General features: G+C 30.6%; 3 protein-coding genes and 1 pseudogene across 3 annotated transcripts; all 4 read left to right on the top strand.

Moving 5' to 3' along the window:
- The first annotated feature begins 21,285 nt into the window (after positions 1 to 21,285).
- On the top strand, positions 21,286 to 21,769 carry LOC105617202 (trypsin inhibitor-like). Its single transcript, XM_012198768.1, has 2 exons — positions 21,286 to 21,382; positions 21,603 to 21,769. Exons 1-2 carry the CDS (start codon positions 21,286 to 21,288, stop codon positions 21,767 to 21,769), a joined length of 264 nt encoding a protein of 87 aa, XP_012054158.1.
- A 6,435-nt stretch (positions 21,770 to 28,204) lies between these two features.
- Positions 28,205 to 30,471, top strand: LOC105617200 (CCR4-NOT transcription complex subunit 7). Its single transcript, XM_012198766.1, has 6 exons — positions 28,205 to 28,220; positions 28,988 to 29,173; positions 29,276 to 29,435; positions 29,547 to 29,823; positions 29,912 to 30,052; positions 30,343 to 30,471. Exons 1-6 carry the CDS (start codon positions 28,205 to 28,207, stop codon positions 30,469 to 30,471), a joined length of 909 nt encoding a protein of 302 aa, XP_012054156.1.
- Positions 30,472 to 31,869: 1,398 nt separating this feature from the next.
- Positions 31,870 to 40,897, top strand: LOC105617201 (protein mesh). Its single transcript, XM_012198767.1, has 14 exons — positions 31,870 to 32,293; positions 32,850 to 33,091; positions 33,480 to 33,667; positions 33,782 to 34,097; positions 34,381 to 34,549; positions 34,624 to 34,881; positions 35,340 to 35,536; positions 35,604 to 35,749; positions 35,827 to 36,108; positions 36,660 to 37,129; positions 37,594 to 37,868; positions 39,265 to 39,691; positions 39,816 to 39,998; positions 40,443 to 40,897. Exons 1-14 carry the CDS (start codon positions 31,870 to 31,872, stop codon positions 40,895 to 40,897), a joined length of 4,032 nt encoding a protein of 1,343 aa, XP_012054157.1.
- A 4,568-nt stretch (positions 40,898 to 45,465) lies between these two features.
- Positions 45,466 to 48,914, top strand: LOC105617344 (annotated as a pseudogene).
- The last annotated feature ends 1,613 nt before the right edge of the window (positions 48,915 to 50,527 follow it).

The following is a 50,527-nucleotide window of genomic DNA, read 5'->3' as shown; positions in this document are numbered from 1 at the left end:
TTAAAAGTTAGTATAGTGTTATTATATAGTAGTACGTAGTACGTAGTGCGTGCGTGCGTGCGTGCGTGCGTGCGTGCGTGCGTGCGTGCGTGCGTGCGTGCGTGCGTGCGTGCGTGCGTGCGTGCGTGCGTGCGTGCGTGCGTGCGTGCGTGCGTGTGTGTGTGTGTGTGTGTGTGTGTGTGTGTGTGTGCGCGCGCGCGCGCGCGCGCGCGCGATAATACATTGATATTAAAATTACAATGCACACACAGTTGGCAGATAAAATTGATGTAAGCACTGAAAAAAATCTGATTGTATTAATTGAAAATCTGATAGGTTCAACTAGCATGATAGTAGACGACGATTTCATAGTCATGACGTTTTTTGTTAAGTAAAATTTAATATACGTTCATGTCGGTATCGCAATTATTTCTTCGTATAAAATATTTTCTATATATAATTTAAATATATGTGTGATAGATGTGTGATAGATATATTTTCTAGAACAGATATTTTCTATCAGATAGCATATATACCTGTAAATTCACTGCAAAATTCAATATATCAAATGTGACGCTTTAACGATTACGATATTGTGCCAGACTAACGGTACAAATCATGCTTTCTGAAATAAAGATCGACATACATCCCGTTTTATAAATCATTCGCAGAATATTATTGAATACTCGCACATTCGTTGCACCAGTATCTATATCCGATCAGTTTTTTTTTCTATTCCCGATGTATCTTCGAATTTTTATAAGTTTCCTATTTTCCTAAGTAATAGGTTCTAGTAATAAAAAAATAAGATTTCCGACTCAGTCATCTCGAGGCGTTGCCGTCCGTATTAATTTTGCACGGTTAATGCAAAAAAGAAGCAATGAATAAATTTGAATGAGCAAAACTTCGCTGCGTGAGAATATTAGAACGCACGCAGCACTTCTTTTGCATAATCATCTTTAACCACGGGGACCGTAACACAGAGCAGCGCGGCAGCTATACCGGCGTATTCCCGCAAATAGTGTTAATGTATAAAGTTGCCGCTTGAAAAAAGGGTGAAGAAAAAAATGCGCGTGATGCTTCACAAGCTGTGACATAGTCAAAAAGTTACGTTTAACTTGAGTTTCTAGCGAGACTCGTAAACACTTGAAAAAAAAGAGCTTGCTCGCTCATTGACGGCGGTTATACATAGCTCGGAAACTTTTTCTTGCATTCGATGATAATTCATGAGAAAATTTAATCCTTTCGCTCACAGCGTTCCAATTGCGATCATATTTTTTCGTTGTCTGTGCAAATGCAATATGCAAATTTCGGACTCAACTATCACATCACTTTACTCACATATTTCCGGATATAAATTACTTAGCGTCAGTGATTTTAAAACGATTAAAAAAGGAAAAACAAGATAGGCAACGGTGTCATTTTTTACAGTGATGGAATTAATTACGCTTATTAATATTTTTTCTTTTCGTTGTAAAGCTCGATACAGTTTTGATATGTTCTTCATTCATAAGTAAAGTATATGACCGGTATTCATAGTTAATTCTATTCAGTAGTTAGTTAGTTCTTATATTCAAGATTGTTAAGTTTAGCCTTGAAGTATCAAGGCTCGAATCAGTCAGAGAGCATCTTAAGATTATTTAAGACGGTCTTAAAATAAGAACCGACTATGAACACCGACATCACTTCATTTAAAAGACACAGTCCTTCAAATAGCGATATAACTTTCTTATATACGATTATTTGAGGTTGAGAGAACGTGATATGCGAGCGATCTTTAAGCGTAATTTAAGCAATGTAAAGCTGTATTATTTTTTAAGCTTAAAATAAGATGCAGAAAGTGCTCTCTCGAAACGAGAAGCGACACATCTTTAGCGATGCACTTTTATTGTAATTTTGTTCTATCACGTTATATGATATCCTAATTAGCTCGGACCAGATTCGAACTTCGATTAACTCGCGCGGTAATTTATCAAAAAATTAAAACTATGTATTTGCACACGCATTACACGATAACGTGCTATGTCATTTCGTTATAAACGCAAAATACTGGATGTTTCTTATTGTAGGACAGTTTGTGCAATATGATATATGATCAATGTTTTTTTGATGGCTACTCCCAGAAACCTTTCAGTTGCGAAAATGTACATTTTTCTAAATTCAAACGCTATAATATTTGAATTTAATTTAATTTACATATTTAAATTACATATTTAATTATCTACTAAAATAAGAAAACGAATTGTGGTCTCTGAAAGAGATTCTTGCGGAATTTCAGAATTTTGCATAGTTTAAGAATCGTTCGTCCAGGATAATGAAAAACTAGTAACCTGATGGTAGTACGTATTATTAAAATAGTTTAATATCAAATACGGATGACAGATAATACATTCATTAATGTATGGATTAAATGAGTCTTGTGATAATTACGTTTTATATGCTCCAATTCCTCATCGTCAAGTTATAATTGTAGTATATGAAGTATTTTAATTCTTGAAAATATAAAATGAGGATTACTATATATAGAAAAGTATTAATAATCATCCACATAATGAAAAGGAAAGGGAAGGAGAACGTAATTTTCTCCGAAGTAGTTATCGATCGATATGTATTCTCAGAATTAATTATCAGAGAATTTTATAATTTGCGGCATTGTTAAAAAAGATATCTACTAATAATAAGATATCTAGTAATAATTATCTAAATAAGAGAGGAGGGGAATCGCTGATTCATTAATAATTATTAAATATATAAAATTCTAATTTTAAAATTTTTAGATGTATCTTTAGGAATATATAAAAATATATATAATTAGATTAAATGAGAATAATAAAATAACATATATGTTATTTCATTATTCTTATTCAATCTAATTATATAGATTTCATGTATTACATGTATTATATGTATCAAAGAAAGTAAAAACTAATTTCAAGACGATCTGAAGGATCGATATAGCGATGAATGTTATCATTATTCGTTAGAGATCGTGGAAATAATGCTTTATTTAATCGAGATAAACGCCGATTTTCGTGCGCAAATCTGGTGTGTCACTCATCTACATAGTAATCATGTTATCGCATGTGTTCCAGGTGACTAACTCGCGCTATCTTGCAAAATAGCATGTGTCTAGCAAAATAAACGGCGGGCGTACAACATGGGTAACGTTTTGACAGTTCGTCGTTACATTAAAGTGAATGAAACGTGTATACTTGTAGAATTGAAATTCAAGTGAATCTTTATTCTGGCTCGCAACTGCGTTTTTATCTGCAAACAAGATTAGACGAGATGAAGTCATGTGTCTCAGTTCGTTCACCAACGTGTCTACCTGGACGATGTAATTGAAGAGCTTTTCAGAAAAATCAAATAAGTTTAGAAAATTAAATTTTTAAAACAAAAAGAACTTTTTATTGTATAAATATAATTATTGTATAAATATAATTATTTTTATCCGGATGTAATAGGTATAAGAGAAAAGTTGTAGGCTATGATATTTTGAGAATCTATTTAAAAAATAAAAATAAATCTGTGGATCTTGCAAAAATTTTATATTATGTATTTGTCTCATAATATTTTTAATTGATCTTTTTTTATAACGTTAATAATAATAAAAGTAAAAAAGGAATTATTACTTAAAATAAAAAAAATATTTTTCCACTTTTTGCAAAATGTTACAAATTGCTCTTAACAAAAATCCTTTGCAAATGTTGAAGTCTTGAGCTTTCATTTTTTTGTTTGATTTTTGCCAGAACAAAATTGGCCACGATATAACACTAGTAATAGAGAATAATTTGATATAATAATTCAGAATTTATTTTTAAAAAATAAACTTGGTTTTTATGAAAAACTCTTAAATTATGAAATATTAAACAAGATCGACGACATGCGGTACCAATATCAGCCTTGACATTGGGTGATGCTTGTTATCAATTATAATGTTCATTGGATATTCTCGCGTCGCGATCAGAGATGATTCGAGGATTTCCAGGGGATGGTAACGGTAGCAATAATAGTAGCTGGGGCAATGACTCCGCATTGTTCTACAGCAGCAATAAATGTCAGCCGATCACGTTCGTCTGGACGCAACGGTTACGCTCTTCTTTCTTCTGCCCGCGTTCCTTTTGCCGCCTCATTCGTCGGCTCAATCGTGACCGAGCACCATACAGTACGAGCTTTCGAACTTTAATGCGATCGATTTGTTGAATGGCTTGTGCCCGAAGGCGAAAAAGGAGGAAGAGGAGAAGCTATTCTCACCCATGTTGTAAAATATACAGTTTGATCTTTCCCCGTGAGAGTTAATTCGTGGACTGCGGAGAATCTGCGGAGTAACATTTTCAAAGGTGATATTTTTTATTTGTTATCGACAATTTACTGTCGTTAAAAATAAATAGAGAAAGCTTCTGCATCATAAATCAGCGAATGCAACTACCTCGACCGCCATCGACTTTTTCTCAGAACAAATTGAAATAAAAAGATCCGTAACCGAAAGAAGAAGTAATAGTTTCTACGTAATATCTTCTACGAAATACGTATTGCGAAAATCGTCTAATAACAAGAATTTGCAATGGAATACCAACGGATTTTAATCGAGTATCAAGATTCTCAGCCACCAAGAGTCGTTCGCAGAATCGCCAAGCACCAGAAAGAGAAGATCAGATCACACGATAACGGAGGAATATCTTTCAGATAACTATTCGTTCGCAGGGAGGTATCACCAATTGACTCCTATCTCACTGACCTAATTATATTAATTAATCGCAAATCGATAACGCGTTCTCGTGAGAAAGTTTTTAGGAAGCATGACGTGGACAATGAAGAGACCATAAGAAAAACCGATGGTAACTGCAATAACTGAACAGGAACTGAAGAGGAGTAGACGATGACGAGGAGATAGAGAAGAAGAAGGCAGAGGATAGAATAAGTAAAGGAGATTACTGCGACGAGACATCCGAGATAGATCGCGGGAGTCACTACTCGGCCTTATTACATCGTAAATTCTCGCTTAGTGATGGATAACATTAACCCATCGGCAACGACAAATTACTTAACTCTGTCGGGCGGTGCAGTTTCGCCGCTGTTCACCCGGAACTGGTTCTTCTTCCGCGCCGCGGTTCCCGCAACCTCGATCGATGCTATGTTGTCAAGAATGTTGTATCTTTGAACCCGATGTTTCCAATAACGCAGTAAAACTCCAATACAATTACGCAGTGTCACAAACATTTTTTATTCTGCCCGCATCTAATAGTGCAAGAAGAAAAGGAAATAACAATACAAGTCGATCGGATTGTCTTAACTGCCTCGAGCAAGATGTATCCAACATATATCCGGAACAAACGGCTCGAAAAAAACATAAAAGGTGAACTTGATTGATTAATGCGACTTTTAGATATCTTTAGATATCTTTTAGATATCTTTTAGATATCTTTAGCAGAGCTTTTCTTTCTAAACTTTTTCATTTAACAAGTTATATACGACTCATGATATTATCAAGAAAAAAAGCCGCAAATATAAATACAGTATGATAACTGAAATAATAATCGATTAATTAATTAGGTATAAAAATGTAATTATTTAATCATAATATATTAAGATCCTTCTTGAAGTTTCTTCTTAATCATCCTTAGTTTAGAATTAGTTATTGAAATTATAAGATGCTATTAACATCGTCAATATAAACCCAGAAGTGAAAGATTCTTGTCAGAGAAATGTTGTCAAAAATGTATGACTTTACACTTTTAATAATTATAAGAAAGTATGTAGGATAATTATATAATTATGTGTAATTATAAGAAACTTAAAAATATTATTTAATTTAAAATATTTAGTTCATTGCTCCTTTAATATCTAATAGTGCAAGGCTTAAAATAATGTTAATAGACATATGTTCCACTCAACCAAGTCAACATTTAAAATTTCAGCCCATAATATAAAATAATATGACTAGTCACGATAGAACATAAATTAGTTTATAAATAATTGATGACTGGTATATAAACTTTCTCGCATCACTTAAATAAAAAAAACTTCCTTTCTCATATTTATAGATAATAACATCCAATTTAAAGCAATGTTGCTAATTCTTTTTCATTTCATCTTCATGACATCAGTACGTTAATGAAATGTTGTTATATAATAATTAAGCATTGCCGTAGAACATTACGTTGTTCGGCGCACGGTAGTTATTGGTCTGTAACTAGAAGAGGCCCAATTCGCCTCGCTGAAATTGCAGTACTTCGTGTTTACGTACGCGATGCGGTTCACGTGGAAGAGCACCGTAGCGGAGTACGTTACATCGATTTCCTCGGAGAGCTGCGACCCGCTGTAACCGGATAATTCATTAGCGATACAACCCGAGACGCTGTGAATTCACGCGACTATTAAACATTCCACGGATTTCCCAGAAGGAGAAGAGTCTCTGAATCATTTTCCCCTGCTGTCATTGCGGCTGCATTGCCATTATACGCTAAAGCTTCCGGTTTCATTGGACATGATATGGTTTATTAAAACAGCATGGAAACATTTCATCACCAGCAAAATAATTATCTCGAATCCCCAGACTAAGCGCGATAAAAATAAACGAGCGGAAATTCTTTTAACTTTCATCTTTTCTTTACCGTACGTGATTTGAAAATAAAATAGAGTAAAACGACTTAAACAATTCGAAAAAGAAAAACTTTAAATTTAGAAAATTATTTAGCTCAATAAGCACTAGAAAAAAAAGAAAGAAGATGTATTCAAATGTTTGATATTACTATAAAGAAAAATTCTTGCAACTTCGATATGTATATCGATGATTTAATAATATGTAGCGTTGACACGATAAAGAACGGGTATAGCTACCGGCGCATATAGCGAGAAAATCATCTGCAAATCTAAGCGTTGAACGTGCCATTTATCATAACATGATAGGTCAGAAATTGTACAACCGGATATTACAAACAAGTCCGATAAATAATATAAGAGAAAAACTTTAATGCTGAAAGAAAGTTGTAAACTGCGAATGAGTGGGAAGTAACATAAGTATCTAAATAAGGTTGTTATTAGAGATTTCTGTGACAAGCGATGTAGATAATAAACCTACGAAAAGCGAAAATTATTATTTTCTAAGTCTCCGAAATAGTCCTTAAATCATCCTTAAATCATAAACACGTTTTCTAAACCGATTTTGATCCGAGCTTACCGTTAATAAAATATTAAAGAAATTTCAACCACAGAGGTAACGTATGTAAGTTAGAAAACTTTTGAAGAATTTTACAATATTTATGGAGTTTCATATTAACGTTATATTCAGTTTATTTCACAAAGTCAAAATTATGACACACATAACCACGAAAACTTTATTAATTTAGAAAAGTGAGATAGGTATATATAATAAGTCCGTTTTATATTAATTTCGTTGTAATGCCGTTTTGTAATATTCCATAAGCTCTCGATGATTTGCATGTATGTATATATAAACAAGATTCGCACTAAATGAATATCCTTTTTCCGGTTTCCGATAATTTGAAACAGCAATAGCAGTATAAGCAATATCAATTATCACATGGAAATAGAACGGCAAAAGCATGTTTACGGTTGATTTAACATACAGATGAAAATGCTGAAATCGCGGGATCGAAATATCGAGATCCTGAATCAATAAAACTTCACGTACCGTCATGTACAACATGATAAAATTTTTCTTTAGTTTTTGTCAAATGATAACTAATTACTCATCGACAACTTCATCGTGCAATCGACATTTCACTCAGTAAGATGATAAAGTGGCAGAATCTATTACAGCAGAATAATCGATCATATTTGGAATAAACTTTTTAAACAGCTGCATTTAAATTTCTATATCGATTTTAAGAAGTATTTTGTATCGATTTTAAGGACGAAAGGAACATTATTTTATTTATCTTGCTTGTTTCTTTAAAAAATCTATGAAAGCGACTTTCCTCTAGTAAAATCATCAAGTTGTGTTACTCATATAATATTTTATCTCGAAAATTAAGTAACTCCTGAGATTTCTAATTATTGTCTTTCCGAGTGATCGAAATCAGCTTCGGAAGTAGAAGTTGGCATACCTACGGCGTATCTACGTACGTTCCTTAGATACCAGAAGGAGGAATACTGTCGATAGACTCCTCGTTAGGAGTGAATCTCCGAACGTAAATGGCTGTTCGTTCATTTGCTCGAACAGATCGCCTCTGATAAGCGCACCAACTCACAACCGTCGTCATATCTTGCAAAGCTTTGATAAGAATCTTTCGCCACAGCGTGCAGTTTAGTACAATGCAAACTTAATTAAATGGAACCTTACTGTCGTCATCGTCTTTGTCGTTGTCGTGGTCGTCGTTGTCGTTGTCGTCGTCGCTGTCGTAATCGTAGCCTTCCTCGTCGTCATTGTCTTGTTTCAGGTAACGATAAGCTGGTAGACTTCGATAGAAAAGCATAGAGCGATACGATACCCAAGAACAGAGCAAACAATGGAATATTCGATCTATCTATGTGTTTCCCCGTCATTGATATCAAGCGTCGCTGTGAAAGAGGTTTCACCTGAATTTATATCTGAGATGGATGCTGACTGTCTAGATGTTAGAAACGGCGACGCTTCTCAAGCGCAAAGTGCATTGAACGCGACAGCGTCGAATTCGAGATCCAGTTTCCCAAAGCCGTGCGATCCTGCCCACGTAATGTAACGCGCCCCGTTTCCGCCAGCATTCAACGTTGTCGAAACTCGTGAGAGTCATTAAGAGATCACATACGAATTCTCCGATTTCACAAACCTAAGTCTACTCGAGTCGGTTGTTCACGACGCTGATGATCCGCGCATCCGGCGTTTGTTCGAAGAAACTCCATCAGAAGACATCTGTTAAGTTCCTCGGTGATGTTAATGCGCGTATTTGTATAAACGCATATCATGATTGTAAAAAGCGGATTTATAAATGCGGATATGCACGAGCCGATTATAAAGAATTCAATTACGAACTCTCTAATATATTTATCTAATATATTTATTATCAGATCAATGATGATGATCAATTATCGAACAAATTGTTTCTGGACATTAACACTTCTTTAACACTTCTTATCAATATAAGAAAAAAAAAAGAAGAAATGGATTTCGCGCACACCATGTACACAAGAAAAATTTTACTGAAGTGTCTGAAATGTTTAGGTATATGTAGATCTAAAAATAATTTTATTGGATAAGCATCAAAGAATCATATCGAAATAATTATATACAAAAAATAATGAACAATATTGCAAAAAGTTTTGTTTATTTTAGCAATCAGGTTGATCCTCCATACATAATTATGGAGGTCGTTTGATAAGTTCCATGATGACACAATCCATTTGATAATGTGACACCTGATCCTTCCAAGTCAAATGTCAGCCAGAAATGACGCATTGTTCACTCGTTTGAAGAAAGCGGTTTAACAGTTGTCATAAAAAATGGAAAAAACAAATTTTATGTAATTTGCACAAATTGGGCCAAATCTGGGAACAGAAAGAAGTGAAGCCAAATCTGGAGACTGGATGGATGAAGAATTAATTCGAAGCTCAATTTGTGTTAATGCATAGAATTTTTTTTCCATTTTTGTGGCAATTACTAAATCGCTCGCTTCAAAATACTACCAAACGTGAACAATGCGTCATTTCTAGTTAAAATTTGGCCTGGAGGAATTTGAAGAGCGGAAAGGACAATATCATAGGATTTTGGCCCTCGGTGAAATTGGCTGAAATTTTAGTATGTTATAATTCTTGATTCATTGATCAAAAGTGTTCACAGGCACAAAGCTTAAAAATGACTAATTTTTTTGTTACAGCCGTTTATTTTATTAATGCCTCGAAAGCAAGTTTCTGTAATAAATCAAGAGATTTTAGATAACAATATGTCATCCACTCTCATCACTCTCACTTCCAACCCCATCTCCACTCCACCCCCATCTCCATTCCCATACACATACGCCCGCGCACGCATTTTTATTATGTATTTAGATTTTGCTAGATTTTACGACTCCTCTCACGCGTATCATTTAAAATGCGTAAATCTATTTACCTTTTATATGCGAAGTGCTTGATCACGACCCGAATGTGTTTGTTTCCGCGTTTGTTTGAAACTCCATGTACAAAAAAATATCAAGTACTCAAACGTGAAAAGCAAGGGGACTCATGAAAATCAAGCATCCAAAAGGAATGAAGCGCCCGTTACGTCCACGTCGTTCATTCTGAAGAAACTGAAGAAACTTCTGAGAACAGACGAAAAACTAAAATCATAAATGTACTATTGATGCATACACAAACGCACATATATGAAACTTCGATTTTTATGCACCTTTTTCATATAAAAATGCGCGCGGGCATATGCATGTGGAAATGGAAGTGAGGGATGAGATTGGGAGTGAGGTGATGAAAATGATTGGCATATTATTATTTAAAATCTCTTGATTTATTATAGAAACCTGATTTTAAGACATAAATAAAATAAAACTTTAAATGACTACAACAAAAAATTAGTCATTTTCAAGCTTTGTGCCACTTTTGTGGACACTTTTGATCAGTGAGTTAAGAACTATAACATACTAAAATTTCAGCCAATTTCACCGAGGCCCAAAATCCTATGATTTTGTGCAGGGTCTTTTCTAGGTGTCACTGTCGAATGTATTATAACACCATTTCAATTTTCGAAATTTTCCAAACTTATCAAACGATCCTCGTATTTTAAAGATTCAACAAAATTATTTTCAGATCTATATTTATATAAGCTAAATTTTCATATTTGAGCAAACTTATTTTTTCTGTACATACTTTTATAAGCATTACCACATATATTGATTCTTAGATCGTTATCGAGAGTGTGTTAAATAATCAACATTTGTCACGTATATTCGCGATTAAATGCGGGACAGAGTATATCGGAAGTAATGCAGTTCTCTACAGTTGTCGTGAGGTATTATTGTTTGGGATGTAATATTATCGATGTGTTATTTGTATGATATAGAGTGAGCATACTAATGATGCTGCACAAATTGGACGATATGCAGCGCTGGGGCACGTTTGATGAGCAACAAATTATGAAAATGCACCATTCGTTTGCCATGCATTAAATTAATTAAGAGCTTTAATTAATTTTGATTTTCGCCATCGACAAGCTATACATTTTGCGGTCGAGGAAATGTATTTATTCAGTATTTGATGAAATTCTGCTGCAAACTATTGCATTTCCACAAAGCTACATGCTTTGTCACAAACGCTCCGTCGCTATGTCGTTTGCACGTAGCTCAACGCAACTGTAAATCTCACAAATGAGCTTTATTCGTTTGTGAAATTAAATTAAAATTTAACAGCCACTTCAAAATGTAACGAGTACTTTTATTTATACAATTTAGTACTTTTAATTAACTCCTCAATTTTCTATATCATAGTGTCGTCATAATTAAAACTCAAATTGAATTTTAAATCTTTTACTTGAAACTCTTTACTGATTATGCTCATTGAATTTTACAATGAAATTTTCAATTGAGTTAAAAATTATTTATAATTATATTAAGTTAAATATTATACATATATATATATATATAATATATTACATACACATATATACATAATTGAATCATGCTCCACCTCCGTATCGCACAAATCTTTGGAACAGCACGTACATGGTAATTCCCTAAGAGCGCACCTGGTCGCTCTCTCATCGAAGCAACTTCACTCGACTGCCGTTGTTCGTCACCACGATTCGAGAGACACGGGTTGTACGGAGTCCGTTAATTGCCGTTGACCAAACGTCACAAGCGACACACCGATCGAGCGAACGGCTTACCTACCTGCCAAATTATGCCCGTTCCTCCCACGGGTTGTAAGCTCGCATGCAAATCACTCGTACGTCGTCTTGCCAGCATGAGCTCAGCACAATTCACCGTGCTCTGAATTGCTGCTGGTACTGCCGACGCTACTGCTGCTGCTACTGCTACTGCTGCTGCTGCTGCTGCTGCTGCTGCTGCTGCGGCTGCCGTTGCTGCTGGTGCACGATCCGTGCAGGAGGAAGCTGTAAATCAAATGCAAGCGACTTCGAAGACTTTGCAGAGCAGTGTGAAGCTCGATTATCTCTGAACGAGTTAAACGGGTCATTTTATACACACGTATACAATTAATTAAGAAAAATAATGAGATGATCGTCTGCAACATAATAAAAAAAGATACGGAAATGTATCATGTTTTGTTAAAATCATCACAGAACTGCTGTTCTCGATTTTTGACGATGTTCCCGTGTAATGCGAAAAATTACCATATACGGAAATTTAAAATGTGATAAGAGATTCGCAAAGAGAGCACTTAACAGAAAGGATTACATTAAGTTAAATGAATAGAAGTTGTACTTCAGGAGAAATATTATCTTGCTTATCGAGGATACATTCAATTTTCTCCCTCCCTTGAAATAATCAGGTACGAAATGTCTCGGGTTACTTGCTTGAAGGAAAATTAAATAGAATCCTAGGTTTAATATCTTCAATATTATTTCAGATATATTTCTCATATTTCATTTTAGTGTAATTAAATTTAGCTATCGATATATCATATTACTCTGATAGAATAACTATTGCGTAAGGTATATATTCAGCTCTCACGATAGAGATTATATCGCACGGGTACAGACTATCAGATAGAGTCTGATTGAAAATTTGATTCCGGTTTCGGTTACGGCCAGTTTCGGCTAAAAATTGAAGTTTCAGTTAGATTTCGATTTTGGCCAATAAAATTGAAAGGGAGTTTCAGCCACGTAGCCGAAATTAAGTTGTAAGAAGCATTTATTATTATTTAAAATTTATTTTATGTAAATATTTATTTTCTCTAGATCTTCTACTTCTAAAGACTTGTTTAAAACTTGTCATTTCATTTCGGTTTTGAAATTTTGTTATTATTGAGATAATATGATTACTACATAGTGTATGAGTGACTATAATTGCATAAAATAATTATGGCTGAGTTTCATTTTTATGATTATTACTATTACAATGTTCGTAATAATAACCATAATTATTTCTCTTAAATATAAAAATATTATACTGTAAATTATGATTTCAAATATTAATATAATAAAATATTAAGATATAAATGGTAAATAAAATTATTTTTATTTGCTAAATATAATCGCAATTATAATAAATATAACTATTTTCTTAAATTTATTTGCTGTTTATATGGTAATAAAATATATATTAAGAAAAAAATTACAGATTTTTAAGCAGTGAACTTATTAAAAGCACAGTTAACTATATTTGCATGCTTAAAACAACTATAAATATACCTATAATTATCTCAAAAATCACAATAAATTATATATTAAGTAATTGCAACCATTTTTTTCCTATCAGAGTACAGATTATGAATATAAGAGCTGTAATGTTAGAATAGTAATGATACATGTGTAATTATTGTTTCAATATAAAAGTATGATATTTATGGAGAAAAAGTATATGATATATATATATATATATTTGCGCCCTTTATACCTTATGACATATAGTCATAAGGTTTTAGAGAGAAATTTCTATGGATGTTTCAGTTTTCGATTATGGTTTTAACCAAAATTAAAAAAGATTATTTTGATCGGACTCTACCAATATTAAATTATCTATAGTTTTAATTTCCAGTCAATGAAAATCAGAAAACTATTTTTGGTTTACATAATTTCTTTCTATTTTTAAGATAGGATAGTAATATTTTACACTCTCGTGTAGTAACTATAATAATATTTTCTATTTCTAAGATTACTTAGATGAAACTGACCCAATTGATAAGATAATGTTCAAACTTATAAAGCCAAAGCTGAGAACGAATATATTTTTCAAGAGCTCTTCGATAGGGATCGTATTGAAACAGGTGGCGACCGGCTTACCTTGAACGCCAGACGAAAAATTGCACCTGTTCTCCTGAGTTTCGTGATATTTTTATTCCTGCCGAAATCACGAATGGGATGAATTCAGCCTTAAGAGTTACTTTCGAGAGCACCTCGACATAATAATTTTTAGCCTTACTATATTCCTGCACCTGCGACTTTTTAAGCGCTTTAAAAGCAAATGAAAATTACATCGCGCCGCTAATTACGCATTGTCATAATTATGAATAATGAGAAAGCGATAATAATTATGATATTGCGATAAGCAATAGCAATTATGATTCCATTATGAAAACCTACTATGAAAAGAGCAAAAAGTTAGTATCTACATCGGCATGCTCGTATGGTTCTTATTGAAGCTTCTATAATTACCATGATATCGCATCTTACCTAACGAGAGCTTTCCTCCGGAAAGCTCCAAAGATAATCTTCTTACTTGTCGAGGGAAGCCAGTATCCGCCAGATAAGAGAATCCTGTATAGATACCGTTGGATTAAATCGCCACAAAAGCAATAAATCTTGTTATTGTAACAACTTGAGAGTATGTGACTTTCGTACATACATGACTTGACTCAAATTAAAAATTAAACTGACCGAGTATCGTTAATTCAATAAAAATATAGAGTCGACAGCTGTCATCCATTTTCTTTTTTTAAATATTTATAAATATATATATAAATAATTAATAAATAAATTAATAAATAAATAATTAACAAATGGAACTAAAATATCAGTGATGTACAACTAACGACGGTATTTCTATGCGCTCTTCAAGAGCGGATATATCGTCGATATTAAGGGAGTTCTCACATTTCCACTATTATGGAACTGTACGAAACTGTTCAGAAAGTACGCGAAGTTAAAAATACATTTCTGAAATGGAATGATTCGTATCCAAAGTTACGGTCTATTGTGCGCAACCGGATATTTTCTCGGTGCTAACCGCGAGGCAATCCACAATTAATATCTAGCCGAACGACGTGTATTGTTTAGACAAGAGTAATGCTCATCGCAATAGCCAGGTAAGGAAGTCTAGTTCCACCGATTCAGACAATGGCACAGCGTGGGACCGCAACGGTACGAACTGTATAATATTATCGTAAAACACCCGTTACCGGTATACCACCGACATTCATTAAATCATGAAGATATCGATTGCGAGGCATGACCACGAAGCGGTATTATCGCTATCATTCTATTTGTATTTGTTTCGTCGCCGTTATGCGCATCGCTCTGTACATACAATTCGCACGATTCTATGATGCAGGCTACACATTTCAATGATGATAATACTCCTAACTTTGCGGCCTTTTATAACATTGCTATACATATCAGTGATATTACATAGATGTGCTAAAAGTGGAATCACTTGATTTTGCGATGCTTGATTTTTTGAATGATAGCATGTATAAAGTTATGCTTGCTCTGATGTATGCTAAAATTCGTTCATACATTGAGCACTGCATGCTGCATGATTTTTATATCTATGGATTATTTCATAGCTTATTTCCTTGCATGCACCAATCAAAAGAAATAATCGCTAATTTCTCAAAGCTATTTGTCAAACGTCAGACTATACATCAAACTAAGCACAGCAGCATGCATGTGTGCATGCTTATCATTCAAGAAATTGAGTATCGTATGATTCCATCTTAACATCAAGAATGGCTCCATGTATTTTCGAGAATAAATCAATATTGCTCGTTTCATTTTACTAATCTCTGAAAAATAATGTGTAATGAAAAGATATGCTATCATCTGCCGGATTGTGAAGTTGTGATTATTTCGTATTTTTAATAACACTAAGATGCTATCGATATATTCAGTGATATTCAGTTACTATGGATAAATTTGAAGTTCGAGGAAATAGGATACTCATAATTAATAACACAAGATTTCTATACATTTACCATGTTCTACTTAGATAATTCTAAATTATTTAGACAAAAATAAAATAAATTGTACATAAACATATCTTAAATAAGACATAAAATTGACTTTATCAGAGAAAATTTTTAAAGGGTAAAGAAAAATTTTGTTCTAATATACTTTATTCATATAAATTTTGAAAAATTTTTTGTCTCTTTTCCATAAGCATTTTAATATTTCCATAAATGAAAAATATTACCTCAGCCGGAAATCGAATCCGAATCTCTAGCATTTCATGTAATTTTTATTTCGCAATAAGAATTAATTATTTTATCTTAATTCAACATCGAGGTCGCAATCAATTTTATCAATATGATCTTTCTAAAAATATTTTAAAACGCTGTTATTCCTAAGGTAATTATTTCTCTCTTAATTTTAAATAAAATCAAATTTCATTACTTATTACTCATCTATATTTAATTTTAAATTAAAGTTCATTAAATTTAATAATCCTCCCAACTAAATATATAATTCTATTACTCCTAAATTTATAAATACAAAAATAAATTTATATATAAAATTCTATAAGATCTTCTCATCCCATAATACCATCTAAAAATTTTTATTTAACTACTAAATTCAATTATTTAATTCAAGACTTAAATTTCATTCCTACATTCATTCTAGTTTACAATTAAAAAACAATTTATTATGCTACCTTTGAACAGAGTTTAATATCATTCAGAGTTTAATAGCATTATTAAGATCATTATAAGATGCGTAAGTGCATCAAATTGTTAAATTGCTAGTCAATTTAACTTGTGAAATCATGAGTTGCGATAATTTAGTAGAGTTTGTGTTTTAAGAAAAATCATTTCGGCGCGCAATTTAAAGAACTACATACGTAGTATATAAATTCACATGGAATTATACAAGAGCACTTAAGCTCTAGCCAGACCGTTAAAGATATTTATTTCCTATTGTATATTGAAATATGTTAAAGCGATGCAAATAAATATTTAGTTTTCAAATTATAAGAAGAAACAGTTAACATATCATGGGCTGCGTTCAAAAGATGAACAGAAGTTGCGCATTCTTAGAATATATTAGAATATATAATTGTATAAATGAAAGGAGAATTGCTATGCTGTTCATGTATCGAGCATGAAGTCCACATTTGTGCGAGAGAGAAAGCTAGAAAATTTTAAATGTTATGCACATGCGTCAGAATCATCTGTGTGAATTATACAGTTGTTTTAAGGTTTCTCACATATTGACAACAAAGTAAAATGAAGTGATACAGAAAATGGGCTGGAGTGGCATATGCGCATTACAATCAATTGGAACTTTATAGTTTTCTCTTTCGCATAGACGTTGACCTTTAATTTCAAAACTCAATTCTTCTTTCATTTATATATGTTCCAAGGGCGCATCTCACCATCACGTTCAGATATTTATGTGAAGAATGCATACTGATCAGATATTATAGATTTATAGCTGGATCAACAACTCTGAATTAATTTTTACATGATTAAATTATAATTAACAGCAATTTTGTAATAAACGTTAAAATAAGGATTTTATTCTTTATTTCAATGTACAATTTTTCCTTGAGTATGAAGTTATTATATTATTATATTAATATTATATATATTATTATTATATAATTTTCAGTTTCTATAAAATATATATATGTTATATAAATGTAGAAATAAAACGATCCTTGAATGATCTCAAAAAAGTAACAGTTTCTTTAGACTGTTGCGAAGAATTAACAAAAACCAAAGCGCAGTACAAAACTTTTCAAGTGATCGCAGAAGAGCGATTCAACTCAGAACTGTAGTTCCATACTTCCGTAGTGTTTCTGCTTTATTAGGTAAGACACGCGCCATGTAACAACAAATCGCAACTCAAAGAAACTATACATGTGATGGTTAATACATTGGGAATAACGCTTTCGCGCGCGATAGGATAATGTACGCGATAGTATCGCTTCCCTCGTAAAAGCAGGAAGGGAGAAATTGCTACGTATTCGAAACGGCGGAAGTTACCGTCAGCTACCTGACACCCGCCTCGGAGTTTGCGGCAAACTAATTTCGTAAACCTCCTGATAACCGGTGCATTTAATCGATGCCGCTCTCGAAATGAATCTATTGCACGGATTTTATGGCGCAACACTTAAATCCGGAAAGCTGCCAGGCGGATAAAAATAAATTCACTCTCGCCCGTACGTCGCCGTTTTGTAAGAGAGTCCCATATCTATTGCAACGCCTAACGCGATTAATACACAGAGAAAACTTATTATTATTAAGTTCAACACATTTCGCAAACAGCCCACTCATTTTTATGTTAATTTAACATAGATAAATATATTTGATAGTAACGCAAATTGTGTGTGTAAGAAATTAACGTAAGATAGTAATTATGTAAAATATAACATTTCATTGACAATTTGGAAGCATAACTTTTTTTTAATAAAACTAATATTTCAATGTGTTAAATTAAAACATATTTCATTTATTTATCTTATGAAAATTTTCATTTTAAAATATTTTCTATTTTTATATAATTTGTTCATTTATAAATTGTATTGTTTTGATAATAAGAAATGAATATCAATTTAACGTAAAATATTTAAATAACACATTTTATGTTAAATTAACATTTAAATTAAAATTTAATTATGTTAAAATTCAACAGTGATTTTAACACAAATATAAATTACTTTTACTAAGGATTGGAAAGTACTTTTTAAAAGTATACAGTAAAAAAAAATTGTGTATTTGTGTTGGAAACGGTTTACTCATATTCTATGTTAATAGTTTGTGTTGAAATTTTGTGTATTGTATATATAATTCATGTTAATTGTAAAAAACATAATGAGATTGTTATTTAAAGATTTTGTGTAAAATTAGTAGTCAACATTTTTTAATGTCAAAATGATACAATGTGTGAATAAGTGAACAAGTAACATAAAAATAATGTGTTTTAAAAAGTGAATTCTAACAATAAGACAAATAAACAAAATACGTATTAATTTAACATATCATAAATATTAATTTTTTGAAAAAAAAAATACTTTTACAGTTTATTTACAAATTATGTCGATATTATCTTTTTTGTATCTATTCTCTTACATAATATTTGTGTAACCTTCTAACATATTCATCTTCTCTGTTAAATTAATCCAAAAATTTGACTGGACCGTTTACGGCGGATTATGTTATTATAAATTCGTTACATTTTTTCGACTAGTTAATTAATTTACCATTATTTCTTATCGAGTCAAAAAAGTAACTAACACCATTATTAGTTCTCAAAAATAATTCGTTATAATTATCATTACTTAAAAAAATAATGGTTTGTTACAATTCCGTTACTTTTATAATGGTAAAACAAGATTAGTATCTGATGCAAATTAAAATCTAAAGATAATATTCAGAATATTTAAACGGTAAATATTGACAACAACAGTAAATATTAAAACAACTCTTAATAATCTTGACATATATGTTGTGAAGGTCACGACAACATTTTACTTCAAGATCGCTCTTCGTTAAAAAATTAATAACAAAAAAACTTGGCAATGTAAGTGTGTATTTAATTGTATAACTTAAATTGTAATTATTATATAACAAGCAACAGTAATTATGAAAGTACGCCCATTTGGAGAAGGGGAAGTGGGATGAGACTCGCTTCGCGTATAAACAGGGGAAAGTATAAAATAATAAGGTACTTGAGGCGAATAAGGCTCACCTAATTTATTTTATTTTTTTTTAATTCTATTTTTGGAAATATTGAAATAAACTAAGTAAGAATCAAATTTTCATTTCATTCACTCAAAATAAAATATAGTGTTTATATAGAATATGTGTAAATAAATGAAAAAAAATTTTATTAAACTCTGATATTATGCATATGAATATATTGCTCAAATCAAAAATAAATTACAAATGACAAGAAAGTAAACATTTTCTTTCTAAATCATTTTAAAATGATTATTAATCGTAGAAAGGAAATTTCTTAGAATTTACTCTACTCTCAAATATCTTTAATTTTGTTTTTAATTAACTTTTTAATCTTCGAAAATTTCTAGCAATTTGAATGCAATTTTGGCTTTTTAAAAGATAACAACATTGAAAATCGTTTTTTGTTTTCTGGTGTAAACTCCACACATTACAAACAAATAATAATAGCTATAATAATAATCACATAAATGGGTCTTATTTAATAAGTATATTGTTTAAAAAAAAATATTTATACTTATTTAAAAAAATTAATTTATTAATTATTTTCCATAATTAGGAAAAGTTGAATAATATTATAATGAATTATAATAAATTATGAAACATTGTATACTGATAAATTTTGCAGCGGATTGTTATAAAAATGACTCATACTAGCCTCATACACACAAGTTTTTGTTATATTAAACAAAATATGTTACTATCGATTCCAATTATTCTTTAATTTTTTTTTATCTACTTTTTATGACACATCTTTTAATAAATTTAAAAGCCTTATTTAGTGCCTAGGTCTTATTCCCCTCAGGTATTTTATTTAATATTAATATATGTATAGCAGAAATAAAACGTTATTTTTAAAACTTTTTTTGTTAACAACTTTTTAACAAAGAGCGACCATCAAGCAAAATCTGTTGGAGGTTACTTAGGGTCATGACTTTGATAATATCAAAGTGAAGATTATCGAAGCCGTTCTGTCGTCATATTAACAAAAAAAATGTCATATTAACAAAAAAATGTAATATTTATGCAATATTCTTGATTATTAAATGAAAAATAGAACTCAAATCATATCTGAAAGCAAATATCATCTAAATTTTTCATTTAAATCGATTACAAAATGTAAGTATGTCAGAAATATCAAGCTGATAACTATATTTATGTGTTGAATTAGGTATATCCTGTCTTGAAATTGGTTTCAAGTTCTTTACAACTATAAATATGAGCCTTAGATAAATACTAGAAAATATGATTTCTCTTGTCAAGATGAAGAGTGTAAAAGTCATTGGTATATGTACATGCATACATATCTATATTATGATACACAAACAAAAGTTATGATACACAAATTAGACCAGGCAATTGTTTGCGTTTGACCGTGACGGAAGTGAGCCATAAGTATCTTGTTGTTAGAATAAGGCATATGCAACTAAATTCTGTAATTAATACTTTTTTCCATGCGATTATTGTTGCGATAATTTTTTATACTCCCGTTATAATAACTGTTATTCAATACAGAAAATGATAAATTCTACTGATTGTATGAAATAAAAATGCCGTCAATTTTGTATAAAAGTCTTACAGTATCTATATGTATATTTAAGAAACTCATATAAATAAGATTAGGCTTTTTTATAATCTAGTTATGTGTAAAGATAATCCCCTCTCTCATGTAAATGTCATGGTTTATATAGAAGCAATTTCCAAGCAAGATATACAATCTTTCATAGTGCATGTTAATCGTCAGCAACGAGATTTTGGAAAAAGTATTAATACGCAAGAATTGTGGAAGTACAGAAATATTGTATGTACGCGAAAATGAATCTTAAAGCACGTTTATTATTTGTGTTTATTATCGTCATATTAATGCACGAGATAACATCTAAGCAATTATATCCATCATGTAAGCATTCTTCTTTTAAACATGACATTTTTTATTACGTTACTTATTTCAATATTCTAATTATTATATAACACTAATTTTATTAAAATGTATATTCTGTGTAGGCTTGAGCTAAATATATAATAAAAAAATTAAAGTTATTAAATTCAAATTCGTATATCACAATGAGAACTTTGACAAAAAGATTTGTATGTAATTTATTCGTTATTGCTTATTTTAGTATGCCTATTGCCTATGAATACGGGTCCTTGTAGAGCAGAAATACCGAGGTACGCGTACAATTCAGCTTCCGGACAATGCGAACAATTCATATATGGTGGCTGTCATGCAAATGCAAACAATTTCAAAACTATATCCGAGTGTGAAATGACATGTAAAACTATATAACGATGGACAAAAATGATAAGCAAGAGACTCAGTAAAGGCTTAACAAGAAATTTATTTAACCTAGCTATACACACTCTTTTTTTTATCCTTACATACTCTGGGACTCCATCCATATTTGTTACTGTAATTTTCGTAAAAATGAACATATTTCAATTATTTTTTTTTCAATCGATGGAGAATTGATTAAGAAATAAGATATATAAAAGTCAATAGAATTTTAAGAAACTTCGTACAGATTTAAAGAAAAAAAAAGTTCAGAAACATGAAAAAAATTTCAATTTAGTAAATTAGCATTGGAGTTTTTGGCATCTCAGTGTGTATAGTTCAGGTTAATAGTATATACTTGGAAAAAATGTGTCGAATTTAACATAAACCACATATCGAGCTTTTGGCTTAATTTAACACAAGATGAATATGTTAGAAGGTTACACAAATATTTTGTAAGAGAATAAATACAAACAAAATAATATTGGCATAGTTTGTAAACAAATCGTGGAAATATTTTTTCAGAAAATTTATAATAACATGTATATTAATATGTATTTCATTTATTTGTTTTAAGAATTTACGTTTTAAAACATATGATTTTTATGTTACTTGTTCACTTACTTATAAATTGTGTCATTTTGACATTAAAAAACGTTGAATATTTATCAATTTCACACAAAATCTTTAAATAATATACATTACATTATATTAAATTAAAACTTAAATTAAATTAACACTCAAATATGTTAAAAAATTCAACACAAACTGTTAACATAGTGGAATTTCCGTTTCCAACACAAATATACAATTTTTTTACTGTGTAAGAAATTATAATTTTAGTGACGTAATGTAATTAAATGTATATAATAAGAACAAAAAAAGCCCTTATTTCTGCATCATTGTGTATTCTAATATGATCCAATAGCACTTGTATTTATATTCAATTCCTAAACATATTTAATATTCTACAACTGTCTTTAAAGTTTTTCATGTAGAATATTAGATACGTTTAGGAATCGCACATAAACGTATATAAACGAATAAGTGTTTGAGATACTTTAACACAAATAAAAAGACTAATGCTTGTAATTTTTTACCTCTTCTTTTTTTCTTTTTTTCTGTCTTTCCTATAATATTAAAGATAAATAAGAATAAAAAAGAATATGTATTTTACAATTTCAAAACTTTTATAATTTGTATAGTATTAATCCTTAGTACATGCGATGAATTTTCCAATCTTTTACATAATGAATCATTTGTGACTGGGTTAATTTTTATCACTTTTAAATTTTACTTTTTTTTCGCTTTCAGAATATGTAAGAATTATATTAAGAGAGATAGATTTTCATATACTTTAATATTCTCTTGGAAAATATTTATAGGATTATATATTTATAAATGTTGTAACTAAATATTTGATGCTCTTTTCTAAAAAAAAAAAAATGCGCAGAATGATCTAATCATATACTAACTGTTAAACATATTATATTTTCATTATATTATTATTACCAAATCAGTAAATAGATTGTGATTTATTCTGTCTATCTACGTATTTAGCACATATTCTGATACTTACTTTATTTCATTATTAAATTATTATATTATATTAGAACGTATTTAAAATATATTTGAAATAAAATGGAGAAAATAATCCTAAATCGAAAGCGGGCATTAAATATTATTATACTTCAACAATAAATATGAATATATTATTAAATATTATTACATTTGAATGTCATAAAATTACGTCACAATTTATAGCCATCATTAGATTTTTGATAAAAAAATATATATAGCTTTCGTCAGTATACACCTGATCGCTTCCGGCTCTTTCAATTTACAACGGCAAAGATGATCACTTTGTGATTTGCATAACTTAGAATAACTTTCTGCATGAACGAGACTATAGTCCTCTATAAAGAAAGTTGCTTTAAGTTATGTAGTACACACAACTTGCTACATACATCGCGAAGCAATTTTATCGCGAAGAAATCATCCAGCGTAATATATGAGGAAAAATGAAAAATAAAACAGAAAAATTTATATATTATTTGGGGTTCAATCCCTGATTCAGGTAATATTTTTCGCAATAAAATTGTTTACAGATTTTTGTGTTCATAACAAATAAATATTAAATCATGCTAACATTAATAAAAATGATAATATTGCCCGTCCTCTCTGGCTTGTGATTTCTCATAGCAATGCAATATTTGCCGAGAGGGCATTAGTATACAGACATGCTTCGGATTTGCACTGTACGTGTTACATTATACATTATACAGTACAGTGTATTAATCCGCAGATATTCATTTCAAGTAAATGTTAATGGTATAAATAGTAAATACTATTTGTCTGTTTTATATTTATTACGTAAAATACAATACTTGTATTTCAAATAGTAATGATCGATTGACGCATTCTTTAAATAAATATTTCTATTAGATTTGTATCAATTGTTTTTCTGTACTGTGTTAAAAAAAATATTTATTTATTTAATTATTTTCTATCTCAACTATTTTCTTCAGCAGATCACAGTAGTAGTCTGACTTATCGATTCCATTTAAATTACATTGAGCCGATAAATCAGATTATTACTATATTAATTTCCAAAGAATACATATGTCTGATATACATTCAAAAAACATTTTGAAATAGACGTTTTTAAAACTTTTCCAAAAGACATCTCAAACTTTTGGAAAGACATACGTCTAAAAATTATTCAAATTTTGAAGCATGAAGCAATAGCTATTTATATTATCGACTGTAAATTTTATTTACCTAGAGAACATTGGGAACGTCTTAAAAGATATCATAAAGATGTTTTAAAATTCATAAAGTTTATTCTACAATGTGCTTTTTGTTCTCTGTTTCTTATTTTTTGCTATTATTTACTTGTTTTGCTATTATTATCTTGTTTTTTTGCTTTTTATCTGGTTTTTTGTTTATATCGCTCAAAATAAAAGTTAACGAATTTCGAAAGAAACAAGAAATATGTAACAAGAAATACAATTGCCGATAAAATGGTTGTAAAAGAGAAAAAAACAAAAGATAAAAAACAAAAACAGGAAACAAAGAGTACATTGTAGAATAGGCTATTTCTTTGGAAAAAAACCTATTAAAAAAACGTCTATATGGCGTTTATCTGCTAGTTGAAATAGAAAATAAATATATATTTTTCAGTGCAGGAAACAATTGAAATAGATTTAATAGAAATATTTATTTAAAAGATAAAATTATCTATAAAATATCCTATTTAAAATATTTTGCATAAATATAAAAAAGATAAATATTTACTATTTACATTAACATTTACTTGAAATAAGATACTTATTATAATTTAAGAAAGTTATAATTTAAGAAATAAAATATAAAATTACAAATATCTGTATTAATATTAAGAATTAATATTAAGATGCGAATTAAATATTGCAATAATCTACAAGTACAAGTTGAGTTTCAATTACCATTTGATCACGATGCCACTAATCTCGGAGTCAATTCGTTCCATTGTTCACTACGATCTATAAATGAAGAGTGAATTTAATTATTAAGTTGGCGAGAAGAGGTTTCGTTTAATTTCGTTTTAACGACCGAAAAAATTTCTGTATTTCGAGATAATATATGATTGTTATTTCGTATTATAATGCAAGTTAAATGTAAAAGTATGAATTTGTGTAGATTATATTGATATCCGAGAATCTATTTGTTAATTATTCATGCGATATACTTCCGACTGAACAAGTTTTGCGTAAACAGATTATCAGTATATGAATACCGAATCTATATAATTAAGCAATAGTTAAATATCGAAAAAGAATTAAATATAGACAATATTAAATATTAAATCTCTGGATTTTAATTACTATATTTAATTGCGTCACTCGTTTCAGAGCTGATCCATCCCGCCATGTCATTCCCTATCATTCGCGTTCTGCGGCACGAATGAAATGTAAATGCGATCAAAACAGTGAAGCGGTTTCATCTCCAACCCGCAGTTAACTTCACGCGTTAAAAGCGACGCGGCGCGCTACGTATCGTGATTTTCAGCCGAACCAATATTGCGAAAAATGCGTTTGAACGAATGATTAGTTTACCAATGCTGAATCTACATTACGCGATATTTAAAATTTAAGAAAAGTTAATTTTATCTAGTTTACTATTTACCGTCACATTAAACTAAATCCTATACTCAGTGAAAAATGGAATACGATAATAACATTGAATATTTTTATAATACGACATAAAACATTACCATTCGAGAGTTTCAAGAGTTCTTAAACAATCTTAAAGCAATCGGTTCTTGAAATGTTTTTGCATCGCACGTGAAAATAATAATTTAATAATTGATTTATTAATTAAGTACCTCATTGGCAAATTCTAATGATCCTTTTTCTTGTCGTTTTATTTTCTGATAGGGACTCTCTGTAAGATACTTTTCGCAGAAAGATTATATAATAATTAATTCGAAATCAGGGATGTTTCTCTTTGCGAAACATGCCGCTGCTCAAGTCGCAAAAGCGTGAAAACCACAAATTACGTGCTATTTATATGGACATGTCAACTGATATCGCCACCGCTTATATACCGGCCAATGATCGCGTGCCTCGCTACGGACACTGTATTTGAATTCTTATTGGATGGACGCTAGTTTTCAGATGGAATAATGAAGCGCTACGCGCCGAAAAATTCAATTTTTTTCGAAAATTAGGTCTGTGAGTTTCTCGAGAAGCGCTCATATTCTAAATGCACTTTATATGTTTTATGGCAGTGCGAATTTAGCATTAACATATAGTTCACCTTACTATATACTATATAGAAAGATAAAATGTCCTGAACACAGACTATAAAAATCATATTCTTTTTGAAAGTTAAAAATGAATTAGAGAGAAAATAGATGATCATAAAGACTGTACGAAAAAAAGATCAAACTTATAAATATGCTATTTTACAAACACATAGCAAAGTTTTAAATTAGTAATGAAAAATTTAATGCTTACAAATTTACCGAAATTTACAATCAATAGTCGTTATTTATAACATATAATGAATCAAAAAAGCTTGTTTATACATTTATTTTCAATTCAAATTTTCAAGAAAGAAAAAGAAAGAAAAAAAATGTAATTTAGTATTATAAATTGACCATTTTAAGCACACTGTGCAAATATAGAAATATACGTATCACTTTTTCAAATCAAAATATTATAGCGGTACATTTTACTAAGTTTTCTCTATTGTTAGATAAATTTTTAATAAATTTTGAATTTTGTCACTTGTATATAAAGTATAAATGAAATGGAAAACAACATTAAATTTCTTTTTATATATGTGACGTCGGAATAAAATAGATTCAACGAAATTATATCTTAGTGTTAATCTTTCAAAAGCGAATGAGCATAATTATTACCATGATACGTTTCATATTTAACAATAAATATAAAACTTAGTGGAATTATATTGCTATTAATATCTTAATTCTCTTGAAGAATTGTAGTATAGAATTTTAAGTAATTATATACTTTTATATTTACAAAATGTTTAAATGATTTACAAATTATAATTTATATTATACTGTTTAAAGCAATTTAACACATAATTTAGCACTGCGATTTATGATGAACTTGCATATTTATTTTCGATACCGTGATACCGTTTTATCGTCAACACCACAATTAAACTGTGACGTAGTTATGTAGTTCTCAAATCATTAATAGATGTACTGGCGCTAGTGTATGAGCAATTTTGATGGTTCTATGTAAAACGTCGGGATGGCCTCTCTGGCTCTCTCAAGTTTCTCTCTGATCTCAGCGACCGAAGCGCCCGTCGCGCGTACTGAGCTCGTGAGGTAAAGAAATCGTTTAAACCGTTCATGATTTGACACGGCAAGATAGTGGGTGCAGCCTCGATTAAATCGTTTTGCGCTCAGATTGCTGACCAGGAATATATCATACTGCAAGGTACGGATTGCCGCACGGTGCTGTCCGTGCACCTCGTGGAAGACGTTCTCTGCTTATTCCAACGGGGGGGCACATAACCCCCCTCGGTTCCCCAGTAAACTTATTTAACAAATAACGAGTTCTGCTGCCCCGCGTCGTTCTCCCACGGTGTTCTCGCACGCGTGTTCACTCGTGTTCTCGTGCCGGTCCGCGTTTCATCCTTGCGCAACGTCCACTGTGATGAACTGTTGTTGTTTACCCGCGATCCATAACCTGTCTTGCCTGTATAATAGTAATAGTGACTGAGGATCCAGTGCTAGCTGTTATTATTAATGATACGTAGTTCCCATACGATGCAGATGACATTTCAAGTTTCTCTTGGTCACTAACAGTTTGCAGGCGTTACGTAAGAGGTTGTTTCACTGATTATTCACAAATTTCCAGTGATATGAAGAAGGAAAGACCGTGACAGAAGGAATTTGAAGATAAGCATAGTCCCGGTGAATGCAGGAATATGCCTTCAGCTACCGGTGTGTACAAGCACGATGTACATTTGATCTCTATTTGCAACGTAAAGAAAATGTAGTAATCATATATGATCTTTGCGGTGATACTGGATAACGCTTTATAGATTAAAGAGTTACGTATACTGGATCAGGAACATTAAAAGTGAAATCTTTATATATTCAATTGATAATTGAAAGACATACGCATTACAGGAATATGGAAGCAAAGTAGATAAAGGACGAGTTTCGAGTGGATGAAAAGATAGATGTAATAAAGGAAATAGAAGTCTCATATGACATTGTGTTAGTATGTGAAACTATTGAAAAACATGCATTTGTCAGTACCAGAGAAGATGTGATTTTTTTTGCAAAATTTGTGAAGAACATATATTTGTTTGAAGCTGCAGTTCAAACAATCAATTTAACGTTAAAAAAATTTATCGTTAATTGATTGAAAATTATGTAATTATATTACGAATAAAGAAGTCATTTTTGGAGGATGTGTATTTATAATTCTGTATAAATATGAATATTGTATGAATATTTAATTCTATTTCAAAGAGATTTTTGTTATAAAAATTTCACTTTTATGTTCCTGGTACTCAAGTCTTATGATAGCAGTCTGTAAAATTAAATATATATATTTCATATATTTTGTCAAATATTACACTAACAACAAATTAATTAAGGAATGAAAAGAGAAGCATAGAATATTTTTATTATTTCTATATATCTAATATTTAATTTATTATTTTGTTGTGAAATGAATTTTGTTATGAATGAACTTTTAGGTGGGACCAACCAAATAGGGCAGCAAAAGGGAGGAGGGAATATGCCCAGTAATGAAGAATGTGGAATCAGAGATGTATGGGGACATAATCTAGAAGAGGAGTTTCGTACAATTCGTCAAGTCGTACAACAATATCAGTATATCGCAATGGATACAGAATTTCCAGGTGTTGTAGCTAGGCCTATTGGTAAGAATGCAATTTTTGTATTCCATATAAAATAAAAATTCCATAATGGAATATGTTACTTTTGGAAGCATGTGCAAATTGCAAGTTTTTTATTTGGAACAGGAGAATTCAGAACCAATGCCGACTATCAATACCAGCTCTTACGTTGCAATGTAGATCTTCTACGAATAATTCAACTTGGTCTCACATTCCTTGACGAATCGGGGAATACGCCGGGCGGTAGCTATACAACATGGCAATTTAATTTTAAATTCAACTTACAGTAAGTGTATGTTATTAACATTAACCTAATTCTTAATTTAAGATAATTCAAAGTTTTTTAAATTTTTTAAAAATAATTCCGGTAATAAGGTGTGTATTTTATTGTTACTAGTGAAGACATGTATGCACAGGATAGTATAGATATGCTACAAAATAGTGGTATACAGTTCAAAAAACATGAAGAGGAGGGCATTGATCCTTTAGAATTTGCTGAGCTATTAATGACATCAGGAATTGTTCTTGTTGATGACATAAAATGGCTATCTTTTCATTCTGGCTATGACTTTGGTTACTTACTGAAACTCCTGACGGATCAAAAATTGCCACAGGAAGAAAGTGAATTTTTCGAGCTTCTTAGGATATACTTTCCGACGATATATGATGTAAAAGTGAGTTGTTTTGTTAAAAAATAAATAAATAAAATTAATTAAGAATAAACGAAATATAAAAAATACGTTTTATTTTTATATTACATAGTACTTAATGAAATCGTGCAAGAACTTGAAAGGCGGTTTACAAGAAGTGGCAGAACAGTTGGAAATTCAAAGAGTAGGTCCTCAGCATCAAGCAGGTTCTGATTCCCTTCTTACTGGAATGGTCTTTTTTAAGATGCGAGAAGTAAGTAAAATTAAATTGCTAATACAGTATAAACTTTAATAATAAACTTTAATAATAAATTTTAATAGAAACAGCTAAATTACTAAATTTAGTTTAATAATATATAATTTGTCAAATAAAATTATAAAAATAATATGTACGTAATAATATTACGTTCTTAGATTGCGAGTTCTTAGTATGCGAATCAAAATCAGGATATAAGATATCTTTAAAACGTCTTATGTCTCGATTTTGGTCATATCTAGATTTATATACGTAAAGTTCTAATTTGTTTCTGACTTTTATTTTAGATGTTTTTCGAAGATAATATTGATGATGCAAAATATTGTGGACATCTCTATGGTTTGGGAACATCATTTGTCATGAACGGATCTGGCGGATATATGGACAGTAATGGAGATAATGCCTCAACGTCGTAATGTTAAAGAAAGAATCAACCGTAACAGAGAGATTATTTCATTACAAATAAAATGTTATAAAAAAGTCTTTTCACTTAATGATGAAGTGTGGTTCATATCCGCAATATTATATTGACATCATTGCTGTAGGTTCCATTCGCGAAAAACAATTTAGACGTGTCTCTTTAAGATCTCTCTCTTTTTTTAATTTTTTTGAATTCTTTCTGTGACTTTTATAGATTTCTTCTGTGATACGTACCATCAATTGAAAAGATTTACAACAGCATAAAAAATGTAATATAATTTTTTGTAAACATTTGGACAATATTGATATAAGATACCGTCGCAGTACAAAAATTCCATAATTTCCCCTACTTTTAAGATCCTTGCCGTATACATATTTAACTACTCGAATGATGCATAAAAAAAGCGAGAAAGTTGCTTAACATACCCAAACCAAACATAATTTACAGCTAAACGTATTAGTAATGTTTGATGTGTTCGACATTTACAGAAATATTTCGTAACCGATTTTTTTGCAACTTGTTACAAACATTAAGCAGATATACATCTCATTATCGTATATGAATAATACGATTAATAATGAAAAGATGTGTTTCTCTCTCTTGTTGTAAAAAAATATTTAATCGTTGAATATGAACTCGTCGAACATTATTGATGCACCCTATACACAAGCAGACGTATCTATTACTGTTAATATGTATATTTATTCTATGATGCATTTGTAGCGCGATACATTTTAAACGCGAAAAATTCGTATTATATATTTTAAAAAACTGCAATGGAGGAAAGTACACCGTTTTTAGGCTGTCCGCGATTTTAAGTTGAATATATAAAATATATTAATATAAGAGCATCATACATTTTTATTATGCATATAACGGATACCGTAAGTGATGCGTTAATGTAAAAAAAGTAATACGACTTTAAAGATGAAGTAGCCTTCATATATAATATTTGCTTATATACTGCACGTGTTTTATTGTAAAACCTGTCGTCCTCAAGAATGCAAGAAAGAATAAAAAGATTTTAGTACATTTTCGAACTAATCGTACTAAAAATATCTGCTTTGTAAATATGACAGTTGCAAAAATCGAATAAATAATTTGCCTTTAAAATGACGAATTTTAATCTATTTACGACAGCAAATTGTAAACAACAATCGTTTTATCGACGAAATATGTTTTCTCGTAAGTGGAAACGCCCTTCTTGTAAGTAGAACGTACAGGTCCTTACTTTCCCGTTCATTCTACGCACCCATCTGTAGTAAAGAGATAATGTTATCATATTAGAGCCGATGATATCAGTACCTGTTATCGCGACCTGTTACTTGAATCCGAGTATTCAGTCTCGTTGTGCGTATTAAAGTAATTAGTCGGTACACCGCGCTTTACGAAAATGCGACCTCGAGCGTCGTGGAAAGAGCTCGATTGCATTTTCGCATTATTAAAATGGATCCTTCTTCTCGCCTGTCTTCTCTCATTAACACCACGTAGCATTATCGCGCAAAATGAAAATGAGACGTTCGAAAGTGCGTTTGGATTGAATTTACCTGAATCGAATGAAAACCTAATTGCGAAGGAGAACGTCGATTTGCCACCGCAAACGAAGGAGGTTCCTTTAGAGGCCGAAGATCTAGCTGTGGAGGAGAAAGAGTTAATTCCTGTTGAAAAGAAAGACGACGTAGAAAGTTCGGTGCAAGTTTTGACGGAAGTTGAAAATGCTTTTGCAGCAAAAGGCGAGTCCGCAGTGGATTCGCCCACCGTTCAAATAGCTTCCGGTAGAATAGCGAACGAAAAGAATGGAAAATATGTAAGATACGGTAAGTAATTCGTTATCAGTGGGCGTGACCATCGTTTCGCAATCAGTATAATATTAAGCAACAATAGTTGCTTAATTGCTTGCTGAATTCATTTTCTATTAATTTCTCTTTTGAAACGATTGCATTTTTCTGAATTGCTCTATTTCTGAAACGGTCATTTAAAATAATCTGACACGAGTTTCAACATTCTCAAGTTCCTGTGTACTTTTTACCTCGCGCACTATAAAAGAAAATTCATATCATTGCTTATCACACGGTGTATTTATCAGTTACTCACTTTAATGTGAATCGAGGATGATTCATTGGATGAGACGAGCCATTTTGATAAATCATAAACTCGTATGGATTAATGATTTAATTAAAGATTGGTTTTTAATCAAATGCTTTGATTATTTACATTTATTCTTAATATTGCAATGATATTGCATACATGTGATTAAGAATGAAATTCTTGTTCGAATAAAAATATATAAAATATTTACAATAATTGTTGAATAAATATTGTTTAATATTATGCAATAAATGATCGATCCCCTTTTTCGATGCATACTTACAGATTCAGATTCACCTGACGCTAATAGATACGCGCCTCGTCCGGATGATAATCCACCGTATTATGAAATACCAAAAGATAGATTGGAAAAAATTCGATCTGAATTCATGTACTGGTATTTTGATAAAGGTGGTGCTGATGATATGGGCGATTACCAATCAGCTCTGCAGGCGACAAATCTGCAGATCCATAAAAACTTGAATTTCCAGTTACCTTTCTTCGGCTTTAGATACAACTATACAAGAGTACGAGACCATTTTTATAATTATTTATATAATTTCTAATATCATAAATACTTAATATTTACATACGTTAATTTAAAATCTGAATTCATCAATTGAATATCCGAACGTCGATATCCTTTGTAACAATAAAATTGAAACGTAAGTCAAATATTAGAGGATAGTGACAGAAGCGTAATCGAAGTTTCTAAAAAATGTTTTTTTGACGTTTTCTTTTACGTTTCATTGCCTTAATTTTTCTAAAAGCTTCGTTTATGCTTTTTTAGAAATTCTTCCCTTTTATTTACGTTTTGGCTTTATTTTCGTCATCCATACACATTTATTAAAAAAGAGATAAAATAAAAATTTATTTTCTGTTGAATATAATGTTAAATGAAATGTAACGTTTTAGTTAACTGTCAATGGGTACTTGGAGTTTAGTGATCCACCAGAGTACCTTACATACCCTCTGGTTTTTCCCGTTAAAGATTGGCCTAAAAAGAATGACCCTGCTTTTATCGGCATTTTCTTCAGTAAATGTCGCATAGGAATGTTAAGAGAAAACGATATCGATCATAGGAAACCGGGAGTGTATTTTAGGTATGGATATATAAACTTTAAAAATTACCGTATCATTTTGGAAATTTTTATTATTTTATACATGGATTTCTCAAAAAGCCGAAGAGATTTACGAAAAATAATTGTGCTCTTTAGGCTCGAGAGGGATTTGCAATCGAGAACCGATCAGTTCGGCGTAGAAATGCGAGAGCGTGTCATGTGGGACATCCGTGAGGGTGTTATTGGCGCTGATTCATTCATACCCAAACACGCTCTTATTGCAACGTGGAAAAATATGTCCTTCACGGGTGGTATCGATCTATCTCTTCAAACAACTAACACATTTCAGCTAGTTTTGGCTACTGATGAAGTCTTCACTTATGTTATCTTTAATTACCTTAACATTAAATGGACGAGTCATACCGAAGCGGGCGGTGATACAACACAAGGCGAAAATGGAGTCGCTGCATTTGTAAGCAATCGCGGAATAAGGATAAATTTTATATCATATATTTTACTTCAATTTTACGCAATCCAAGTTAATTATCAAGTCAATAAAAATATCATAAAATATCATAAAGACGTTTGAGACATATACATATCTAAAAAATCTGAAAGACATTATAAAAACATTTTCTTCTCTTGTGTGTTGTTTGGGAAAGTAAAATTCTAGCAGTGCAAAATAAGAACTATTTCGAAAGAATAAAGATCCATTTGATAAAACATAAATTATTTGCAAAACTCATTCATCACAGGTAGGATTTAATGCTGGAAACGGTACTCAAAGCTACGAGTATAAGCCTTATTCTCAGGCAACTACGATCCGTGATTTAACAAGCCGTGGCTGGGCTAATGGTTTTCCAGGACGACATATTTTTAGGATAGATGAAAAAATAATGCTGGGCACCTGTAATAAAGACATTGGTAAAAGAGCAATTGTTTTTAATAATTATTAATTAAAGAATGAATAAATATTTTCATTGTGTGATAATGCACAGCCGGAGCTCATCTGCCGCTGGTTTTCGCTCCGGAATCTGGAAACATGTTAGGAGGTACCGTCGTCAACATCACCGGTCCGTGTTTCAACGAGAGTCAAAAGATCAAGTGCCGTTTCGAAAACGAAGTAGTGATGGGTACAGTAGTAGACAGGAATCGCGCGATTTGCGTACAACCGTTCTTGAAGTACGAAGGTTACATACGTTTTTATATCGCCATCGATAGTGGTACTTACGATTGGAAGGGAAAATATTTCGTCGGTAAGATCTCTCTTCTACATCATAATAATTTTTACTCTAAAAAATATGTATATGAATTTCACATTATGTGGTATTTATATAATTCTCATCATATAAACACCAACACGATGTACATTTAATATGGCATTAAATCCATATCATTTATGTTGGTGTTATATATAAAAATATGGATACGAATTTTTAAATCATGAATTACTTTAAATATATAATTTACCATATTGATATAAACACTAACATGATGTAAATTTAATATCATGGAGCCTATGATGTTAAATTTGTATCATGTTGATGTTTATATCAACAGTGAAAATTATATTTAAGATTTATGTTGTTAAATACACACTCCATATTTTTTTGAAATGTGTATACGTTTCTTCGATTATATTAATCATATGTAATAGAGAAGTAATAATGTTTCTATTATCTTCAATAAGATAGCGTATAACTTTTATTCATAGAAACTCCAGCAACGGCAACGGAGAGGATTTTCTTTACTGATAAGGAGGCCGTTCACTTGAAGAACCCGGAGGAAATAAAAATCACATGGAACGCGTATAATTTAACTACCAATTTCGGAGCAGGAATACAGATATCCTTATGGGGATACAGAGAGACCAAGACCACACCCGAATTTGAATACATAACGGTTTTAGAGGTTTGTCCAAGACAATCTGAAACGGTGAAAAGATGAAATAGCGATAAAATTATTATATACATTTCAGAAATCGCATACCAATATTGGTAACTATGTCATCAAACCAGTCAAATACAGGGACGAGTACAATCCATATCATATGGACATGGTGTTTGGCTTTATTCAAATCAACTTGACCGAACCGCACTTATACTCCGGACTATCGATAACACCGTAGGTTTATTAAGATAAAATATTTATATTCTGATGGTTTGTTTAAGATCGCGTTTAAAGATTTTAATCTTATATAGGAGTTTATGGAGCAGGCCGATTCCGCTCGGTTGGTATTTCGCTCCTCAATGGGAACGGCAATATGGGTCACGATGGGCTGCGAAAATCTGTGACAAATGGATTATGCATGATCGATATCTCAAAAACTTTGCCGCCGAAGTGGCGCTTTGTCCTTGCATCCTAGATCATGCTTTGTACGACAAAGGTCGCTTTCTTCCGGATTACAATTGTGACAAAGACTCAAATATAGATTGCTATTATAATCAACGTGCGACTCACTGTGTGAGAACAGGTGCGCCCAAGTAAGTAAAGCCTTTCCGTTTGGGAAGGACACTCTATTTCTTACACACGCATATTTCATACATATATTGCTGCGATAAAAGTGACACATCTTAAGCAACTTTTCAATAAAGCATTTTTTAAATTCTGATTTAGAACATTTTAATTAGAATAGAGTAAATATGCAATTTTTCTAATTTTACTTTCTTTCCTGTTATACTTTCAATTATAATGTATTCCTGATAAAACTATGAGTTCTTAAAATTCGAGTACTGCTAGTTTAACGCAAATTTCTTATCAAAGTAATAAGAGATCATAATAAGGGATGAAACACTTTTTTATATAAGTGAATGAGTTACATATTGTTTTTACACAAAAATATGTTAGTCTTAATAGATCGATTTCTTTGAAAAATGTTAATATTTTATTATTTGTTACTTTTATTAACGATATGGCAACTAATATTGATATCTCGAACAAAAGCATTTACTTATAAATCACAATAAAGTACTACTTACTATACAACAGCTTAACATATAAACTCTTGATGCACTGCTTACTCCTACTATTTTAGTTTGGACGGTTCGGAGCAACAATGTTGTTACGATCAAAACGGTTTTCTCATGCTGTCTTATGATCAGCAATGGGGATCGCGACCGCATCGATCTCACAATTTGGGCTTCTTCCCGTGGAATGAGGCTAACAAGGTCCCGACTCTGTCGCAATGGTGGCACGATGTAGTGCCTATGTATGCGTGTTGTCTCTGGCAGGAAGAACAGGCTGTCGGTTGCGAGACGTTCCGATTTGAACGGAGACCGTCGCAGGATTGCATTGCCTATCAATCGCCGGGGGTGTCAGCGATATTCGGTGATCCTCACTTCGTCACGTTTGATGGTGTTGAATATACCTTTAATGGTAAAGGCGAGTTCGTTCTGCTACGAGTGAATGATGTCAGAGATAAACTCGACGTACAAGGTAGATTTGAGCAAATGCCGAAGAATATCTATGGTGACGTAATGGCAACGCATCTTACCTCGGTAGTAGGTAAGTTTCTGCATGAAAATTTTCTGACGTTCTGTTAGCAACTTTCCAGGTTCAAATTGCTTTCTTAATCCTTTGAAACTAACAGTGAATCTATTTGACCTCATTCTTTGTATTATATCTGCAATTTAAATTATTGTTAATAAAATAAACATACACACTGCAATGTTATAAAATCATAAATTATATTATTAAAATAAATTTAGTATTTATACACACGCACACAAGTTATATTATTTTAATTTCTTAAAATTAATTAATGTTGTTTAGCATATAATTAATTAACTGGATCTCACAGACTCAGCGTAATCAATAACTAATGTGTCGTTACTAATGTTGATCATCTTTATCTCATCATCTTTAGAGGGTTAAAGTGATCTTTCGGCCTTTGTCTAATATTAATACCGCTTACATTACATTAATAATAATGTATGTAATAATGTGATGATAATTAATATATCTTGCAGTGAGAGGTAATAATTCCGCTACCATCGAAGTTCGTTTGAGACCCAAGCATGCGCAATGGCGATATCGGCTTGATGTCTTCGCAGATGGTCAAAGAATATACTTCGACAGACCAGCCTTAAAATTCCAACATTTCCCCGGGGCTGTCGTTTACACTCCCACGTATATTTTGAATCAGAGCGAGGTTATTATTATGCTCGATACTGGTGCTGGTATAGAAGTCATTGAGAACGAAGGATTCTTATGCGCTCGAACATATCTACCATGGACATATGTGGTAAGAAGAGAATGATTTTTTTCTATTACATAGTATAAGGATTGAAATTAATATACATATAAATATACAGTAAAAAAACGGTGATAGTTTAGGACCAAAATGTGTAATGGAAACGTATGAAATCGGTCAATCTTTATAGATTTAGACGTGCTGAACTCGAATATAAAGTTTGAAATTCTCCAAAGTCCGGGGAACTTTGTGCAAATGCCATTTTTCTACAAAAAAAATTGCATTTTCACAAAAATTATCCAGACTTTGGAGAATTTTAAGCTTTACTTTGTAGCAAAATATTTCTGTTATACTCTTAAAAATTGCAATTTTTTTGCAATGTAAAAGTCAATGTTACACGACAATAACACAAACAAAACAAAGATGAATGTTCGTAATAAAATAAAAAATATTATATATATTATATAACAAAAAAATTTTTTTAATAATTTTTATTTAATAATATAATATATATAATTATATAATATAATAAAAAAGTCAAAAAATTTTTTTCTTTTTTTTATTATAAAGTATTCTGGAAACCATGCTACTTTCATTTCAAACATTTTTTTCTTATCTCTTATAGTTTTGACGATATTTATTTCAAAAGAGAAAACCGATATTTTATCGGTGTTTTACCCTTAAAAGTGAAAACGGGCACATATACAAAAATACGTGTTACTTTTATCTGGAGAATAATATTAAAAGCTCATTAAGATTAGGGGGAGACAGTTGAGTCTCTTTTCTTGTAAGAGATACTCAGTAATTGCCACGCAGTGTATTTTGGGTAAAACTAATGCTGATGGTGAAAAAGCAGAAACGCATTCCATGACCATGCAGTACGGACATTTATCTTTGTTTTATTCATGTTATTGTATGCCGTGTAACATTGATTTTTACATTGCAAAAAAATTGCAGTTTTTGAGATCATTATAATAGAAAAAGAGATTTCTTATTCAGTTACTATTTGTTCATTGGGAAATATAATATTTTGCTGCAAAGTAAAGCTTAAAGTTCTCCAAAGTCTGGGGAATTTTGTGAAAAGCAATTTTTCTGCAAAAAGAAAAATTGCATTTTCACAAAGTTCCTTTGGAGAAATGGACTTTGAAGAATTATAAATTTATATTCGAATTCAATATGTTCAAATCAATAAAAATTGACCGATTTTATACGTTTCCATCATAGGCAAATTTTGGCCCTAAATTGCCACTGTTTTTTACATAAAGTATAAGTACTAAAAAATCTGTTTTTTTAAACTGAACTTCTTGTATAGTGTTATATTTATTTTTTCTTTTTTTCACTAACGTAGAGAGAAAAAGAAGAAAGATAAACTTTGCAAGAACTTCAAAAAAGAATAGGCCTATTATTTACTACAAATCTATGTTTATTAAATATTTTTTCATTGTAGAATAAAACCAGAGGACTTTTCGGTATTTGGAATTTCGATCCTCTAGACGATTTGACAAATCCGTTGGGATATCAAGTCCCAATCAATAGTGTAAATCATTCAGAAGCTATTCATACAGATTTCGCAATACAGTGGATGTTAGAAGACAAAGAGAACAAAGTGTTAGGTGCGGCTTTATTTCACAGAGAGTTTGGTAGAACGGCGAGCTATTATGCTAATCGCACATTCAAGCCGGAATTTCGAAAATATCCATCAGAAATACTCCCAGTGAATAGAACGTACGATATTAACCGCGCGATTGATCTTTGCGGTGATTCGTATCAGTGTCAATATGATTACGTTATGACGTTGAATCGAGATTTAGCACATTTTACTCGAAATTATTACGACACCTATACTCAAATCCGAGCGTTGAACAATAAAGAAAGTAAGTAAACAATTCACAACTTTAAGTATTACTATTTCTAAACTTAAATTAAATATTTAAACATATTAAAAACTTTTTTTGTCATCCGCTTATATTATATAAGTATATATTTTTCATTTTCAAGTTGTATCTTGTGGTATACTGGAAACACCACGATTCGGACGTAAGAGCAATTTCCTATTTGTCCCTGGAACGAAAGTAAGTTTCGAATGTAATCAAGATTTCATACTAATTGGTGATCAACGTCGAGTGTGCACACCGGAAGGACGATGGAACGTCCCGGAATACGGATATACAGAATGCCTTCGTAAGTATGCTTGCGTTATTATTTAATGTATCAGTTTCTCACTGCAATCTCACCTGCTAAATGATCTTAAACAATTAAAGGTACAAAAATAAGAAATGCAATAAGGTATAAGATAAAGAAAATAATTATTAATGATAGTGCATTTATCAGACTGATGAATTCGAGAGAAAATTCAAATTCTATCAATTTGTTAAATTGTAAAAGTCAAATCTGATAGTAATTAATCAATAAGAATTTGTTTTTGTCAAAGTTAAGTTCATAGAATTGCTAACAAACAATCCTGTTGAATGTTTTAACAATGATTTTTGTAGCTCTCTTTTTTTCCCTTTATTTGATATCTCTTAACGTAATCTCTTTTCCTATTTCCTCCGATTGATTTTCAAATTAATATATTTCCTTCATTTTTGTACTACAATTGATACGCTTGTTATAATATAAATATAGGTCAAATCGAGTACGTTCAGCGTACAGCGTGGACCGTAATGGGCATTATTTCCGCCGTGTTAATACCCGTGATGGCCTGCATCGCCGGTGGTTTTATTTATATGAGAAGGAATCAATCGCGGGGAGGTTCGATGAAATCTTGGCGTTATTCCGAGCGCGATTCTGGTATCGACAATGAATCCACGTTGAAACAGAGCGCGCCGTTAAAATCGTACGACGATAGGGCCATTACTCCAATTAGCGACACTAGTACAATTGAGACTAATAGCGGCACTAGAAAGCGCCGTAGTTACGACAGAGTGTACCGCACCCATGAACCCCTACCCAATAGACCGGACATTGACTTCGAGGATAAAGAATGGGACCTGAAGGACCCTATCTCACTCACAGGGTCAGATTCGGGCACGGACTCGATTAGAAAAACAGGAAGTCCTTCGAAAGAGAGCGACGTTTAAATGATATTTATCTCTTATGTCGTAGAAATGTGCAACCTACTGAAAAAATTTTTCCATTTTTATCAATGTAGATTAATTTTAATCTCTGTTTAATTTATTCTTTATTTCTAATTCTTGGAACTGAAAAAAAAATGAAAAGTAAGTTAAAGAGAATAAAATTTAAATCTACAGTAGTAGAAAGTATTAGTAGTACGTATAGTTGCAGTACAAATGATATATTCTGTTTAGAAATTGATTTATTTCCACGCATCATTTTGAATCAATATATGTGTGTGTATCAGACCATGACAATACATTGTATATTTTGATTCTAATTTCAAACATATACATCTTGCACGCATACATATAAGAATGTCTGTTGTACACACGTGAAAAAGTAATATATATATATATATCCGTAAAAGTTAAAAGCCAAAATTAAACAAAAATTAAGCAAAAATATATGTCAAATTAATTAAAACGTATTTAATGAAATTAAATAGAATGTTTCGGTTTGATAAAACCTTCTTCAGCCATTACAAATGCTCAATCAATCGGCTATAATTAAAACAGACAAAAATTTTTTTCATCTGTATGTTGCATATTTTTACATCATGTTTTATATGAAAATTTTCTTTATTCTATTTTAATTGTATTCGACTGATTAAATGTTCATTGCAGCTGAAAAGGGCTTTGTTAGTTAAGTCGAAAGTTCCGAAAGTTCATTAAATATATATGTTTTATTAATTTGACATTTTTATTCGTTTTTATACTAACCTTTTAATTTTATATATTTAATACGAGCTACTTTCACTCTTTATATTAATAAATCTGTAACAACATAATATCTAATATATATTGATCGAAAAATTAAATTGATGCGCGACTGATTAAAATCTAGCATAAAAACAACTATTGATAATTTTTTCTTTTTAGAAAATTATAAGATAGGTAATATTTTCTAAACATATCATTTTCGTCATCGTCATCGTTCGATTTATGTGTAGTTTTATAAATAATAGAGATATTACATATCTGTATACTGTTCTTGCTGTGGAATAGAAATAAAGTATTAACTGCATTTAAAATATACTTATTATCTTACCTATATGTATATGCATAGGAATAATTAGTTAACACAAGAGATTACGTGATTCTAAGCAATGGTTGAATGCAATAGCAACTATTTAATTGTATCACCGATTTATATTTACAATCGCAATGATAGTATTTATGTATTTTATTACAATTCAATCACATATTTGTGTTCATACATATTGTAAAAGAATCTTAATAAAATTTTATACACCATTAAATAAATAGGAAATTTCTATTCCACATGCATGCACAGAATGTTTGACCTAAAAAAGCATGATTTACATAACGCAGCATTAGAACAGCATTCGAATGGAATGGAAATTTCTACCAGAGAGTTGAGTTTTTTTTCTGTCACAATATTCTTTGTCTCCTCCTTCTATTACTTGATTATTTTATTTAATGTATTATTATGAAAAATTCATTTAATAATAATAATAGTATTTAGAATTGATTTACAATTCGAAATTTATAAATTTTAAAACTTTGTAGCGCGGAATATTTCATGAGATTTTACAGTAAACTTAGCTTAAGTATTCTTAAATATGTTACATTTTGAGATAATCTTTCTCTTTTCTCTTCCTCTAATAGAAAAAAATTATTTAAGTTAAGCATACGAAAATAATAGCATACTGATTGTGTTTATCATTTCCATATATTCCGTTTAAAAATAAAATTTTATCAGTTATCACACACATCTACATAAAAAATTTGTTCTATGTCAGAAAAACAGTACATTATTCTGTTCTATGACTTATCATAAAATTCTACCATATGTGTCCTTTTGATGGCCAGCACAAAATGTAAATTGATTCCATTTAAATTCAAAAATTTTTGCGATTATTTGATTAGCTTCTTCTTATACATTCATGCAGTGTAATGTACGATGTATTTTATTATGCACATCGCAGGTCAGCAGGAATATAGCTCTCGTCAAGCGGGTATTACCAGCGGCATAGTGCTGGCTTGCCTGATACCCATTCTGTTGGTAATCATTTGTGTCGGATATCGAGCTCTCAAGAGCCGAAAGCAACAACGGGAAAGTGAGGAGGTTTTAGCAAGGTATTGAACCTGTTCATTGTCAATTCCGAGGTGAATCTTGTATATGATCGCGACTAAACCGCTATGATATTTTTCAGGACGCGGCAAGCAGAACTGCAACGGTTGCGGAAGATCGACGAGGATGAGGAGTCTATCCCTTACAATCCAAGCAAAATCACGGAAATCAATTAGAGAAAATTTTATATGTCAAATTTTTAGAAATGTAGAACTTTTGTACGATATTCATATATCATTTCGCATTATTTACTTGTAATTCACCAATTCCCACTCAGTGAATATTATGTCATAACTTTTATTTAAGTATACATATTTACGAAAAACTACATTTAACAAATTCGTAGCTTTTCTTTTTTTTCTTCATCTTTTTTTAAGTCTACTATTGCTTGCATTGTAAATGTGCACAACGACAGAAGAAAAAACAATACTATTTCCTTCTTTTAAATTAAACATATTTTCAAACTCAATCAATTTTTAAAGATACATTAATAAATTAGAATAAGAGAAATCTTTTTTTCGAATTATCCAAGTTACGAACGATGTTCCGTCATAAATATTGCTCCACTTTATTCTACAGGCAAGATTTATGAATTTAAAGAAATGGAAATACAGATAGCTATACAGAGTGTAACAAAAATGTTGAATAAAACTTTATTAATTTTTATTGCTTATAACATACATTTAAGGTTGCTTATAATATATATTGCTTATAATATACATTTAAAGAAAAATTTATTATATATTATGCAGTTAATGATTATGATGATTATGAGTCCAACAGAAATACTTATAGCATCTGTCATACTCAAATTCATCAGAAATTGAAATTAGATTTATATACTCTTTTAATATTCAATTTTGTCCTTTATTTCATAATATTATACAATAAATTTCTTTCTAATTAGCATTCCAATGTCTAATGTATTTGGTGTGCATATTCGTTCAAATTTCAATTGAATTTCATTAGATTCGATTCTTCGTTCTTTTTTCCGAATTTGAGAAATTCGAACTGAATTAATTCGAAATTTCAAATTATCGATTGTTCGAAATCGTTTTGAATCACTCGCCCATTTTATTTGCTTTATTTATATGGGACTCTTCCCTGCTGCATATATCAACATGTTACAAGAAACGACACAATAGCCAAATAAGCGTCTTATCTAATATCTCTCGTTTCAATTATTGCATTTTGATGAATACGTCGTCCGAAGTATCATGCTAGAACAAACACTACAGTCGCTACGATGTATGTATGGAATATATTAAGCATTGTCCTGTGTAATAGATAATGCTGCGCGACGACCAAAATATAAGACTTTTAGAGAGTTCTATACTAAACAGTACTATAACTCTCTTTCTCACTTTCGTCAAATGTCAAATTTATATTTATTTCAGTTCTAAAAGCATACAGTTCAGCAAATAGACTTCACATATCAAGAACGATGTCACTAACATTTTGTTTGAAAATATAATGCTTTATAAAATATTCAAATGCTTTTTTCTATAAATTAATTTCATTTAATTATCATCACATATTTTCTGTTTCATTCCATAAACCATCTGACATCATTTAAGCTATTCTTACAATTACATTTAATGGTTTATTAATCTCGCATTAATATCGCATTAACATACATTAATTAAAAATCGTTCGGTGCGCATACCTCAGCTTTTTTATTAACTGATATTTATGCAAACATATTTAAAAATTTTTATATTAATTAATTGATTCAAGAAAAGAATACTTTGCATTAAAGAATATATATATGCGTCATCAATGTCATTATAAAAATATAGTTCGTGAATCTAACGTCACGCGTTATTCAAAGCTTTGTTTTCTCATTAATTATAATATTATGTGATTTTGCTATAATCGTTGAATATATATATAACACTATATTGCATTTCTTCTTCCTTAAATCATAATTATTACTATTATTATCGAATAACGAAAATATATTTTTCTTGGTTTAAATTTAATTAAAATTTTTTCATATTATGTTTTCATATATGTTGGTAATATGCAACTTCAAGCAAGTTACGTTGGTTTAACACTATATAATCTTATTATTAGATTTATATTTTAAAAATAAAGATTCCTAATAAAATCCAAATAAACATTCCCAATATATAAGAATATTTTTTTCTTTCTCTGAGTGTTTCAATAATTTAAAATTTTAGAATTTTATTAAATATTAGAACTGTATTAAATATGAAATGAGATGTAGAGCTACACAATTTGCCGTCAAACGGTACATTTAATACACACACACAAACTAACTAAAGATATCAGTATTTATTTACATTTTCTGATAAGAAGACATATATCTTCCTTCGATCTCTTAGCTATAACTAATTTTGAAATAGTAAACATATCTCCGAGTAATAAGCAGTTAGTCGTGAGCAATCCATGATACAGAACGATATTAACGAAAATGACTCAACAGTGACCAGAAGGTATAGTGCAATTTTACAAAGAATCTGGATTAGACGCGGAGGACATTCAGTTATTCAAATGTGAATGCTGTAGACAAGAATCAAAGCTTGTTTTTGCCATCGATTATGTTAGAATGATATTACATACATTTATACGAAATGCATAATAAATCAGAAATAATGAAAGACCCAAAATATGAGTCCGTAGCAACAAGTTTTATTGGCTTCATCGCCAATATCAAAACTGATGTTGGGAAATGTCTTGTTTCAAATTGTGGCGTGACAATTAAAAGTAAATTTGATAAAACATTACCATTTAAAAACCATTTGATAACGCACTCAGACGACAATAAAAGTTTTTTTGCAAGAGCAGTAGAAATAGTTTCTGGACAAAAAATACTGAATAATTACGAAATAGAAGACATCGAATATGCGAAATGCTCATTTTGTTGAACGCCGTTACTCTTGGAAGATTTGGACTCGCACCCTGCTGAAGTACTCGTCTCGTCTTAAGCAGATACTTGATTCCACATGTTGAGTATGTAAAATGTATTGTTCATATTTTTCACATCCAAAAGCATGAAAAGTTGGTTTTATATACATTCTATTTATTTTGTTTTTACAATTTCGTTATTTGAAAAACAGGAAAGATTTTACAAATAGAATTGAAATTGAGCATATATTTTCATGAAATTAATGTTATATAAATTAATGTTATATAAAACTGTAACCATTATTTTTTTTGTCATACATACGAATATACATTTTACCATATAACATTTAAGTTTTGTAATAACTTTTATAAATTGGATTGAAAGATGAAAAATATTAGAAATTAATTAGTTTACGAACTTAAATAAATTTCAGTTAAATACAATTTTGCACGCCCGTGTCAGATTGTATTGATTATATTCGTACGTGTACAGAATTGATAATAAGAATAGAATCCTAGATAAGGTAATTATTTAGAATAACATACTCATCTAAAATCTTAATGAAAATACATTCATCCAACGCGTTTTCACTCAAAATGAAAGAATCTGGCAAAAAATGCGGCGGTCGGCCTCGTGAACCGAGATATTAAGCGTCAAAGTTCGAGATTTTAGAGATTAAGATATCTGTCATTCCGACTCGCTGCAGCGCTACATATACGTAAGATCTGTTCTTCTTCGAAGAATTCTGAAATAGCAATAAATTAGAATGAGACAGTTGTAGTTTGAAGCACTTTCAGCGCTTTAAAAACGACAATTCATTACTTTAAAAATAATTCACTGCTTTAAAAACAATTCACTGCTCTAAAAATAATTAATTAATAACTGCCTTAAAAACAACAATACACTATTTTAAACATACAAATTCTTTACATTAGCAATGAATTTGTATTTTTAAAGCAGTGACTTGTTATTTTTGAAGCAGTAAATTGTTTTTAAAGCATTGAATTGTTGTTTTTAAAACAGTGAATTGTTATTTTTAAAATAATGCTTTTAAAGCATAGAATAGAGCTTATTATTTAATAAATATATATCTCTTTGATTTTTCTTATATGGATTAAAATTTTACAAAATGTTACAAATGTTTCATTATGTATTATTTAATTCGTTAATTAAAATGAATAATATTACCTCATGATTTAAATAATTAAACCTGTAGTGAATCACACATTTCCGATCTTTTGTATATACACTTTTTTTAATATAAAGGATAAGATATGTAAAAAAATCTTCCGTTATTGCATTTACAAAAGAGAAATTTACGAGAATCATTCGGTTAAGTTGCGATCCTAGAACAATTTTCGGATAAATCTCGGCTACAATTTTGCATGTCCAACTACATCTTGGACAGCAAGCCAAGGATTTTTATTCAATTGCTCTACTGAATATGCCATTTTACTTACTATTACGATTAAATCAGTCTACAGCAAAGAAGTATGCATTCCAAAACGACAACTACTTACTGATCGCTTAGTGATCATTTTTCATTTGATTGGCATATTCCATTAGATTCTAAAATATAGACCAATCAAATGAAAGTGTTCAAAACTACAACTGTCTCACTCTAATTTATTACACTATTTTAGAATTCTTCGAAAAAGAACAGATCTTACGTATACGTAGCGCTGCAGCGAGTCGGAACGATAGATATCTTAACCTCTAAAATCTCGAACTTTAACGCTTAATATCTTGAAGTCGATCATCGCATTTTTTTGTCAAATTTTTTCATTTTTGAATGAAAACGCGTCGGATGAATGTATGTTCGGTACTTATATTCACGGCTTCTAGTCACATCATCCGATAAAGAATCGATCAATCCGCGAGATGTCGATCATTAAGCGACGCATGAGTTGTGCGTAATCGATTAGCAACACTTCAATCAGATCGGCCGCTCTAACTGTCTCATTGATAGTATGCGCTCGCCTCATGTTAAAGATTTTATCACGCTATCGCATTATTGAGACTCTTTCCGCATCTACTGACTAAAACACATTTGCAGGTCTGAGGTCTGTTCAAATAAAGTTTGGAAAGCAAGGAAAATCTCATTTTTTTCGACCAAGTGCTCTCGAAGCAATCATACCGCGGGAAACACTTGGACGATCGCATGGCCATGCCATCACAAATCCATCCTGCATGCAGCAAGATCACCAACAGTGTATTTTCATTAAGATTTTAGATGGGGTATGCTATTCTAAATAATTATCCCAGATAAATTGAATTATACTTAATAAACAAATGTAGCGTTTTATGTTTCCGCCATAATAAATTAAATTAAATTTTTAGTAATGACCATTATGGTAATCATATAATTTATATATATTTATTAATACATAATAATTAATACATAATATTAATACATAATAATTCCATGCCATTGCAGTCACTGGTAATCTACAAATCATAGACAAGTAATTTAAAATTGACATAGAATGTAACTGAAAAACGATAAAACAAAAATTAATCTACTATATTTAGTAATCTTATGGATTCCAGAGATGCTCCGGAAATATTAGACGAAGAAAATACCATTCCTAGATGAAGCACTTATATTAAGCTAAAAAAAAGAAGAAAAAATATATCTAGAAGTGAACACAAAAAAAGTAAAGTTGATAAAGAAGTTGTAATGGAACAGACTATAAAAATTGTAAAAATGGAAGTTGCTTCAGGAGATCTTAATACGCTACTGCAACGATACACTATGGTATTAAATACAAAAAATTCTAAAGTATATTGTCAAAAAAGATATTGTAGATCAAGGTTTAAATTAATTGAAAATAAGTTATACGAAACCACATATGAAACCTTGGAAAATGTATCACGGGCCTAAATATAAAATATATGATGAAATAAATGAACAAAATATACATAAACTACTTTGGAAATACAAAATAACGGATGGAATCCTAGCAACTTGCTACAGTTGTCAATATTTAGAAAATTTGGAAGAAGACGCTTAATTATCACTCTACAAATTTATAAATATGTACGATCACTGAATGGAAGATCATTAGTATGAAACAAATATTTTTTAGTCTAAAAGTATTTAATCTAAAAGTTAATTTTGCCCATTTTACTTGTTTTATTTCTATCTTCATAATAATTCGAAGAGACGTAATTGATCTGACTTCGGTTTCTACCAAAATACATCGTATCATTCGTAAACATTTTACAAATAGTAATATAATCACAGAGCATTAAACAGAGAACTAAACATGAAGCAGCGCCAGTTATGGTCAAAGTTAGACAAACGCATACATATGTACTCAAAAATGATTGCACAACAATTACTTTCGGTCTTTCAACACATAATCAATGTGAAATATTACAATAATCCCAAATTTAATTAAAACTTTAATTTCATGCTACTAGCATCTTAAAACCTGTAAAAAACTTCTTGAGAAAAATGTAACTTTTTATTATTGGGTTGTCCAGAAAGTGCCGACTAATTTATATAATTTAATAAATGTATACTAAAATTTAAATTTTCTGCGTTTCAATTTTCCTTCAATATCGGCACGAACTTTCCGGACAATCTAATATTTTTAAGATTATTTAAAATACATACATGTATATGCGAAATTATAGACAATTGTTTTGTAAGTAAACGGAACCCTTTCTTTATGTGTCTTAGTTTAACATTTAATTTTGATCATAATTGATGTTCTTCGTACTTAATCGATTTACTCAAATAAACGATTTCATTTTTAATTTTAATATTTATCCTGAAATATTTTTTTAATAGCAGTCCAGATGAAATTAAGAGAAAGAGTCTATTTACAAATCAAGATGGAATATTTAATCGAAAAAAAGGCGAGAAGCTGCAGATATCATATCAAGCGGAGAGGTATGAGAATTCAAGAAGTACACATTGTTGAGTAATTATTCACTTTTCTTATATTAAATAACATTAACAGATATGAAAATTAAATATTAACTTCCAATAAGTATAATTCATTTTGTTACAAAAAATATAATAAATTGTGAACTATGTTTCACATTATTTAAATTAATAAATCGCAAAATATTTAAGCTTTTTTCAATTATACAAATTTTAAAAATTTCTTACATAATCGCCATCATTATATTTCCTGTATGTAAAATGTAAGCAAAAAGTATTGTAGTACTAATTAAAAGTAGTAATACTAACATTTTCTGCTTATATATTGCATACGGAATTTGTGATGATAAATTCAATAATGCATGTAAATGCAAAGAAGAGATCGCTAACAAACGTATCGCAATGATTGCGATTACTTCGTATGTAACGAAATACTGTTGCATGCATGTATAATATGCATATGTTTACTATCTAAATTGCCTCTAATAAACAGTCATTCATTTATCTTAATAAATAATTTCTCATTAGTTAGAACGAAAATTGCAAAATGGCAAATAATTAACTTTTTTGTTCAATTTAAATTGCTTCAAGAATCATACTTTATAATCAGACACCCTAGCAGTATATTTGCATATGTGATTTAGTATCTATAGCATTATATTTCAATATTCAATTTTAAAGAATTTATATATTAATTTTACAGTTGTAAATAATTACAAATGTAAATATANA

The sequence above is a fragment of the Atta cephalotes genome, assembly GCF_000143395.1.
Source record: "Atta cephalotes unplaced genomic scaffold scaffold00012, whole genome shotgun sequence".
Classification (NCBI taxonomy): domain Eukaryota; kingdom Metazoa; phylum Arthropoda; class Insecta; order Hymenoptera; family Formicidae; genus Atta; species Atta cephalotes.
This window is presented reverse-complemented; position numbering and strand designations above follow the sequence as displayed.

Excerpts from the sequence above, each read along its gene's own strand:
- LOC105617202 (XM_012198768.1), top strand. The coding sequence starts at position 21,286 with ATGTACGCGAAAATGAATCTTAAAGCACGTTTATTATTTGTGTTTATT. Across the intron at positions 21,383-21,602 it reads TAAGCAATTATATCCATCAT|TATGCCTATTGCCTATGAAT; the intron begins GTAAGCATTCTT and ends TGCTTATTTTAG.
- LOC105617201 (XM_012198767.1), top strand. The coding sequence starts at position 31,870 with ATGCGACCTCGAGCGTCGTGGAAAGAGCTCGATTGCATTTTCGCATTA. Across the intron at positions 34,882-35,339 it reads GAAGGGAAAATATTTCGTCG|AAACTCCAGCAACGGCAACG; the intron begins GTAAGATCTCTC and ends TTTTATTCATAG. Across the intron at positions 39,999-40,442 it reads CGGATATACAGAATGCCTTC|GTCAAATCGAGTACGTTCAG; the intron begins GTAAGTATGCTT and ends ATATAAATATAG.
- LOC105617200 (XM_012198766.1), top strand. Across the intron at positions 29,436-29,546 it reads AATTTTAAATTCAACTTACA|TGAAGACATGTATGCACAGG; the intron begins GTAAGTGTATGT and ends TATTGTTACTAG. Across the intron at positions 30,053-30,342 it reads TCTTTTTTAAGATGCGAGAA|ATGTTTTTCGAAGATAATAT; the intron begins GTAAGTAAAATT and ends CTTTTATTTTAG.